Genomic DNA, 72,089 nt, shown 5'->3' with positions numbered 1-72,089 from the left:
ACAAACTGTAGAGTTTTTCTTACTCCCATATTGATATACGCAGCCATCACCGAGCCAGCAATGGTGGCAAAGCCCCCGGTACACACGGCATGCAACTCAGACTTGGTCATCGCCTGAATGAATGGTCGTATCATCAGCGGCGCTTCACTCTTAAAGGCAACCAATCACAATATGAAATGAACATCATTTCGGGAAAACGGGGTTAAATGCACGTACGTAAAGTGCTGTCTTAGATTAGTATGTGCAGTTCGCACAGGCTAATCAGTGACGACATATTTTTCGTTGTAAGTAGGTCGTCTCTCCTTATCGAAAATCATGATTAGGCGGAAAATGTCATCCCTGATTAGCCTGTGTGGACTTTACGGGTTTATCTTTGACGACACTTTGTAACGTAACGCCCCATCTAACAACCCATTTTGATACAAGATTTTTTTTAAGCAGACCCGTTTGTATACGATACCATTGAGAAAGTGGACCAATTTCAATACAAGAATTTTGATAAACTGAACCCATTTCAATACTAGAATTTGATTCCACACATAATCAAAATTTTCTACGAAACATATATTTTTATCCAAGATGTCACAATGAGAGAGTTTAATTCGGTGTCCACATGTATTCAGTTTGGTAAAAAATGTTGATCACTGTGAGAGGTACATACATACAGTGCTTGGCTGGGCTAAATGGCTTATCAGAAAATTTATTGATCTCATGATCATAATATAATGACCATATTGTACCCAGGGATATTATACCACTGTATCATGCTGGTAGAATTAATTAATTTGTTCAAGATCTCTATCAGTCTGGTTTCTACTCCCTGGAGAGACAGTAATGTTCCAAGTTACACCTGTATATTTACAGGTTATGTGATTGCGGAAACAGCTGGGCGAAATCAATTTACTTTTTGATACCCATTTATATACAAGAATGAAATTTATCATACCTATTTTGATACTGATACGTTCAAATCTATATGCATTTATATGCAAGCGAATTTCTGATTTCAATACCCATATGTATACTTAGATGCTCAAAACCATACCCATATCTATAATTTTAGTCGAAAAACACACCATATATTTTTGGCACACCCCTATATACCCGTATATAGGAAGTTACCCCCCCCCCCCCCCCGGGTATATGATTAAATGTCAGACATTACCAATAGAGGTTGTACATGCATAAAACCCTCTTTTAACCGAGAGAGGCTCGACTTGAAGAGAACATACTCTACAATTATATACGACTGTATGTCATTCCCGTTTGCGATAAGGTGACTTCTTATGTATCAATTAAACGACCTACTTAACGGTCTCGTCTTCAGCTAATATATCAAAACACATCTGAACAATTATTTTCCATATAAACATCGTATTCAGGGGCGGATCCAGGATTTCTGGTTGGGGGGGGGGGCTAGATGGCTAGATATTGAAAGATTTGCTGGGGGTCCAGGGAGTCGCTAGGGCCCCTGGTGGGTGCAGGACAGAGCCCTGCTAGGGGGTTCGAGGTGGCGAAACCCCACGGAAGCTCCACGATTTAAGTGATTTTGAATGCCGTGACAACCACTTCTCGAGCATGTCACGCCTTATGTACTCTCATCAAAGTACCTTCTTATAATGCCAAACAAAAAGTGCATAGTTTATACGTAATACAGATGGATGTAGCCGGGAGAAATGCGTTTTGGCGTTGACGCATTCATCTTTGTTGACATAAAATGCAGCGGAAAGAGAATCAATGTGCAAAAAAGGAATACATCAGAATCGCAAAGTTCGACTTGAAAAACCGGGCGACAGAGAGTACTAAGTTAAAACATTTAGCGATTGTCTGTGAGTGTGAATAGTGGGAAATGTTGTGCACGAAAATGAATAAAAATGAGTTTAAATAGGTGATTTAGATCTAGTTAAATGTGAAACATCAAGTGAATCGACTTTACTTTGGCGATTTTTTTTTTTTGGGGGGGGGGGGGCGTACGCCGCGTCCGCGCCCCCCCCCCCCCCTTGGATCCGCCTATGTTATCTATGTTATTAAGAGCACAGTAATGAAGGCACATTAATTAATTTAATAAGACTGAACCATTTATGCGGCAAAATCCCACAATAAATTTAGTAATTCAAAATTCGTTATTGCGTGACTTACTTGACCAATGAAAATGTTTGCCGCCGCGTTTAAACTCTCTGTTGGCGAGGTGCCGAGACAGAAAGCGAGGAAGCGGGCGATGTTCCTGATTACGAACTGCATCGCCCCCAAGTAGTAGAGCATCGAAATAATCGAGCTAAAGAACGTTATGACCGTCAACACCTAGAAAACACAAAAATATAGTGATTCTGTCATTGGTCAATATCGAAACAATTATGTTATTCCGTAGTCCAACTTGTTGACGCTCTCAAATATTAAGCACCTTTTTTATATTGGTAATATTTGGAGCATTTAGCCCATATCAAAAGTAACTCTAAATTCTTTGCGCGCCTTATAAATAAGACTATGTTATTCCGTTGCAAATCGTTTGCCCCGTCTGTTCCCATGGCATAACGTATCTGTAATTATTAGTTTTCATTTAGCATGTATAACTCACAAACAATTTAACATTATTCGTCAACCGGTGTCCTTGTATATATGTAATATTTTACTGGTATTCATTTGAATTGGAATGCATTGTATATTGTAGAATAATTATCCCATGTATGTTCGGAAAGTACGCCTGTGTACTAATTTGAATACTTAAACATCGTCAAATGATATGAAAAAAATAACGTTAAAGAAAAAGTACCTTAAAAGCGAAGTAGTGCATAGTGTATGTCTCAGCCCCAAACACAAACTTGGAGCCTGCGTCCGTGTGCTCGAGGAACTCACTGACCCGGTCCCCTAGCCACTGGAAGGCCTTATAGCCCCACGTGGTACGCAGGATGAGAAGGGCGAAGTAAAACTGCAGTGCAAGGCCCCAGAACACCGGCCGGAACTGAACCTGCAGGCAAGTGATGTAACTAAATGAGACGCGCTCTGAGATAACGGGGTTTAATAATGTGCGTAAAGTATCGTCTCAGATAAGTTTGTGCAGTCCTCACAAGCTAATCAGGGACGACACTTTCCGCCTGGACTGGATTTTCGTTTAGAAGAGACTACATTTAAACAAAAGACTAATCGGCATCGAAATCCAGCAACCATTTGCCATATTACACCATAAACCCGTGCAATAATATATTTTTTAATATTGGATTGGATAAATAGCTTATCTGCATACACTCTTCTTATATAATATGATTTTACAGTACATGTATAATGAATAATGACGCTTGAAGTAGATCATATAAGCAAACATGACAATAATCATATTTTCATATATTCGGTTGTATATGCAAATTCAGAGAAGCATCGTAAAACATAAGTAAAACTTGTTTCCAGCGTTACCTGTGCGGGCCTGTAGGAGAAGACGTAGAAGATAAGAATGAAGGCGGCGACTCCCGCTGCCGACCTCAGATTGTCTGGTCTCTTCATCGCCACCTCTACCACCACATACACTAGCACGAAAATGACCGTGCCGATCACAAAGAACCAGTAGATTCTAAATGACAAAAGATTAGTTCCATACCAATTTTACAAAGTCTGCTTATATAAATTCCCTCGTTCTATATTGAATTTAAATTCCGTGGTAACGATGAATCGATAGCTGCAAGTTTTCTCAAATTTGTTTTAAAGTGTTAAATACGTTTTCTGTTTAATTGGATCGGCTGTTCATGTGAATATGTTTGACATTTAATTGATAAACAACGCCCTTTACTGAAAAACTCAACGCCATTTCAACGTTGCACTCACGCATTGTTCAGTCTCTTGGTGGTCGCGGGGCTGCAGTTCTCCATGCAAGACACTTCTCCGAAGCACGCCTTACTGAGCCGGGTCCAAAACACCATGTAAATAACGAGCACCCCCACGAGCACGCTAAGCCATAGCAACCGTACCATGGCCTCATCTTTGGGGTCGAAGAATTTAATCATGGCGTAAAGAAAGTAGGCGGTGTAGAGACCGGATACTAGGATGCCAAATGCGGTCCATATTGCTGTAATTGAAAACATAAGTCATTATTTTTTGGAGAATTTATTGAAGAAAAGCAAGTATTTGCTACTCTGTTTTGTCACTGATTTCCAAACGAAACAGCGCTGCATGCAAGCGTTAACAAACACGTATGGCACACAATTTTAATTTTCTTCAAGGCAATAGTTCTGCTCTGAATCTATTCCGTAAGATCAGATTAATAGAAATCGCTAGTGAGTTGCAAATTATCTAAATGAATTTCGACTGTTTTAATTGTTCAAAACATTTGCAATTATTGCTTTATAGATGTGCACTGTGAATTAAAGCATTTTGTAATCAGAGACAAGCGTTGCGTTAAAATAAAGCTGTTTATAGACCGTTCCAGAATCGATAAATTGACCGCCGCCATATTGTCAGTCACGTGACTGTCCGCCATTACACTACTGCCAACTTCTGCGAGTCAGCGATTCCAAAAGCCAAAGACGTAGCGAATACCCGCTTCGCCGATGTCGGATAAATAAATTACTTAATGAATTTTTTTAGACGATTATCACATTTTTTGTTGTTAAATTGATTGTTTGAAGTTGAGATTGATTGTTACAAATAAAAAAATTAAATGCTCTTGTGTGTTTGTTTTTTTGTGTGTGTAAACAAGTGGTAATCATCGGCGTAAATTTGCCGGTTCAGTCGCTCATATTATTTTGATTAGACATGTTACTTATTACTTGTTACAAACCATTCACGCATGTATTGTTGTGTTGATTTTAATAGCCGCAACATCAAGCAGATTATACTTATTAAAGATTCTCGCGAAATTAATTAACGCTAATTGTTTTAAATGGGTAAATAAGTATGGTATTTTTTATACGCCTTCCATTATTTTTCTTGTTCTAACTGAAATCAGATATAAACAAATTGTTGTTTGGATTTAAATTAATTTTGTGAGCTGGAATTATGTCTCGTACAAAAACCCGAACTCTTGGGAGAGTGATATTGATCTTGACGATCTTTTAGGAGATTATATGGAAGATGAAGAGAAAGTAAATATATCTAGTTGAGTAGATTTTCATCTTTGGAATCATTTAACAGCTATAAAGCTAAAAATCTTAAAAAATGTATTTTATAGGTTTTTGCAGTAACGCAAAACATATGGATAACGACGCTTGTTTAGTCAATTAATCGAAACGAAACTCCGAAAAAAACACCTAAATAATATTTCAAAAATATATTTTTTATAGTGCAAAAAGAATTTATTAATACATTTATTGGCATCTTAAAAAAACGCGTCATTAGCATCAAAGTAAAGATTATCTGAATACTGAAAGGCCGACAATTTGACACAACAAAGAGCTTTATGCATAAGCCGTATTATTTTTTGCAGAAAAGCTTCAATAAATCACAATAGTAATACATCTAATTATAAAAATATAATTATAAATGGCATGAGTACGTTAGTGTGATAAACACGTGAGTGATAGAAAGTGTAAGGGGTGCATTGAAAATAAACGTACTACAAAGCCCTATTAAAAGCGAAGTGCATGACAGTATTTACATGTAATTTTAATTTGATGGGTTATGTACAGAGAATGACGCTATTGAGGAATATTAACATACAACTGAAAAACACAACTTTACATGATGCAAATTGAACGGTGTATTCATGTATATTGAAAACTTGTTACTAGTGAGTATGAGTGGCAAATATCTAACATTTTAACACACATATATCTATATACATATTTTTTTAAAAACATTATTTACCCCCGTTGGTGTCAAATGTAATTTCTTGTTTTTATGATGTCGTTCGTGCATTGCCGTAACATTAAATCTTTAACGAAATGACGTAGTTTTAATTAACCGATACCCGCTAAATACGTTAAATGTTATGTTTTTAGGTAAATTTTATAATTATCAAATACTTTTTTTCATAAATTTAACCAGGGAATAAACGGGCTAGTATCTTTACGGTGTACAATTTCTGATAATCTATATTGGACATAACTTTTAATTTGTACAATATGTAACATATCTAATGTACGCAACTGTTAAGTATGTCGGAGGTAAAATATTAAACCAAATGACTGCTTAATACTAAGAGGATCATTTCTGTCATATGTTTTGTTGTGTTTTTCTAAACGTTACATGTTTACTTATTATTGATGCAAGTTGGCAATTCAGTATTTGCGGTAACGTAACTTTAAAGAAAGGTACCCCAAAACAATTGTGTTGCATTCCGCAAAAGCGTCATGAAATGTGTAGATTTGGTAAAAATGTATTTTTCTTTAAATCCGGGCCAAACCTGCATCTGCCGTGTGTTACCATACAATGTTAAGTATCAAAGACAACATTCTATAGATGCCAATATAAACGTGAGTTGTTGCCTTTTCTCTTCCAAAAATCCCGTATTAACCTTCAAAACACTGCTTACTCAAGTCTTTTATTTGCTTATATCACTTCCATAGGCATTAAAAGGACAAACTTATATTTTGGTCGTAAATCTACATGCTGAATGAGTACGTTTAATTATTTATATTGAGTTATTGCCTCTTTTTCTTGCAAAAAAGACTTATAGATCATTGGCTACTAGTCTTTGATTTCAAAATCCATTCGACATTTGTTGAACAGTTTTATCATATTATTTTTCGAATGTATTCAGTATGTTTCACTTTGACTTACATGTGGTATTTGTTATTTTGTAGCGGTAATTGAATATTTAATGAGGGCACCATCAAAATGAATAAACGCCATCGAAAAACAAACAGTTGTGACAGAAACATCATTTATCATTCAACCTCGAGAAATTGCACACGCGTCTTTAAAGAGACCCTCAACCACGAATGACGAAAAAAGAAAAGTTCTAAAATACAATTATTTTTTACAACTATTAGTTTATATTGATTAAAATAATACGACTGGTATATTACTTGAAAAAAGTTGTTAAGTTTTCATATTTTCATATATTCGGTTATAACATTTTACTGGGTATGTGTACCAGGTAACTACCAGTTAACTATAAATAACGCAAGTAGATAGATCATCATCGTCACGCGGTAAACCCAGGAATGCAAATTGTGCATGCGTAGTAAATTGTATATATTATATATATATATATATATATATATATATAATGATCATTCTACTTGCGTTATTTATAGTGTGTATATCGTTATATCACCTATTTTCGCGATGTACTTTCGATTTCATATCGCGAAATTTTATTACCTAATATACTGAAAATATGAACTTTTTTCAATTAATGTAATATGCCAGTCGTGAAATTTTAATCAATATAAACTAATAATTGTAAAAAGTTCGGTATTTTAGAACTTTTCTTGTTTGCGTCATTCGTGGTTGAGGGTCCCTTTAAGCCATATTTTATATCATTTGTTTGCATTGTTCCTTTACATTTCGAATTTGATATTGAATAGTGTACTGTAATGTCATTAAACAAGGCAGTAATTGGTTTATTTCCAACATCAGTCAACCGTTTTAATACGTTATGCGTCAGAAATAGGAATACTTGTCTACAAAAGTTATCTATAAAAAATTAATGAAAATTATTTAGTGGTGATATTTCAATATTTATTGTCAGAGCTTTTAGGGCCATAATCGCCTTTTTGTCAATAATTGCACTCTTGTTTATTAAATATAATAAATCAAACGGCATGGTGAAAACGAAACATTATTGTTGGTTGCTCACATATATGTACTGTTAATGCACTAATTACTCTACCATATATCATATTACCTGTACATGAAAGATTTACTAATTTTCACAGAATAATATTTTAAGAAAATTTTCGGATAGTATGCAGAACATTTGGCAAACAAACGTATTTATTAGTTGTAAACATGATTGTTCTTTAACTTCTTTATACTATTTTTATGTCACATCATGCATGTAAAGGGCGCAAAACGGAAACAGCACACAAATGCAAACACTATCTAAGTTGAATGTATTGTGTCTTATTTTATACTTGTATTACTAATATTGTCACAAAACTACGACGAAAATCATCAGCATCCCTAATAATGCATAAATGCAATATGAACAGTATAAAAAGACCGATGTGGGCGTGCAATGCAAATAGAAGATTAGCATATATTTATCCATTGACATTGCATATTTGCGTGTACTTATACCTATGATTTAATAAAATTAGAAATGTGTACTCTACATTTTCTTGATAAGCGTCTGATGTGCACTTCCTTAATCGTTGTAATCTTTCAGAAAGGCAAGTTCAGAAAAATTAATAAGACCGTGTATTTACTTTACCTTTCGACATACAGTAGCCATCGGGTTTTTGTGCTTAATACCTGACCTGACATAAATAAGAATCTGTGCTGACTTGTTTGGAAATTCTTACTGCATAAGGCAATAAAGTTAACAATTGTTGACATTTGAACTAATAGTATGAACTTTTCAAAGAAGATGACCATCTGGTTCTTCAATGAAACCTAATGGATTACCGGTTGGTGTACAGTAGTGCCCAGTTGTTTCAACAGCCATCAATGCATGGGAGATTTAGAGTAGGGAAGACGCACACTGATCGTTCAAGTAAAATCTTATTTGCGACATTTTACCTCATGTTTGCGACATATTAAGGAATTGAAATTGTCTTACACGTAGCAATTTGGTTATTATGTGAAACATAGCCCCGTCTTTATTATATCCTTAATATATCTTTAATATATATTTAATCACGGGTGGCAATTTATTCCTTAATTCTTCAATGCATATGCAGGTTAGAACCTGGAGGAACATAAGTAGTATATGAGCAACAATGTGCTATAGTTTGACCTTTGATTTGCAAACTATTAACTTGTCCTAAATGGGAGCATCATAACCTTTAATTATGTCATTGACCTTCAAGTTAGCTACCCTTGTTTTTTTGCAAGACACATCGTCTGATAAAGGTTAACATGTGTAATAAGATATTTGTTTACTCATTTGATAGCTAAGTAAAATTTAGCTTAAACAAGTGATATTTAATTTAAATCACATATAGCTTAAAAAAGACCCATTTTAGCATTGAAATGCTTATATAGACATTTGACATTGAATTATAACCTACATATCTGGATTTTGGGTGCAACACATCGTTATACATAGCGTAACATGTGTGCCAAGTTATTTTGAAACCCTTTAATGCCTGAAGAAGCTTCGGATAGGCCGTTGGGTGCTATGTTAAACATTTAATCTTGAAATATGACCTTCACTTTAAAACAAAAGTCATTGTGCCAACAATCGGCAACCTGGGTCTATTTGTTGCAAATGATTAATTATGTTGTGACCAGCAAATATTCTTTTTATTGCTGAATCAGTACATTCTTACTTGATTAGCTGAAATAAGTGTGTGGACACGTTTGAACCACATTTCGTATGTAATCAAATACACATTCTTCTTATCGCTATTGTTTGATGAATGGGTTTTCAATATAGGAAATTAATTATTTACATAAACTAGTATTTTATAGTCCTCAAGTGTATTCTACTTTCCAAATATTTACATTGTTAAGGACACTATGTTTGTATAAAACCTTATTAAGATAATTAAAGCTTTGCTTCGATTTTTTGCCTTAATCGTTCATATCATTTACTCAATATTTTGTTTGATCGTAATCTTAATAATAAAATTAATTATGTTGGTATAAACAGCAAACATATTCTTATTTATAATTATATGTATAAAATAACGATTGCGACATTCTCCATGCTCCCTGTTTTTTTTATCTTAGCTGTTTGAAATGCGTATTACCTTTTCTAAGTATTAATATAGAATGTCGATTAAATAATTAAAACTAATACATATTAATCAGAAACGAAATCTAGGCTTTCTCGTACAAAACACATCAAAAACAACTAAAATCAATGACGGAAAACTGCAAAAGTAAATGTATTCTGGATATTTCATTTTACATTCAACAATTTGTGTGTAAGGTTAGAAGATATGCTTTTCAAATCAATGTCAGAGTCCCTTATGTGTCTGCAACCCAATGAAAAAAATTACCGCTCAAAGAAGCCAGTGATAATGGGTTCGATGAAAATCAATTCACTAACACTATTTGTTCTACCTGCAAAATGTTGACTTTATTGTCGTTGAATAAAAACATATAATATTACCGACAAGTGCATTCACAGAGCAATAAATATGAAAAATAATAATTTAGATTTGCATCAGTTGTAAACATTGCACACATATTTGCACATACATGGTAGACAGGCCATTGTAGGTACTCCATATTTAGAATAGCTTTTAATACACTGTATGTTCGAAGCAGCTTTTTATGCATGCACTGTCATATTTTTAATGTTTTTCAAACGTTTGATAGTTGATCCGTCAAAGGGAAGTTTAAACATGTTTACAAGATCGACCATTTTGATCATTAAGTGTAATTATCTTACCAGTTGAGTGCTGTTTAAACGCCAACCCCACACTGGACTGGATGTTGTTCACGAATCGCGCATATCTGCTGTATTCTTCCTCGTCCTCTTCATCACTGTCGTCTTCATACCGAGTCACGTCGTCTCCGGCCGTTACATGTTCCTTCATAACAGAAATTCAGTAACCTGAATTAGTAATTCAACATTGAACGATCAACGTTCAGATTTCGTAATCTGTTCTAGTCAATAGGTTTCCTTACATGTTTTAGCAAGCAGAGATTTAGTTTACGTTACATGTTCAATTCAATAGTTTATTTTTCGTAAACTAATCCTATTAACGCAAGCTTTCGTAACCCGTTTAATTAAAATAACACGTATTTTTAAAAATCGGTTAGGACGACGGACATGTTGTTTTCGTAACCTGTATTTCGCTAATTGTTTTGTACTTTGAAGGTAAATTAAGTTAAAAGAATGAGCACTAGCATGGATTCTTACACTTCCATACGTATTTGTGTAAATGGATTGTGTTATTAGTATAACTGCCCTTTTATTGTTAAGGACAAGGCTCCAAACGCCCTGTTTTCTCTTGTGCAAACAACAAGGTGAAATGCAATAATAATGATAAATGCTCGAAGTTTACTTCGGATAAATCCCTAAATAGGAGTGTGTTGATATAAGAAGGATATTTCGCGTTGTTATGAGCAGAAAGGTACCATTCTGACACAGTGGTATGTTTTCTACGTGCTCGTTCCAACGATTACATCAATAAATTAATTATGTGAGCTAATTTAAGAGAATGAAATGCAACACAATACTTTATATTAATATGACTGTTCAACGTTAACAATTTCTTTTAATATTTACGAAGTGTAGACAAAAGATACTATTTGTTATTTTGCTTTCATGACAAAACATTTTACAGTTAATGTAAAAAAACAACAACATTTTTTGCTTTATACATTGAAACAAGTTAAAACTCATTCAGTGACATTCTAACTAGCACATCGGATGTGCTTATATTAGTTTACTGATCGCGGATGCCTTAGTCACCCTGAAGGCTTTCTTGTCGCATCTCTGACAGGGCATTTGGATTTGTCGATGTAAATTACAAGTTGTTCAAGCGGTTTAACATCCAAGTTCTTGAGTTGTCCACTTTGACGTATGTAAATACCAATAGAAATACTGAGTTCACATTTTGAGTACATTGGCCGAAATGGTTGATAACCAACGATCAAAATTAGTCATTGGGTATGCACCCAGTTTAAATATTGCAAACACATCAATAGAAATGGAGGCTAATGGTGGGAGCATTGGGACAGTCGATAACATTTAGAGAACATTTTGTATCGGACCATTTCATCTCCGCGGTCGACAATCATTACTGTTAAGAGGCGTAATCTTACTATCAGCGTTAGTTGATTATTCATCCGCCTTCATTCTAGCACTCATTACAGCTTTAAAAACTGGCTTAATATGTACTTTAACGTTATGGGACAGTAAATGTTTGAAGATCTAAACGTATATTTGAACTATGAATTTTTGCTGAGTAAACATCGCAAATTTTAATGCGAGTAAATTGTTCATACTAAACTAAATAACATGGTTTGAATAGATGGTGTGCAATTAATATACCTTCGTGCGATTGATCAACTTGATACACAGTTTTCAAATTATTTTTTAAAATAATAAATTGCCAATTAAATATAGTGTGGTGACCTCACGTTTTACCGTTTAACCGGAATATTATTATTAGTTTGTTTTAATGTTTAAACTCAATACCTAATTCCGGTAACAGAACAGTAGTAGTAATGCATATAAGTTACTAAATTCTTGTGTTATTTATTATCCAATAATCAACTGAATGTGAGAATAAACTAAGTGTTTTAACGTTTCTTTGCATGTTGACTTTCATAATTGACAGAACGAAATAAATTGGTCCATAATCCTCCTATTAGCAATATAAGATATAACGATATTAAAAATGAAAAATAACTGATAAATATATATTAATGCATGCGCTCCTATATACCTGTATTTAGCATACATCGCATATGCGTTTTACGTTAGGAGTAGTCCTTAATGATTCATCAATACCGTTTTATCGGGATAAAAAATCGTGTCCCTTTTGAAGATGATAAAGACCTTATACATTGATAAAAGTTAGTGTATTAACAGCTGTATAAGCCAATAAATATATTTATATTATTATCTGCTCATATTCACGTCAAGAAAGCGGGTATACATGTAGATGTTCGCCTTTTACGTAAAAAGTGCCAAGTTGTACATGCCGTATGTTAACGTACCCTTGACAAAGGGGGCCATCTTTATACGCAGAGAAGCCCTCATATATTAAAGCGATTATATTTTAACACTTCGTCTATTGCTTTTTCATAGAATCACTTTAGTATCATGTAAGCTTAAGTGGTAATACGTAATTCAAATAAGTCGAGGGAACGTCAGAATGATATGGGTTTTAACCCATTTATGCCTAGTGGACTCTCCCCTCCTTCTAAATTGGATCAATTTATTTCCAAAAAAATAGGGATGTCTAGTATATTTATTTCTATATTAAGATTATTTCTTGCATAAATTTCTTTAAGCAAACAGCACAGACCCTGATGAGACGCCGCATCATGCGGCGTCTCATCTGGGCCTACGCTGTTTGCCAAGGCCTTTTTTCTAGACGCTAGGCATAAATGGGTTAATGTTACTAATGCGTTTCCAATTCAAAGTGTTGTAACAAAAATCGTAAAGCGTTTGATTTTCACAATGATTATAAGATATATAACATATAATACTTATTTTTCTTAATAAATGTTTATTGTGAAAAATAATATGATATGTATCGTTATTCTTCATATATATCGGTATTCCCCTACTGTATATTAAGTTGTGCGCTCAAGGCGTATAGTGACAGGTCTTGTCGGGAATGACTTAACAGCATTTGCTTGATAAATGTTTTGTAAAACGCAAAGACTTGTAGAAATTATTATTCAGTTTTGATAAAAACAATAAAATGTCATTGATAAGTAACGAAGAAAAAACATATTCGTATATCCCAAATATATGCACATTTAACTGAAGCTATTGAACAAACCTGTTCTGGCAACCCTTTCTTTTCGGTCAGAGTCGCATTGGAATCGTATCCAAATTTTCCGTCTACAGTGGTCTCAACATCTGCCTTGAATGCAATGTTCAATTTTCCATTTACATCTTCACTTTCCCCTAATTCATTACAACGTTTATTATATTTCAATTGAATTGTGTCCGTCATGGCTAGCTCCAATTTGACCGAACACCTCAGGTGCAGTGTAACCTTGATATCATTGCTGATTAATTTACGGTGCGGACATATCCCTCGATTTCCTCTGAGCCTAATAACGGATCTTGGCGATAAAAGTATTTCGTTTACAATTGTATAGGCATAAGCGTTTATTTTCATTATAGTCCAATGATATTGCTTTGATTCAAACTAAATTTGCAGTGCCTTTACTAGCCCAGCTGGAGTGTTTTTCAATTGAATGTCTAAAGAATAGTCATTCATAAAACCTTGTATAAAACAGAGAGGGACAATACACTAAATGGATTGAATGTTAACAAGAAATATCTCAATCGACATTCGAAGGTGAAAATTATATGGAAATGTCAACTTATTTCCATGAATGTACTGAAATAGGGCCGCGCTGTTTGGTTACGTGGTGACCTCTCGAACCCAATATAATTAAGTTTGTACAATGTTTGTTTTCGGACTTAAAGAAATCAATATTATATTAGTAATTATTAAAACGTTAACCCTAAATAAACCTATTATTTTACCACTCCATGTTTTAAAAGTGGTACTCGAATAATATAAATGTTAGTAATTTAAGAAACTAAAGGTGAACAATTATTTATTAATAAGCACGTTTAAACATATTGCAATTTTAGTTTAACAGGGTGCATGATCAACGGGGTTCATAGGGGTTTTCCCAAGGGCTGGACAGAGTGAAACACACAGTTAAGAATTTTAGTTTTGCAAATATCTTAAGTTATTGAAATATGTTTGCAAAAATCTTTAGTACATAAACGACAGTTTTTCTTGCAGTTTGTGTCGATATCTTAAGATTTAAGAATACATTATTGAATACGACTGAATTAGGTTCCGAACGCTTATGTTGCGTGCAGCAAAACCGTGTATATGATTGTTTTACACATCGAATTTGATCAAAGAACGCAGGCTTAAAATATAAAGTAATTCTGATGTTTTTACATTGTCATAAGCAGCTTAAAAACTGTTTTTATACACTAGTTAAAATTCCCTAAATAAATTGTTTTAAAATTATTTGAAAAAGCCCCACTTATCTTTGTGTTTACATCCATTAACATCGATTTATGAACACTCTAAAGTCACGTGATCTTATACCCTGTTCATAGTTTAAGCCTATTATTTCAAACAAACTAACATTGCAAAAGCTTGCATTTCATACATCATTTATAATATGTGCATGTTTGAATGGGTTGCAACGAAATTAATTATTAAAATGTTCACGTGCGTGCTTTATGTATTATAATAATTGCAAACATTTCATTCAAATTAGGCAATCAAAAATTTAATAAAAAATAAAGAAAATTAAACAAAATGCGTGAATCTTAAAATAACATATTATTGCATTCATGATATTCACATCTTGCGTCTAAGTATACTCGAACCAAATAACCATCGCCATTCCTTGCATTATTTGCATACACAAGAGTATATGCATATGCAAGCACGATTGTGAACTTCTGATCAAAGCCATTTTAAACATGATAACTATGATATGCTATTTACTCCATATTATGTTTTAAAATGTTTTTTAATCTACTGATGTGCAATTTAATGGCATCCTTTTCTTTTTATTAATTGTGTGTCGTGGCTGTAGAAGGGGATCCAGTGACACGATGTTTGTATATTTTGTGTGCTTAAATTTTATCTTTACATGTGTTTGTAAGTGATTTTGTCTCGGTTATGTCTGTGGTTCAGTGCCGGGTCGGATCGTACGATATTAACTGGTATGGCCTGAGTGCGAACAATATAAACTGGTGTACAAAATGGCGCCCAATGGCTGATTTCACAATGTTTTCGTGCGAACGGTTGAAAGCTTTGTACACCGAGGTTATATGGATATCAGTAGGTCATTCTGCGCGTTAAGATAGTATCGAATAAGTATGGTAAATGTACACACCTTTTAAAAGTTCGCACGTAAAGGCCCGGTCAGACCGACTTACGGAGAGAAAACGGACAATAAGCAGATTTTGGTTATCCGGTGATAAAATTTACCTGCTCTGCCGCTCAAGACGCTCGCAATCGGTGCGTGAAGCGTAGGAAACACACAATAACCGCACAAGTACCGGTGATGTAACGGAAAAAAAACATACGTTTAACGGATATGTACCGGATAATTAACGGTCGGCTTACGGATATTACCGTGCGAGTAACGGACTTCTACCGGATAAAACGGCAGTGTAGCGCATTAGTACCGGACAAAATGTTCTCCCAACGTGAGAGAAACGGAAAAGTACCGAACATCAACGTACAAAAAAACGGTCATTTTATATCATGCTTTATTTATATTTTAAATCATAATTTTATTTGCTTTGTTTTTTATGTATATGCTTGTTTGTTTCTTTATCATGAATGTTTATGTACACTAACGCCAAATAAATAAAATAAATAAATAAATCTTGGCCGGTCGAACACTTTTATATTTTCTTTCCGATGAAAAAGTAGGGTACATCCTCAGTGTCAAGTGGCAAAGCTTCAGGTTCTGGCAGGTCAAGGTCTCCGTTATCAGCTGCTGACTTCAGGTCTGACTCGTTCCACAACTGTGCATCGGATATAGCACCACGGCCTCCAATGTCAGCCAAGGCGAACTTGTAGTCAGAATCCGCCAGAGCTAGCAGGACAACGGGGAAGTACTTCTTGTTGTTAGTTAAAATACGTAGACCCGGATCTTGGTGGACATTGCAGGCAATATGTTTTCCATCAATAGCACCAAGCGTAGGGGGGGGGGGGGGAATTCCGGCTGTTCCCGAAGCCGTCAGCTATTCGCGTCCAATAGGCAGCTGTTGTTGGCAAAGGCATCTCCTCGTCAGCATACTCATCTATGACTGCTCTATAAACCTGGCGTGTAAAAGATAACAGTATGATAAGCTAGCGTGGAGTATAAGTGTATGACACAGTAGATAATCCATGACTTTTAGCGAGTTGATGATAAGGTAAAAATATACTACTTTGTGCATTTCAAGATATGCGCACAAGACAGTACTAATGACAACATATTGATATACAATTTAGGAGGTTAGTGTTGTAGTGCTCGCACTCATCTATTTGCCTTTTATCCTATACCAATAACTAAACACAATGCAATTCATATAACATGATGATAGAAGTAGACATTAAAATATATAAATATATTAAATGACTAACAGAAGCCTTTTAAAATTAATTTTAGCATTATAGTAAATTAAGCGGTACTTACTTCTGGCACGAGAAGAGAAATAGTGTTGTAGGGTACCCTTCAGCCGAATCGCATATCACGGTACTTTGAACCAGACACAAGATGCCGCAGCTTCATCCCTGGTTAAATTGGAAGTCTGTAGTTGTTGCGCTGTTTCGTTATCCTTGGGCCCATTCGTGCGAGAATCTCATCGAACATCTCGGGTGGCATTCTCATGATGTTGATAAATGCGCGTTGGTCCTCTATACGTAGTTCGACCATAAGTTGGTCATACAGACCGAACTGACGCCTCCGCTCGGAACCCAGCCAAGCCCTGATCCACCATCTGCGCTGCCTCCGTCTCCTTGCTCTCTTTTGAGCAAGACGATGCATGGCCAGATTAGCATCCAACAGGCCAATCTGGGCCTGCACGGGGATGGCTTGACACTGAATTGAGCGAGCACGACACTCTATTGCACATGTCCTTCTCACAAAGCGTACCAAAATGAAATAATACTTCGACCCACATATTAATTACGGTTAAATGTATGTCAACAGTTTTGTTCCGCCACACTTCTTGCACTTTTGAATACGTTACATGTCCTTTATTATCTGTTGAACATGCGTTAGGACCAGGACAACCGGACATTAACGGACATAAACCGGATACGTACAGGAGGTGTAACGCACGAGTTCCGAACAAACCGTAAACTAACGTATGAAGACCGCACATCAAACGGAGATCTCTGTCCGCTTTATCCGGTGGAAAACTTTGAACATGCTCAAAACTTCTCAACGGACGGAACGAATGTCACCGGACATCGCCGAACAAGTAGCGGATTCACCGGATATGAAACGGACATTAAACGGATAAGAACGGACACGAACGGATAAAATGATTTTATGTCAGTTTCTCGTCCGTTACCTCGGTGTTACCGGGCCTTAAACATCAAACAATTAGCCGTCGGCTGCCACTGTGAACACCAGTTACTATTTTTCTTATTTACGCCACACCAGTAACTTGCGTGCGATCAACCCCTGAGTGCGCTATTTCGCCGGTTTCAACCCCCTATGCTTTGCATTGACCGCTCAAAGACGGTTATCCCGGCTTTAACCCATTTATGCCTAGTGGACTCTCGCATCCCTAAAATTAGGGATGTCTAGTATATTTATTTCTATATTTAGAATATTTCGTACAGAAATTCTTTGAAGCAAACACCGAAGACCCTGATGAGACGCCGCATGATGTGGCGTCCCATCTGGGTCTACGCTGTTTGTCAAGGCCTTTTTCTAAGGCTAGGCATAAATGGGTTAATCATTTGTTTATGTTTTGTGTTATCATGTAATGTATAGACAACGGTCACTTGCCTAAAATAAACGACCAGTTGGTTTAAATAAAAAAATCTTTCCTGCTTATGTGTTATTATGTATATATATTTAAACGGTTGAATATGTTACTATTTCATTTAGGTGGAACAAAATATGTTTGTCTGTGATTCTGCGTTGTCAGTAAGTTAAATGTTAAATTGCGAATACGCATTCAAGCACATGTGAGATGTGTAAATTGTCAATAACCAAGAATTATTGAACATTGTTTTTCAATGAGTTTAGTTTTTGTTAATCCCTTTATAAACACTACTCATTTAGTGTGAAAATCTGTCGGAAAATGGAAAATATTCACGCCAATCCATGTGCATGCCTATGTTTATGTTCAGCACATGTTAAATATGTTATGGAACTTTACTTTAAAGAACAAACAAATACATAAATAACTGGCATTTAAGTTACTAATAACAAGTGTTATATACACTATAAACATGTTTAAAAATACACTTAATTTGTAAAACGACAAAGAGAAAGACAAAGACCCTGTAGTGCTTAGAGCTTTGGGGACTAAAATCATTTGATGTTGTCGAACGTGTTCTATATTATTGCAAGTGATTTATGTCAGCACCAATACATACATGTAATATGGCTGTACTTGGCGATTGCTGAAGATATCCTGTATATATTTTTACACGTAAACGTGTCATTAAATTTTGTTTGCGTTTGTTAAAAATGCACATTACGTTGAATGTAAAAATATGTTATGAAATGTTAAAAGTTAATGATGGTTTAGGTTATAAAAATTGGGCCTCAGTATTACGTGAACATTTATTTTCTGTAGGATTTTGGTATGTCTGGAATGAACAAGGTGTTGTTAACAAAAACTTATATTTGTCCTATTATTTTCAATGCTTGACATATATATTTATACAGCCTTGGTCACAATCTTGCAACATTATTTAATTGCTAACATATAAAGGTTTTAAAATGGATTTTAAATGGGAAAATTACCCCCAACATCCTTTTTATTCGAAAATTTATTCGTATGTCCGCTTCAGAATATCGTCACATCAACTCATGATTGGACATGGTTGATACATACATCTAGAACGAAACGAAAGGTAATGTGCCTTGTGCAAGAATTATATTGAAAACGATTATCATTTCTAACTTGTATGTTCTTTCTATGAAGATCTTCGTTAAGAGTTTATACCTTCAAGATTTTACAATCAGCCAACAATCAACAATTTTAATAACGCTATGGCCTCGCGTGATGAAAACATTATACGAAATTGTAACATCTATGTCTAGTATGCCTTCGAAAGACGTTAAGTGTTGTTAACTTTAACACCTGTTTTGCTGTACCACTATTTAATTATATGTGTTCATATTGATATCATACAAATATGCATTTTCTATATGTGTATGTATATGCAAGGGCCGGTGGGCGTATAGCAAATAAACTATCTTGTCTTTGCACATATAATATTATTATTATATTAAACGTATGCCATGATCAGCTGTGCAAAATGTTGAGATTCATAATGGTATGTTAAAGATTGATATTCAATAAAAAATGTATCCGATAAAATAATCACAATCATACAGTAGAACATCAGATTCCATAATCTTAAATAAACTAAAAGAAACATAGATTATTGTATTTGATACACTAAATAATTGATACACGTTAGCAAAAAATTAACATTGGTGAAAAGTCTTAATTTAATAAACCGCTATAAATAATAGTATAGTCTATATATACATACAAAATATATCGACATTGCACAAAACCAAAGCTGAAATAAGCTCGACATACGGCGATAGAACACGGATACCTGCCAAAGTCCATCGGTTGTCACAAAAACCTAAACATTTTCAAATGTTGTAATCTTAGTTTTACCAGTTTTCCAGTTAAACTAATTGTTAGAGTACCAGAATGACACGCAATTCAAGATGCAAACAATGGGTGATTGTGCTAAGCACGTGGGCAATAACCATTTCCTCTGAAGAATATTTACCAAACTACAAGGGGGCACATGTTTAATCTCACCATCATTTATGCGTAGCTTCTATAAAAAAGGCCTTGGCAAACAGCGTAGACCCAGATGAGAAGCCGTATGATGCGGCGTCTCATCAGGGTCTGCGCTGTTTGCTTAAAGGAATTTCTGTAAGAAATATTCTAATTATAGAAATAAATACACTAGACATCCCTAATATTTTTGGAAATAAATTGATCCAATTTAGAAGCATGGGAGAGTCCACTAGGCATAAATGGGTTAAACTCACTATCATTTATGCGTTTTAGGTACATTTGACACGACTCTTGTATCATAGCACAGCAACTCCAGCAGAATAACTCCGATCAAAGACTATACCAGCTCCAGTAAAATAGCACAACAACTCAAGAGGAACAATAGACTGAAAACCACACCATTACTCGTACAATGATTTGAGTCGCGTTCTGAGAAAAACGGGCATAATGCATGTGCGTAAAGTGTCGTCCGGGATTAGCCTGTGCAGTCCGCACATGCTTAGCAGGGACGACATTTTCCACTTTTATGACTTTTCGTTTAAATGAAGTCTCTTCTTTGCAAAAATCCAATTTAGGCGGATAGTGTCGTCCCTGGTTAGCCTGTGCGAACTGTACAGGCTAATCCGGGACAACACTTAACGCACATGCATTATGCCCAGTTTTCTCAGAACGCGACTCATTTGATTATGTGGACTTGTCCTTTCCGTTCGTTCATCCGTGTGTCTGTTGAATTTTCCTGTCACTCGTACTCAAAAACACAGTCCGCACAGGCTAATCAGGGACGACTTTTTCCACCTAGATTAGATTGGAAAATGCATCCATTACCAGACTCATATTTTTCTGCAATTATCAGTATATTTATGTATTTGTATCATCAATTTGTTTAACACCAGAAACTATAAAGTTTATGGATAACAAGATTTTGTTCTGTTCTGTCCTATAATTGACTCCAGCATAATAGCTGAATTTTTCTTGCAGAATCCTTAAACGTCGAAATGTTATAATATATACATTTATTAGGGTTCGAAATGATCCCTTGATAAGCACTATGCCGCGGTAAGAGGTCCATGGGCAGCCTTTATAATGTTCATACATTGGACACTTTATAATCCACGAACACGTAATTACAGACATAATACAATTTTATAAACCGCTATATTATGTGACAAAAAGCGTGTTATTTTAACCCATTTATTCCTAGCGTCTAGAAAAAAGGCATTGGCAAACAGCGTAGACCCAGATGAGACGCCGCATGATTAGGCGACTCATCAGGGTCTGCGCTGTTTGCTTAAAGGAATTTCTGTAAGAAATATTCTAAATATAGAAATATATATACTAAACATCCCTAATTTTGGTAATAAATTGATCCAATTTAGAAGGATGGGAGAGTCCACTAGGCTAAAATGGGTTAATTGTCTGGGTTTCTCTTCAAATACGTGTGGTGGAGCTGAGTTTGTAAACAAAACTTGAAGTGATTTGGAAGTTTTATAGCATGTCTTTATCAAATGTTAAAAATCTTGTCATCAATTTGGCAAAGTTGAGACCCAGACGTGTTGGTAACTTCAGGAAATAGTCTGCTGAACGTAATGGTTTGCTCGAGATAAAGTCTGTCGAACGTGAATGTTGCTTCGAGACCAAGTCTGTTTTACGTGATGGTAACTTCGGACCCAGTTTGTGATGGCCAACAATTGTCTGTACCATATATACTTGATGTGAGCGCATATCAGCTCATCATAACTAAGTTATCAAGGGTGCGGTGATATTTTGATGTTTACCTATTTAGGCAAAAAAACATAATCAGACGAACACTCAACGCCGTAAATGTCCAGCCGACCACAACCCGCCGTAAACGTGCATCTAATCACACCCCTCCGCAAACGTGCAGCCGACCACACACCGACGTAAACGTCTAGCCTATCACACTACGCCGTGAACGTCAAGCCAATCATATATCGCCGTAAACGTCCAGTTGATCAAACACCGACGTAAACGTCAAGTCGATCACACACCGACTTATACGTCCAGCCGATCACACACCGACGTATACGTCCAGCCGATCACACACCGACTTAAACGTCTAGTCGATCACACACCGACTTATACGTACAGCCGATCAAACACCGACTTAAACGTCCAGCCGATCACACACCGACTTAAACGTCCAGCCGATCACACACCGCCGTTAACGTCCAGCCGATCACACACCGACGTAAACGTCTAACCTATAACACGCAACCGTAAGCGTCCAGTCGATCATATACCGACATGACAGTCAAGGCGATCACAGACCGCCGGAATCGTCGAGTCGATTACACACCGCCGTAAACGTCCAGCCGATTGAACACTGCCGTTAATGTCCAGCCGATTAAACTCCGCCGTAAACGTCCAGCCGATAACAGACCGACATAAACGGCAAACCGATTACCCACTGCCGAAAGCCTGCAAATGGCTACAAGACAAAATAATTAAATGTAAATCACGACGTGTACCAATAGTATGGAAATAGAATATAATTTTTTTAGAAACCCTTCCCTGAACTGCTTGCAAAAAATAAGCATTCTTAATTTTTTTTAATACTTAAGTCAATAAGTTTTAGATTAGTTTTCAACTCGAGCGACTAAACAAGTATCAGGCTCTACGCTTTTGAACGATGTTTCAATGTCTCATTGCATATGGTTGTACATAAATGTATGCACTTAAACGGACGACTTACATGTGTTAAAATAAAAATAAAATTTGCAAATATAATGTGTAAGCAATTAAAAAAAATAGTTTGCATTTCTTTACAGTTCTGATGCCCAGTACCACAAAACTATAAACCTTAAGGAAAATGGCGATCAATCGTGTGCATCGCCTCATAGTAATAGTCTCGTATAGTTCATGTTAATATTAAATATCATTTGCATTTTAGTAAAACAAAATAAAGATATTGACGGACAATTTTAAAACTCAATACATGAATGTACAGTATATGTCAGCTTGATGTCCTGTCCATCTGTGTCCAGAAAAAGAACTAGTGTGTAACATATGTGTATAGTATGCTGTTTTGTAACGTTTTATTTGTTTATTTTATCTAAATATTGTCAATTTATTGTGAAATGTAATAAATATTTTATGTTTTGAAATGTAATAAATATTTTAAACTTATTGCATTTAGTTTTATCAAATATCCATAGGTCATTATCAATATTGTATATTTATGATATATAAAATGTAAAATTAATCTTACTATAAAATCACTTGAAATGTATTTTAAACATAAATGTACATGTATCATAAATAAATAATCTTCAAATACAACAATCTTGTTTAATATTACATTGCGCAGAGGGTAAATCAAAGGTGATTAAATTTTCTAAATATTATTGTCGTAGGGTAAACAAAATTAATTGCATAAAATCTAGACTATTTATTTATTTTAATCTGAGGGTTTCAAAACAAATTTAAATATATTTCACAAGTCAAAGGGAAGCAAACCAAACAGTTTAACCTCGTGCATGATTTACTTACATTAGAGTTATCTAACCCTGGTTCGTGATCCACGTGCACGAAAATTTCAAGAGTCACTATTGATTGACGTATTTCTTATGTTTTGGAGGAAATAATATATTTTCTCAGGTAAACAATTACTTTTATGTTATAACTAATAAATTACATATTATTGTGACATGTATGAACTATTTTGTTTTTTTCGCAGTCGTTATTAATAATGCGTTTATTGTATTTAATTGTTCATAGACGACTCGCCGTACCTACTCTAGTCTACGTGTATGTGTATTTTTCAATCGCTTTTAAAAGATATTTATTCTTGTTCGTTTGTATATTGATTTAATAATTGTTTCAGAGAAATCCCTATCCATAACATCGGAGAATGGTCAACTATTAATAAAATATAGAAACATTTTATCTGCATTCATAAAATAAAATCACACGAAATCGCAGAAAACGAACACCGCATTCTTCAAATACAACACTCTTGTTTAATATTACGGTACATTACGCAGATGGTAAATCAAAGGTGATTAAGTTTTCTAAATATTATTCACACCTATACGGTTAATGTAATACCGGGACAAAACCTTTACCCCTTCTTTACACAAAGATATCAGTGGCTCGAAGTTGCAGTGGGACGAAACCTTCAAAAACCGGTTTGCACGTGGAACCATGGCGCCAGAATGAGAGAGATAAATGATGGCTCAACGCACGATATCGGTGAATAGAGACCAAGTGACGGTTCGTTTATAAATTAAAGGTAAGTGAATACTAACATAGCGACCATATAATCCACTTTCCCTCGTTATAATGTATGATATGAATGAAATTTAGTATTTTTACAAGTAAACTGTTTGTAACACATTTTCGCGATAGTGGAATACATCATAGCCTCAGGGTACCAATTCTCGAACGGAACCAATTCTCGAACGATTTTTATAAATGATAAAATTTACTTGTGGTGGAATTGTTCAATTTGAAATCGGGGCCCGTATTCACCAACCAATTCTTAGACTTAAGAATAAAGAATAGACTTAGAACCAAGAAAAATGTGTTCAGTGTTTGCAGGGGTTTTTCTGCCTATTTTGGGAAAAGGAGTCTGACCAAATTGGGAATTTTGTATCGACAAAATTGGTCATTTTGGGAATTTTTGCTTCGACGAAACGGCTCATTTGGGAAAAAATTGTGAATTAATCATGCTTAAATAATTCAGTGGTTTAACAAATAAATTTGTTTTTATTTGTTATTTTGTCTTCTTTATATAAACAGATGCAATATTGGGCATGTTCAACGTTAATTCAAGTACTGCAGTTTTGTTTTTCAGTTACAGTTACACTCTGAGATAAGAACTGAACAGTCAAAACCTTATAGCAGATATTTTTGACCAAAACAAACACTGGTTAGTCACACAAATTATAAGACAATTCATTCTTAAAAAAAATTGGGAATGTTTATTATAATTTCGGTTTGGGATCGGGTCCGTTTGCTTTGGGAGTGCCTCCGTTTTCCGGAGGCGCAGACAGTGCTGAAAAATCCCTGGTTTGAATATATACAGGCCTCCACTGGTGATTATGTCATTTACAAAATGTTCTATATGAAGAATAATATATAAAGAGATATTTACCGCAGAGTTTGAGTCAAAATTAGAGAAATTCTTGAATATTCTAATATAAAGAATTTTCTTTATTCTTAGACTTAAAGGGGCCTTTTCACAGATTTTGGCATTTTTTTTAACTTATTCATTAAATGCTTTATATTGATAAATGTAAACATTGGATCATAAAAGCTCCAGTAAAAAATCAAGAAAAAAATTAAAAAAAGGAAAAGAACATTGCCCGGAGCAGGTTTCGAACCAGTGACCCCTGGATTCCTGCCAGAGTCCTGAAGTAAAAACGGTTTAGCCTACTGAGCTATTCCGCCGAGTACACATTTTTCACGTATTTTATACCTTATATAAGCAATCTTCGTAGTTTCACAAAATTTAACGACAAAAACAGAACTCTCCAAATTATTCAATCGTTTCGCGTTGCAACGCTTTATAATTTTTAGGTTTTAAAATCGTCAAAAGATGCATATAATGGCTATATTAGAGCATGGTTAATGTTCAGTATTACTGTTTCCTCACAAATATCATAACTAAAACGAAAACTTACGAATCTGAAACAACTTTTTTCAATTTTGTCAATTTACCAAAGCGTGAAAAGATCCCTTTAAGTCTAAGAATTGTTTGGTGAATACGGGCCCTGGTCCCATTCTAAGTAAGTCCAATATGAATACATTCTATTGGCAAACTTCCAACTTGACAGCCTCTTCGTTAACGTAACTGCAGACGAAGATTCATTGAACCAAGTAAAATTTTAATATTTGACCAGATAAATGAGTGGTTAATTTAGTTAGATCATTATAAGTCATCAAAATGTTTTGTTTAATAATATTCTAACAATATGAGCGATGTTTTCATTCCCCTTTAAGGCTTTTTACTACCTTTCACTTTGTTTACAACTGTCAAAATAACAATTACATCCTTGACCTTGCCCTGTTTTCTATTTTTATTTTGATGGATAAGGTTGCAAACAACTAAGTTGTTTTATGGTCAATTCGTACTAAAGCCAACTCGTAATTTAGTAACATTCTGCTTTCAACAACATTTATTAAGAATCATTTTATTCATAAATATAATACATCTATTTATATTTTTTTTTCGACAAATGACACGAAAAAAATCAAATAAATACTCAGTGCTCTACAAGCAGCAGTTAGAGAAGTCAAAAAGGAAAATGTTTGTCCAAAGTATCAATAAGTATCTTTCGATTAAATGAACAAAATATATTAGTAATGATTATCCACGTTAGTTGCTATGTAAATAAATTTATTTTACCAGTGTATGTGTGTGTTGCAAATGTCTGATGGCTTGCGTTAGTGAACGTTCGATAATTGGTTCCAAACGGGTTGCAAAATGTAAACAGAACCAACTTTATTTGACCAACGGTAAGGTTGAGTTATTAAGGCCTGTTTTCTTTACATTTTATAATTTCAGAAAGAGTAGTCTTTTACCTGTAATATTAGCTTAAATTAATTTTAAAAACATGAAACAGTTTGACAATTTAAATAAAATCGGCAAAAAATCGTTTGAGAATTGGTACCCTGAGGCTACATGTATTACATGTTTATGTGTATATACAATATATGTTAATGCAATAATTCAACTCTCAGTTATTGATCACCAGGGAGTTGCAACTCATAATAGCTTTTTCCATGTAAAGTTGCTGCCTGTAATCTGCGCGGCATTTTTAATCGGTAAAATAAGCCACAAAAACTATTTTCTGGCATAATTGACACAAAAATATCATAAATAGTGCAGTGCACAAATTAAAACAACTTAGGTAATATGCTCAGGGTTCGCCAAAACTAGAAAAATCTGTCAGTCATTCGGACTGACAGACTTGAATTTTTTGTCAGTCCGAATCAGTTTCTGTCAGTCCCACTGTCCGACTAAACTTTAACAGCAAAACACAACAAAAGAGAGTACCTTTTTGATGTTTATTAGTAATGATCACATTAAAATACAATGAAAACATGTCCAAAGTCGATATAATTAAACAATTATTATATTAATAATAAACCACATATAAACCAAAGGCATGTCAAACTGTTTTTAGCCTCCACAGCTCTACAAGTCCGTGTTCTTGAAAAGTTAGGGTGACATCCAATCAAGTTTGACTTAATTGCACACACCCACTCATACTTTGTTTGATGACATCAATTTCTGTTTATTAGCCGATTTCACAAGTTTTAAAACAACACCTATTGTTAAAATATTTTCTCTTAGCTGAGGTGGTTGATTTCCAGGTTCAATTAAATGAATATCTTTCACACCTATTTCTTGATAGAAAGGCCCATGATAATTACCACCATTCTTGTTGTCTGAAATAACACAAAACATATTGCTACAAACTATCAACAACAAATCAAAACAAAAATATCCCTATGTCCGAAATATAAAATATCCGAAATATAGTACATGGGGCGAACATTTAATTTTAATTTCAGAAATTGTTGGTGTGTAAATTAAAATATATCCTTCCCAGAACAATATAATAATGAAACTATTTAACAGAAATGCTCACAAATGCCTGCTGAAACAAGTTTTCATGCGGTTTTTGTTGTGGAGAAATTAAATGGAACAAATAAAATGGCGGACGCACTCGGTTGCTTTTTTTTAAACAAAGACCGTTGATTTTGAACTCGCATGTGATAGTCAATTCTAATCCAACTTTGAACATCAAAACATCAAAATGAAGGTAAGAAAAAAAGGATTTAATCCAATAGCATATTATACACTTTTAGTGATCTTTTTGAAACCATTTTTCATCCGATTGTGTCGGTCAGTCGGACCGATTATCTTAAATCACGTGTCGGTCCTCAGAAAAATTTGCCGGTCAGGACCGGCGGACCGACGGTTTTGGCGAACCCTGTATGCTGTGCTTGCTGAATAATGATTTGAATCCAAGTTTCAAACACGTCAACTGTAAATGAAAATGTTATTGCATTTGACAATACATAGTTCTCAAAATTTGAAATTATGTGAAAATCATTCATGAACTCTCTGAAATCCTCCGTAAGTTATATCATGTGTCTAAATCAACCAATCCTGATATGAATATTATCTTTAGAATCTCCTTTAGATACTTGTAGATAGAAACATCTACAGTCAAAACTGTAGTGCTTTAAGGTCACTTCCAACAGCCTTGCTGTTTAGCTAGCTTTTCAGCGACGTGGTTTAAGTGTCTGACTTCCACTCTTAGTGCTGCAACAATACGCCAAAAACCGTATTGCAATATATTGTCAGTTCAAAAACCTGTATTGCAATATATTGCTAACTTGTAACAGAATTATAACTCGCCAGCTAATCACCAAAACCAACTTAACTACATGAACATAACCTTTGTATTGTATGTTTAGGCTCTAGTTGTACCCTGTTGGCAATTTTAGCCGTTTTTACAAAATGCTTTATAAACGCAATTAACTCTTTTTATGCCCCTGGTAGGGTGGCATATAGCAGTTGAACTGTCCGTCAGTCAGTATGTCAGTATGTGTGTATGTGTGTAGTTCAGTCTGTCCGTCCGAAAAAAAACCTTTAACGTTGGCCATAACTTTTGCATTATTGAAGATAGAAACTTGATATTTGGCATGCGTGTGTACCTCATGGAGCTGAACATTTTGAGTGGTGAAAGGTGAAGGTCAATGTCATCCTTCAAGGTCAAATGTCTAATATATGGCGTCTGTCCGTCCGTCCAAAAACTTTAACATTGGCCATAACTTTTTCACTATTGAAGATAGCAACTTGATATTTGGCATGCATGTATATCTCGTGGAGCTGAACATTTTGAGTGGTGAAAGGTGAAGGTCAAGGTCATCCTTCAAGGTCAAATGTCAAATATATGGTGTCTGTCCATCCAAAAACTTTAACATTGGCCATAACTTCTTCAATATTGAAGATAGCAACTATATATTTGGCATGCATGTGTATCTCATGAAGCTGCACATTTTGAGTGGTGGAAGTTCAAGGTGAAGGTCATCTTTCAAGGTCAAAGGTAAAAAAAATTAAAACATTTCAAAGTGGCGTTCTCATCAAGCTGCACATTTTGAGTGGTGGAAGTTCAAGGTCAAGGTCATCCTTCAAGGTCAAAGGTAAAAAAAACAAAAAAAAAAATATTGTTTTTCAAAGCGGCGCAATAGGGGGCATTGTGTTTCTGACGCACACATCTCTTGTTTGGCTTTACAAAGCATTTTTGTGACCGGTCTTTGTCCGTCCATCCGTCCGTTAACATTTGCTCATAAACACTCTAGAGGCCACATTTCTTGTCCCATCTTCATGAAACTTGGTCAGAAGCTTTGTCCCAATGAAATCTCGGCCGAGTTCGAAACTGGGTTGTGCCGGGTCAAAAACTAAGTCACTAGGTCAAAAAAAGAAAAACTTTGTAAACACTGTAGAAGTCACATTTCATGTCCAATCTTCATGTAACTTTGTCTAAATGATATCTTGGTTGAGTTCAAAAGTGGTTCCGATCCGTTGAAAAACATGGCCGCTAGTGGGCGGGGCAGTTTTCCTTATTTGGCTATAGAGAAACCTTGTAAACACTCTAGAAGTCACAATTTTTGCCCAATCATCATGGAAGTTGGTCAAAACATTGGTTCAATTGATGTCTCGGACGAGTTCGAAAATGGTTGAGATCGGTGAAAAAACATGGCCGCCAGTGGCGGGGCATTTTTCTCTATATGCATATAGTGGCAGTTTTCCCTATTTGGCTATAGAGAAACCTTGTAAACACTCTAGAAGTCACAATTTTTGCCCAATCACCATGAAAGTTGGTCAAAACATTGGTTTTATTGATATCTCGGACGAGTTTGAAAATGGTCGGGATCGGTGAAAAACATGGCCGCCAGTGGGAGGGGCATTTTTCTTTATATGTATATAGTGCAAACATGTGAACACAGTAGGTCACATTTTTGGCCCAATTTTCATGAAATTTGCTCAGAACATTTGTTTTCTTGATACGAGAGTTGAGTTCAAAAATGGTTCCGGTCAGTTGAATAACATGGCTACTGGGAGGGTGGCAGTTTTCTCATTATGCCCCCCCCCCTTTCGAAGAAGAGGGGGTATATTGTTTTTCTCATGTCGGTCCGTCTGTCCACCAGATGGTTTCCGGTTGATAACTCAAGAACGCTTATGCCTAGGTTCATGAAACTTCATAGGTATATTGATCATGACTCGCTGATGACCCCTATTGATTATCCGGTCACTAGGTCAAAGGTCAAGGTCACAGTGCCAAAAAACGTATTCACACAATGGCTGTCAAGGTCACGGTGACTCAACTTAGAAAGATGGTTTCCGGATGATAACTCAAGAATGCTTATGCCTCGGATCATGAAACTTCATAGGTATATTGATCATGACTCGCAGATGACCCCTATTGATCATTAGGTCACTTGGTCAAAGGTCAAGTTCACAGTGCCAAATATCATATTCACACAATGGCTGTCAAGGTCACGGTGACTCAACTTAGAAAAATGGTTTCTGGATGATAACTCAAGAATGCTTACGCCTAGGATCATGAAACTTCATAGGTATATTGATCATGACTCGCAGATGAAATAATGATGAAACTTGACCAGGATGTTTGACTGGACAATATCTAGGTCAAGTTTGACATTAGGTAAAGATTGAGTGAACCGACTCCTCTCAGGTGAGCGAACTAGGGACATCTTGGCCCTCTTGTTTTATGAAAGATTAGTATTGTCATTTTGTCAAACTCAGTGTTCGTTTCATCTGCCATTTTGAGAACTATTATAAAAGCCGACAAGAAGAATAATAACCCAAAAGAGAATTGTGGATTTTAAAAAGCCGGTCGTGTAACTTATCAGAATGCTGTTACCTACAAAAAAATTTGATCATTATTACTTCTGTTTATAATAACATCAATTTACATTTTTATTTTGTATTTTTTTTTTTTTTCGTATTTCCATAAGCTTCATCTAAAATTTAACAGTATTACATGCAAAAGCAGATCTTGCAGACTCCCATGTAACAACGCTACTCCGTATAATAGACTTTTTATTTTACGTAACAATTTATTTTTACCAAACAGTTAACATCGATTTGTTTTGTTATGCCCCCCTTCGAAGAAGAGGGGGTACATTGCTTTGCTCATGTCGGTCTGTCGGTCGGTCTGTCGGTCGGTCAGTCCTTCAGGTGGTTGTCAGACGATAACTCAAGAACGCTTAGGCCTAGGATCATGAAACTTCATAGGTACATTGATCATGACTCACAGATGACGCCTATTGATTTTGAGGTCACTAGGTCAAAGGTCAAGGTCACTGTGACCCGAAATAGTAAAATGGTTTCTGGATGATAATTCAAGAACGCTTATGCCTAGGATCATGAAACTTCATAGGTAGATTGATCAAGACTAGCAGATGACCCCTTTTGATTTTCAGGTCACTAGGTCAAAGGTGAAGGTCACGGTGACCCGAAATAGTAAAATGGTTTCCGGATGATAATTCAAGAACCCTTATGCCTAGGATCATGAAACTTGATAGGTAGATTGATCATGACTAGCAGATGACCCCTATTGATTTTCAGGTCACTAGGTCCAAGGTCACGGTGACCCGAAATAGTAAAATGGTTTCCGGATGATAACTCAAGAACGCTTATGCCTAGGATCATGAAACTTCATGGGTAGATTGATCATGACTCGCAGATGACCCCTATTGATTTTGAGGTCACTAGGTCAAAGGTCAAGGTCACGGTGACCGAAATAGTAAAATGGTTTGTCGGTACGTCCGCCCACCAGATGGTTGTCAGACGATAACTCAAGAACACTTGGGCCTAGGATCATGAAACTTCATAGGTACATTGATCATGACTAGCAGATGACCCCTATTGATTTTGAGGTCACTAGGTCAAAGGTCAAGGTCACGGTGACCCGAAATAGTAAAATAGTTTCCGGATGATAACTCAAGAGCGCAAACGCCTAGGATCATGAAACTTCATGGGTAGATTGATCATGACTCGCAGATGACCCCTATCGAATTTGAGGTCACTAGGTCAAAGGTCAAGGTCACGGTGACCGAAATTGGAAAATGGTTTCCGGATGATAACTCAAGAATGCATACGCCTAGGATCATGAAACTTCATGGGTAGATTGATCATGACTTGCAGATGACCCCTATTGATTTTGAGGTCACTAGGTCAAAGGTCAAGGTCACGGTGACCCGAAATAGTAAAATGGTTTTCGGATGATAACTCAAGAACGCACATGCCTAGGATCATGAAACTTCACAGGTAGATTGATCATGACTCGCAGATGACCCCTATTGATTTTGAGGTCACAAGGTCAATGGTCAAGGTCACGGTGACCCGAAATAGTAAAATGATTTTCGGATGATAACTCAAGAACGCTTTTGCCTAGGATCATGACACTTCATAGGTACATTGATCGTGACTCACAGATGACCCCTATTGATTTTCAGGTCACTAGGTCAAAGGTCAAGGTCACAGTGACAAAAAACGTATCACACAATGGCTGCCACTACAACGGACAGCCCATATGGGGTCATGCATGTTTTACAAACAGCCCTTGTTAAACTTGATTTCATTATTTCGGGTTGCTTTTCTGGACAAAATGTGGATGAATTTTTGTAGAATTTTTGTACCGGTATGATGAAAATCGTATCGCAATACAATATGCGGATTGCGTATTGCGATATATACTGATATACCGGTATATTGTTGCAGCACTAACCACTCTTGAGGTTTTGGGTTCGATCCCCCATTGGAGCTCTGTATTTTAACAATAATGGCGACGAGGCAAACACGAACTATGATTCAAAACGTGGGTGTGAGCTGTCTAATGGCTTCAAGGAGCCATTGTGAAGCGGCCAACATTATAGCAAAGAGCAGTGATTTCATTATTATTTAGAACAACAGATTTTTTTAGTAAAGCAACAGATTAAGCCAGGGGTGTAGTGGGCCGCCATGGCTCCGGTGGGTTCAGGGCAACGCTCTGGTAAGGGGTTTAGGGGGGGGGGGGCGAAGCCCCCCCGAGTAAAAAAATGAATACGCATCTTTGCCTAATATATATCAGTGCTCTGGCTGAAACTAATATTTACATTGTTGTAATTAATATGACAGGTCCAATTACAGACAATTTAGATTTTTCTCCATGTAGTAAATTTATGAAATGAAAATTCTTCTCTGCTCATTACCATAGCAAAACGAAGTAATAATGACTAAGAAGTTTTCAATTCTTACTTAATTTAAAACTTGATCTATATGAAAAAAACAACAACAACAAATAAATACCAAAAAAAAAAACCAACAAAAAAACAACTTCAAACAAGGGTGATTGTGGAAAACTATAAAAAGTTCGATTCTGATAATGCGGAAAACTTACACTCTTTTCAGCGATAATACTATAACAACAAATGGCACTAAGAAAAGTAGCAACAATCGTGAACGAAGGCGATCTAAAACAGCGCAAAAAGATAACGAGAACCAAAACAAATATAACAGATAGTTATTGAACAATAACTAACAATATAAACAGGAAGAAAAATCAACTGTGTCATTTTCTTTCTAACCAGATTTAGCTTTAAATCAGAAATCTAAAAGGTTCATTATTCTTTTCTTTCCACGATCAGACTCCATGCTATCAGTTTCATCGGTTACTGTTACAACGCTTCTGATAGGCTCTTTCGTTTTAGACCGACGAATCGTCAATGATTTTTTAATACAAACGGCAGTGTGAAATATTTCTGTAACAACGCTTCTGATTAGCTCTTTCGTTTTAGACCAACGAATCGTCAACAGTGTTCCATAAAAACGGTGCAGTGTGTCACCACTAAATTTATTTCACTATCCGATAAAAAACAACAGATTTTTCGAGATTTTCAACCGATGATATGGATCGCCAATCGGTTAATAATGAAAACACTGAAAGTGTCAATGTGACATGCTGTTACAGCGGGCATGTCTGGTCTTGAATCATTAAGAGGGGGAGGCGTGCATTAATTTAAGGTCAAATCCAACAGCCTTGCTGTTGAGCTGCTGCTTTTCAGCGATGTGGTTAAAATGTCTGACTATCACTCTGGAGGTCCTGGGTTCGATCCCCCAATTTGGAGCTCCGTTTTTTTTACAATAAAACTGACCAAATGGTCACTTGAGAATAACGGTCAATTGCAGACAACGGTCGGTCTGGATTCGCCCCAAGGAAAATCACTACATTACACTTGAGAATAACGCTTAATTGTCCATAATGGCCAACTGCCAGTATGTTACACTCCGAAAGCCATGTTTGAACTGAAAACAACAATCATGCGTCAGTCTTTTGAGTTGCGAAAATTTAGAACACATGAAACAGGTGCAGGTAACAATGAGAATGTGTATTAGTACATGTAGCAATTATCGGGTGCCTTCATAATGACAAGCATGTGCGCGTGAAATACTCAATAGATCTTTATGGCTGATGAAGTGTTAAAATCAACACTAAGCTGGCCGGTGTTATTATAAGAAGACGATTAAAGGATTAGTGATTGATCATTCAGGAAAAATATTCATTGAATTGCAACTTTTATATCAAACAAAATATTTTAACAAAATTTTGGCGTCTTTTTCTTTGAATTTGAATGATACTGTTTTGCCGTACTTTCGGTTTATGACAGCCTATTGGCTTTTTTTATAATTGTTTGGACGTTACGTCAGAGACACATGACAATATTTATTTTAAAATACATCCCAATGAATGTAATATTAACTGTAGGATTAACTGAATGAACAAGATGAATGAGTAAACAACAATCCATTGTTGATAAAGTCATAGATTAAGTTTAAAAATAGTTATGAGATTAAATAAATTTCCTAGAAATACTGCTGAAAATGGTGGTTTTCTGGATCCTGCGATAACTTTAAAAGATCGTCATATTTTTTCATGAAACTTGAAACATGGATAGATGGCAATGTGGACATTATGCACGTCATTTCATTTTGTTCCTACGTCATAAATTCTGGTTGCTATGGCAACAAATAAAAAAAAAATATTTTTCTGACAATGGTGGAGCCGGTAGGGGACATATATTGGCCTTGGCAATAGTCTTGTTAAATTGTGACATTGTCTTACCCTGACAATCTTTGTATGGTATCTTACTTTCTATGATATGTCCTTTATGATATTCAGCCATTAAAATTTTATCAAACTGCAATGAGCTATCCTGCGCTGTCTCATCACTGCCTGACTGATCAAGTGATTAGTTTGCAATGATCTTATCATTAGTGACCTGATCAAATTGATCCAAATCTAATTGAGCAACATCCTGTCCTACTAGTTCAACAGGGACATTTGTCGGTCTTAAATTTCGGTTATAATACTGCCTTAGTCTTTTTGCATTGAACTACATTTTTGATAGCAACAGAAAATTTCCGAGTCTTACATCAATTAAGTTTCTTCCTCGCTAAATGTGAAACATTTGCCAATGTTATGATGTTTATCCCCTTTTTGCCATTCCCCAAAAGTGTGTGGGACAGGCACGCATCCCTATTGCCTAACATTGTGTTATCTTGCTTTATGACCTACTCTATTGCATTTAAGGTAGCGCACCTCTAATGATTTCCCGCGATTTCTTCGAAGGTTGAAGAGCCTACTATTAGGTGCCGTAGCCTAGTGGTTAAGGCGATAGACTAGAAATCTTTTGGGATATTCCCGCGCAGGTTCGAATCCTGCCGACGACGTTTACTTTTTTGCGACGAGTTTTATTTATTTTCTAAAGTAATTTGACTTAATTTGGCATATAAGCTAAATTTATTGTTAAATATGTTGCAATTTTTATGCACATTCTTCAATTATTAAAATTAAAACAACGTTATGGCGAAATGGGGTGATTTACTGTTGAAAATACGAACCATGCATGTTGCATTTTTATTTTTATTTCAAAAAGTAAACGGTAAATCTGTCTATTTCTTGGTATTTTTGCTGTATATAGTGTTTCTATAAAAACTAAGTTTAAAATATGACTTAAATGATACTATTTTGAATTTTATGACACTACTTTAACCGACCCAATTTTTACTTGGCTGAAATCACTTACATTTCATGGCGCTCTTCCATAGATAAAAATTTGTAAAAAATAAATGTCTGTAAAAGAATACTTATTTCATCTTGTTTAAACTTTAAACACCTTTACAGCATCTGTACACACCAACTGCATGCCAATATTTGGAAATTTGAATGAATTATGGAAATTTTATATACCCCAGGGGTGAAAATAAACTGGACAAAAGCCGAGCGTGGGGGTGGTTTTGAAAAAATCGGTATATTTTTTTAAAAAGCATGGAAAGCCTACCTACAAATTTGCATGTAGTTCAGTGAAATGATGCTGATTAAGAAAATAATTAATTAGATTATATTTGGATATGTGCCCATTAGAGGTGCGCTACCTTAAAACATCTGGCACTGCTATGTATGGAACGCCTTCACTGTCTTATAATACCAAAACTTGTGATATTATGTCAATCTGACTGTGCATGAATGCCTGTAACCATAATATATATGCATAATCACAATATATAAATACATAATTTGAATATATACAGATAAAACATTAATATATAAAGATATAATTGTCATATATATAGATAAAATGTAAAAATATACAGATACGAATGTATTATACACAGATAATCTTTTATTGCATAAAGGCATTATTTCTTTATATGAAGGTAAAAGATCTTTATATGCACATAAATCATTATGTAATACTGATAACGAATATTTTTTCATGATATATAGGCATTGCTTGTTTATATTAAGGCAAATTACCTTTATATAATAATAAATCGTAACCCTGTATCGTCTTTATATGCAGATACAATTTGAAAAATACGTTAAAAATCTTAAATTAATTGATTTAGCAATGTTTTGTTTTTATGCCCTCACCATGAAATGGCTACAGAGCCGGGTATATAGTGTTTTCCCTGTCCGTGTGTTTTTGTGTGTGAATGTGCAAAAAATTGCAATGGTTTCGTGTCGTGTCAATAACTTGCACGAACACCAAAAAAAAAATAAAGTTGCACAAATTATGTCTCCCTCATATGGGGGAGGGGGGACATATTGTTTTTGTGCTGTCCAGAGATCTGTCCGGACATCCGGATGGATGTTTCTGGAACCTTGTCACCACTTCTTCTCATAAATCTCTGAAGGCATTTCAATGAAACTGGGAGTGATCAGTACTAAGCCTAGTTGTGCACTTTGTCAGGAATTCTTATTTGAGTCAAGGTCACATTGTCAAAAAATATAATTTCCTTGTCAGCACTTCTTCTCAAAATCCACTAAAGGGAATTCAATGTAACTTGGTCAGATTGAAAGTAACATAAATTCCAGTGCGTGCAAAAATATTTGGCTTGTAAATTTTACTCTACAGTAGCAGGGGTTTTTCAGCACTGTCTGCGCCTCCGGAAAACGGAGGCATTCCAAAAGCAAACGGACCCAATCCCAAACCGAAATTATAAAAAAATTCCCAATTTTGAAAAAAAAGTGTCTTATGACTTATGATTATTAGATTATGAGAAAAAAGGGTTTCATGACTTATGATTACTAGATTATTATTAACCTGCTGTGCTCCTCATTACCACACAAACCAAACCTACTCATCTGATGCTTACACTTTGTACCTCTATTGAAAGTCTAGACCTGAATGACAAAACATTGGAGCTGTATGATGCTTTCAAAAACAGAAAGCAGAGCAAAATTATGCTGTAACTTGTGTGACTAACCAGTGTTTGTTTTGGTAAAAAATGTCTGCTTTAAGTTTTTTAATGCACAGTTCTTATCCCAGAGTGTAACTGAAACTGAAAGACAAAATTGCAAAACTTGAATAAACATTAAACATGCCCAATATTGCATGTGTTTATATAAAAAAAGAGGAAATAACAAATTAAAACAAGTTAATTTGTTAAACCACCGACTTATTTAAGCATGATAAATTTACAATGTTTTCCCTAAATGAGCCGTTTCATCGAAGCAAAAATTCCCAAAATGGACAATTTTGTCGATAAAAAATTTCCAATTTGGTCAGACTCCTTTTCCCAAAATAGGCAGAAAAACCCCTGAGTAGTATTATAATGATCAAAGCACTTAATATAATGATGAGTGACCATAACATAAATAACGAATAGCATCGTATATTTATGTCTGAACTTCATGGAAATATTAAAATACATATATCTTCATATCAATTCATAATATCTATGTATCGAGATAAATGCATATATATAATTCCATTTTATCTGTATCTCTCAATGTTTTATGTACATATAAGGATCTTTTGTATTTATTACATAACAATTTATGTTCATATAAAGATCGTTTGCCTTCATATAATGAAGTAATGCCTTTATTTAATGGAAGATTATCTGTGTATAATACATTCGTATTTGTATATCTTTACATTTTATCTATATATAAAACAATTATATCTTAATATATTAATGCTTGATCTGTATATATTAAAATTATGTATATATCTAATATATTGTGATTATGCATATATATAATGGTTACAGGCATTCATGTACAGTCAGATTGATGTAATATCACAAGTTTTGGTATTAAAAGCCAGTCTAGGCGTTCCATACCTATGCCTACAATCAATAGATAGGTGATTGTACATACCACAATGCTCACATCGCCCCGCCTGCAGGTCTGTCTTCTTCCTCCATGTGGTTGCCGCCGCCCAGGTTTGTCATAAGCCTGTTTGAACATGGGTTTTGTCTGTCTTCCGAACATGTTAACATAAATGCAGCAGATGCCCAGTTACAGTTTTGAGATATATTTGAACTTTTAATATTTAAATCATCTCAACATATATCTCACCATTTTGAAGATATTTACAAAGTTCAGACACCGGCATTAACAATCATTTAATAATTTAGGAGGTCCCTGATCAATATGATGTACACAAGAGATTGAAAAGGGCCCACTGACAATTTCCATAGAGATTATAACCCTATATTTACTTACCGGTATTCAAAATGTTTATTTGGAGAAGACGAACATATAAAAACATTATTTTAAAAACGGCATTTAATAGGGTATTACGAATATAGCCCAATACTAATATTGTTACCAAATACTAATAATTGTGTTTGGTAACATTTGTTGTTTAGCTTAACATGCATGTACATTAATGCAGAATGTTTTTAACCTGGTTTTCCGAAGGAAAAAACTGGTTATTAGATTGGCGAATGCGGGCTTGTCCGGGCCATAACTTTGTCGTTCATTGTGAGATTTTAAAATCATTTGGCACATTTGTTAACCATCATTAGACGGTGTGTCGCGCGAAAAAATTACGACAATATCTCCAAGGTCAAGGTCACACTTTGAGTTCAAAGGTAAAAAATAGCCATAAATGAGCTTTTCTGGGCTATAACTATGTCATTCATTATGAGATTTTAAAATCATTTGGCACATTGTTCACCATCATGGGACGGTGTGTCGCACGAAAGAATCACGTCAATATCTCCAATGTCAAGGTCGCCACCACTAAAAATAGATTTATTTTAAAACAAACTTACAAAGGGGGTTAATTGTGTTTGTTCATTTCAAAAGTTCAGTTTGAGTTGTCTCCCTTTATCAGATTTTTTTTCACAATGAAAACCTGGTTTTGTGACAATTTTGTCCCTTGTTTTTCTATGTATCAGTACTGAATGAAATGTTTGAAACCTGTCACACAATTTACAAACACCAAGCTATGTTCAGCAGTTCAACAAAAGAACAAACATGTTTCATGCATTCAAGAAAAGTTAAATACAAAACAGCAACAAGTTAAAGGAAATCTGGTCTTAAAAGATTTCCTGAACTTTTATAGTGGGAGATTTACAAAAACTGGCCCTTTAAAGGCACTCCACTCAAAGCTGATGTGGAATGGTCAACATGAAACACACTGTTACAAAACAAATAAAATGTCAAACTTTATTATCAGTACTACGTCAATACATTTCATATATAATAAAAGCACATTAGGTTGAATGGTGGCCTCGACGCAGTTTTTTTTTCCGCATCCCAGTCCTATGCTGGTTGCTGAACTGCAGGCTTGATGCTGGTTGTTTTTGCTTGTTGTTCAATTTTAGCATAATTCCCAGTCCTCTGTGACTGGAACCTTAAAGGGGCTACTGCCGCTAGCGCTGTAGTTTGACATGTCGATCACTTGTTGTCAGATTGCAAATGAATTTATAATGCACTCAATCAAAATCAAATAATAATAAAATAATATTTTATAACTCTGTTACACATCCTCACTCTCCCAAACAATTAACTCTGTATAAAATGAACAAAGCAAAGCTATATTAAAAACACAATTATTCAAAAGTTAATTCACATAAACGAATAAACTCATTGTTTATAATATACAAATATGCTCACTGTTGTCATTTCATACTCCAAAGTTCATTGGCAAAGTTGTTGTGTCCGTTGTCGTGTCGTCCGCCGTCTACGTCGTGTTAAAACCTTGACATTTTGTCAAGGTTTTGAACATTGGCTCTAAAATCAAAGTGCTTCGACCTACAACTTTGAAACTTAATATGAAGCTGCACCTTGATGAGTTCTACATGCCACACCCATTTTTGAGTCACTAGGTCAAAGGTCAAGGTCACTTTTACCTCTAAAAAAATAAATAATTCTGACAAGCTTTCATTTATTCAAAACTGCACCCGCAGCAGAGCGTGGCACCGGTTATGCGGTGCTCTTGTTTTTATAAATCTTGTGTATGTATACGTATTATTTACATTTATAAAGCTATGTGTTATATTTTAATAATTGTATTGTTGTTACCATTATTGTTAGCATGTTACTTATACAATATTGAAATAAATCTAGCTATCTAATATAATAATGAAACTTAACTTAGACATTTAGCCCATTATTTAACCTGGGTCTGGTTCGACATTAACAAGGAACTCCTCTGTTTTCTTTAAGTCTTCTTCTGACAGTTTGGACTCTTGCTCTTCAAATCTTAACATAAATGCATCCTTTAATATCTCATAATTGTTCATTGTGTCTTCTTTTAAAAACATGAACCATGACTCGCCTTCCTTTGGTATTGCTAAGCACAACTGTAAGTATTTTTGTTCTTCATTTCATTTGTTTATGTCTGCTATTTTAATTAATTTTGCCAAAAAGAAAGCAGGATTTTGTTTGAGATCAAATTTTAGTAATGGAATGTCCATTTTTGGCATTTTGAAACTAGTATAAATTTTTTAATGTTACCAATTAAGTCCACTTGTTTAATGATCACATCCTCATTTTGTATTAGGTACATAGAAAATATTTGAGGTGGTACGCAAACTGTGATATAGATTTATCAATAATATGCATATTCTAAGTGGAAAAATGGCCATAATTTTCACAAAATGCTTAATACAGTTGTCTGCTCTTGTTTATAGATTGGGGTCATGTTGGTAAAGAAGTATGCAAAATATAAAAGCAAAATGTCAAGGGACATAGAAAATATTTGAGGTGATTATATGCAAACTTTAACATTCCAACACTCAGGCTAACGCTGACGCCGGAGTGAGTTGGATAGCTCCAATACACTGTATATATATTTGATATATAATAGTCAAACTAAAAAGACTATCTGTAGTTTTATTAACCAGGTTTTCCGAAGGAAAAAACTGGTTATTAGATTGGCGAATGTCGGCAAGCGGCCGGGTGGTGGGCGGGCTGGTGGGCGGGCGGAACAAGCTTGTCCGGGCCATAACTTTGTCGTTCATTGTGAGATTTTAAAATCATTTGGCACATTTGTTCACCATCATTGGACGGTGTGTCTCACAAAAGAATTACTTCAATATCTCCAAGGTCAAGGTTGCCACAACTAAAAATAGATTTATTTTGAAACAAAGGGGTTAATTATAAACAATCAGTTCAGTGTGAGTTGTCTCCCTTTATCAGACTTTTTTTTCCAATTGAAAACCTGGTTTTGTGAGGGAGGTCTGCAATTTTTTTAGATGGCACTTTGGAGGTGCAGTTTGAGAAAACAATTGCTTGAGTTTTTGAAGGATTAATTTGAAAGCCATATATGTTGAACTCCAAGTCTCTATAGCAATTAGGGCTTTTTGAATTTTGGTAATTGCTAGTTTAGGTGATTTTGAGGTGGTCCATATAGCACTGTCATCTACAAAAAGGGAAAGATTAATTAGATCTTGTTTATTTTGGGCATTATGGTCATTGATTGTACAATCTAGTGTGTTCATTGTGGCGGAAAATAATATGGGTGAGAGTGCACTTCCTTGAGGGCAGCCGTTTATAGTATCGACTGTTTCGAAGGTTGCATCATGCATTCTTACTTTTATTTTGCGCTTTGTGAGGAAAGCTGCCAGCCATTTGAGCATAGTACCCTCTATTCCTAACTTATGTAGCATTTGAATCGCGTGTTTGTTCCATAATTTATCGAACGCAGTTGGAGGTCTAAGAATACGGCTGCTACCGATTGGCTGAGGGTTTGAGCTCTTCTGATGTCGGCTTCGAGGCGCACTATATGATCTTCGCATGAGTGATGAGATCTACACCCGGATTGATATTCGGAAATTTTGTTATGTTTTTCGAGGTAAGCGCAGAGTCGCGGTTTAATCATATTTATTCCCCCGTTTAAAAAAAACGGGACGTATTATAGTTTCACCTTGGCGGCGGGCGGGCGGGCGGGCGGAGTCCGCTCTCTAATTCAAATAGTTTTCATCCGATCTTCACCAAACTTGGTCAGAAGTTTTATCTAGACAATATCTAGGTCAAGTGCGAATATGGGTTATGCCGGGTCAAAAACTAGGTCACAGGGTCACTTAGTGCATTTCAAGCATTTAGCATGGTGTCCGCTCTCTAATTGAAGTAGTTTTTATCAGATCTTCACCAAACTTGGTCAGAAGTTGTATCTGGACAATATCTAGGTCAAGTTCAAATATGGGTCATGTCGGGTCAAAGCTAGATCACAAGGTCACTTAGTGCATTTCAAGCATTTAGCATGGTGTCCGCTCTGTAATAGAAGTAGTTTTCATCTGATCTTCACCAAATTTGGTCAGAAGATGTGTATAGATGATATGTAGGTCAAGTTCAAATATGGGTCATGGTAAAGTTATAAAGTTGTCGAAAACCTTCAAATGGGCGTATCTTGTGACAGTTTGGCACTCTTGTTTGCATTAATTTTGTGAATATAGAGGTTAAAGAGATCAGTCGATATGAGGCTGGGATGTCTTTAGGTTTATTGGGTTTGAGGATAGGTATAATTGTGGCCTCATGCCATTGGTCAGGCAGGGTGCCTTCAGCCCATGATTTATTGTATAAGACAAGTAGTTCCTGTTTCGCGGAGAGAGGAAGTTGTACAAGTATTTTATAGTGGATATTATTGTCGCCTGGTGCACCATTTGTATATGTGAGTAGGGCTGTTTCTAATTCAAATAAGCTAAAAGGGGCATTATATTTGTGATTTTTGTCTTGCTTATGAGATTCTAGCCAGGCGGGGAATTCAGTTTTTATGCTCCCCCCAAAAATTTTGAGGGGAGCATATAGTCACCGCTTTCGTCTGTCCGTCTGTCCGTCCGTTCTCACGAATGATACATTGTGCAACTTTTTTTATGCCCATATATACATTGTGTGTCTTAATTTCATTATGCGACTAGTCGCACAATACATTTGCCCAAAGTTCGTCAAAATGTGTCTTGTGCAACTTTAAACCTATCTGGAGAAGTCGCACAACGTTTTTGTCCAAAGTGTGTCCAAAGGATGTCCATGTAAAACTGTCTATGCGATGGACGAGACCGTAACTTTTATTTTTGCAAGTGTCTGTGAAAGTTTGAGCGTCTATATTTGAGGCAATCAGAAGCCTGTTTATAAAAAAAACGAGCCAATGAACACCAGGCTTTCTAATCGACGCATGCGCGTGCACCCGCTTGTTGGACATGTGCAGTGGGACTGTCAAACGTTGTTTATCATAATGGATAGCGGATTTATATTTTATAGAACCATATGTGAGGTAAGTTTCGTATGTTTTTTTTCTATTACTATAATCTATTTAGATGTTTTTTCTGTTTGTGAATAACTTATGGCACCCAGTTTAAGCCATGAAAAGAGGAATAAATAAGGTCATTTTGAAATCTGTTAAATTGGCCACACAGTTATCGGGAAATGCAATATTTAAATTTTGTCCAATTGTTTTTACATCCAAAATGCCATAAGCACAACTAATTTTAAAAGAGTAAACGCACATTGCTTTCAATAGTTGTTAATAATTTCGCTGTTTTATCACGCGCACCTGCTCGTCGTTAGCAACGTGAAAAGACGCCGCCATTTTGTTTGTAAACAACTTTGCTGCAGCAAATTTTTTTATTTGGAAAAAAAGTAAAGCGGCGTTGTGGAGCGGCAGTCATCATAAGATTTTAATTAGATAAGACAAACTGTAAATGCCGAACTGGTCAAACCCGAGTGTCAAAGTGGCATTTAATTACGATGCCGAAGTAACCAGGTGACGAAGAAACTAGCTACCTGTCAATTGTAACCATTACCAGTGTGTCTTAAAATGCGGCTTTTCCAGGGAAACCATGTGTTGGCTGACTACATGTTTAAGTTTTACATCTTACGAGCAAATAAATGTGTATTGCTCAAGCAAAAACGTTGATCATTACACTGTTTTCAATGAAACATAAAGGATTTTTTTTTCTTTTAAGATGCATTGGCGATTATAAAGTTTGCTAAAAATTTGAAGTTGGATATCTATTATTTGAACAACATTAATTGAACATAAAGCTAAAAAAAAAATTCCCCTTTTTCTTCAAAACAATGTTAAATTCCCCCTACATGAGGGCCCCGGCCCCAGTCCCTTGAAATCGTAATTAGGGCCATGTAATGATATCTAGGTTCAGATTAAATCTGGGTAAAGTTTGTCACCAGATGAACTATTAAAAAATTATGAGTTTATAAAACAAGAGGAACAGAAATGTTTAGTTTTCTTTGACAGTGTTCATTTTGTTTCTATGTGAGTAGCTGGTGCATTGCTGCTATATAATTTGCAGTTGAAAGTTTTTACTTAAATAAATATACACGTAAATATAAATTTTACATTCAACACAAACACACGAGGTACTTGCATGTACATTTTGTTTGTAATTAATTCTGAGGTAAATGCAGGGCTTTTTTCAGCCAATTTTACAGCCTTGATGGTCGGCCAATGAAAATACTAGAAGAGAAAATATTATAGTTATTGTGTTTATAAAATGTTTAACTTTTATTGGAATATTCAATGCTGGTCTTTCAAACTACTGATATTGAGCTGATTTTTAGCTCGGCTGTTTTTGGAGAAATACCGAGGTATTGTCATTACCAGCTCTTCGTCCGCCGTCTGCCGTCCGCGTCGTGCTAAAACCTTGACATTTGTCTCTAAAGTCAAAGTGCTTCCACCTACAACTTTGAAACTTCATATGTAGACCTACATATGAAGTTTCAAAGTTGTAGGTGGAAGCACTTTGCAGCTACAGTGCTTCCACCTACAACTTTGAAACTTCATATGTAGACCTACATATGAAGTTTCAAAGTTGTAGGTGGAAGCACTTTGCAGCTTGAGGAGTTTCACACGCAACACCCATTTTAGGGTCACTTGGTCAGAGGTCAAGGTCACTGTGACCTCTAAAAAGCAATTCTGACAATCTTTTAATCAAAACTGCACCCGCAGCCGAGCGTTGGCACCCGTTATGCGGTGCTCTTGTTTAAATTCCAGTGGTATGGGTAGTTTTACATTCTCTTCAAAAACGCCCTGAAATACTTTTATTGTGGGATTGTTTATTCGTTATGTATTTGGTTTGTTTGTTTTGTGCGTTTGGGTAGAGCCACCAACCTTCTGTAGTTATCTGGATTCCCGGGGGGGGGGGGGGTATCTTCCCAAATTTAAGGGCAGGAGTGTCCCGCTGAGACTTCCGAAATGTGACCCAACTCTGATAAAGTAGACCCATTTTGATACAATATTTTTGAAAAAGCAGACCCATTTGTATACGACACCGTTGAGAAAGTGGACCCATTTCAATACAAGAATTTTGATAAACTGGACCCAGTACTAGAATTTGAAAAAGTGGTCACATTTCATACTAGAATTTTAATCTCTATCATATCAATACAGTATTCTTATTGAATTATGCAAATATATATGTTGTTTTGATATATTATAAAGAGCGTTCTTAAGTATGACCGGAAATTAAATGTTTTCTTAATTTGCTGTGATAACGATTTCATGATTCCACACATTTTCTACAAAAAATATATTATTATCCATGATGTCACCATGGCAGAGTATAATTCCGTGTACACATGTAGCATAAAGTCGGTTATTTTGACAGTCGTCAAATTCCGACACAATTTTCATAAATCATTTGCAGTAACTGCACTTTTCCCGACACTTTTAGATTATGTAACGATTTGGTCACTTAATTCTGACGTATGCTAATATATGACGTCACAGTATCATCTTGTTCGATCAAGCAACAGATAAAAACAGTCAAGTTTCTGCATCTTTCTCACTACTGATTGATACCCATTTATGTACAAGAATGACATTGATCATTCCCATTTTGATACTGATACTTTCAAATCTATATGCATTTATATACAAGCAAATTTCTGATTTCAATACCCATGTCTATACTTTATATATATGTATATATATATATATATACTATACATGCTCAAACCATACCTATATCTATAATTTAAGTCGAAAAACACACCCAAAAAAATCGGCACACCCCTATATACCGTATATAGGAAGTTAACCCCCGGGTCTGGAGTGCACCTTATTGCGTTCAGCATTATTCATTATTCAAAGATTGAAGGGAGGTATATAGGAATTGGCTTTAGATTGTCCATGTTAAGTTTCCAAAATATAAAATGGCGTCTGATCTTATTTTACACTTATACTTGATTTCAACAATAACTCACTTGATGATTAGTACAGTCACACACGTTATGGACATGACAGTTACTTAGATTATTAAAATTAAAGTCACACAATTTATGGACATGACAGTCACTTAGGTAATGGACGTTAAAGTCACACACCTGCGTTATGGACATGACAGTTACCTAGTTTAATAAAATTAAAGTCACACAATTAATGGACATAATAGTCACTTATGTTATGGACGTTAAAGTCACACACGTTATGGACATGTATGGACATGACAGTTACCTAGTTTAATAAAATTAAAGTCACACAATTAATGGACATGATAGTCACTTATGTTATGGACGTTAAAGTCACACACGTTATGGACATGACAGTTTAATAAAATTAAAGTCACACAATTTATATACATGACCGTCACACATTACAGTTACTTTGATTATTAACATTAAAGTCACAAAATTATGGACATGACAGTCACTTAGGTTATGGACGTTAAAGTCACACAAGTTATAGACACAACAGTTACTTAGTTTAATAAAATTAAAGTCTCACAATTTATAGACATGACAGTCACTTAGGTTATGGACAATTAAGTCACACAACTTACGGACATTACAGTGACACAACTTACCGTCATTACAGTTACTTAAATTATTAACATTAAAGTCACACAATTTGTGGACATGACAGTCCCTTAGGTTATTGACAATTAAGTCACACAACTTACGGACATTACAGTGACAAAACTTACGGTCATTACAGTTACTTAGATTATTAACATTAAAGTCACACAATTTATGGACATGACAGTCCCTTAGGTATGGACAATTAAGTCACACAACTTACGGACATTACAGTGACACAACTTACGATAATTACAGTTCCTTAGATTATTAACATTAAAGTCACACAATTTATGGACATGATAGTCACTTAGGTTATTTATGTTAAAGTCACACGAATTATGGACATGCCAGTTACATAGTTTAATAAAATTAAAGTCCCACAATTTATGGACATGACAGCCACTTAGGTTATGGACAATTAAGTCACACAACTTACGGACATTACAGTCACACAAGTTAGGGGAATGTCAGTTACTAAGTTTATTAATATTAAAGTCAGACAATTTATGGACATGACAGTCCCTTAGGTTATGGACAATTAAGTCACACAACTTACGGTCATTACAGTGACACAACTTACGGTCATTACAGTTTCTTAGATTATTAACATTAAAGTCATACAATTTATGGACATGACAGCCACTTAGGTTATGGACAATTAAGTCACACAACTTGCGGACATTACAGTCACACAAGTAAGGGACATGTCAGTTACTAAGTTTATTAATATTAAAGTCACACAATTTATGAACATGACAGTCCCTTAGGTTATGGACAATTAAGTCACACAACTTACGGACATTACAGTGACACAACTTACGGTCATTACAGTTACTTAGATTATTAACATTAAAGTCACACAATTTATGGACATGACAGTCACTTAGGTTATGGACAATTAAGTCACACAACTTACAGACATTACAGTGACACAACTTATGGTCATTACAGTTACTTAGATTATTAACATTAAAGTCACACAATTTGTGGACATGACAGTCACTTAGGTGATGTACGTTAAAAACACACACATTATGGACATGCCAGTTACATAGTTTAATAAAGTTAAAGTCACACAATTTATGGACATGACAGCCACTTAGGTAATGGACAATTAAGTCAATCAATTTACGGACATTACAGTCACACAAGTTAGGGACATGTCAGTTACTTAGGTTATTAAAATTAAAGACACAATTTATGGACATGACAGTCACTTATGTTATGGACATTAAAGTCACACACGTTATGGACATGACAGTTTTATAGTTTAATAAAATTAAAGTCACGCAATTTATGGGCATGACAGTCACTTATGTTATGGACAAATGAGTCACACAACTTATGGACATGACAGTCACACAAGTTATGGACATGACAGTTTCATAGTTTAATAAAATTAAAAGTCACGCAATTTATTGACATGACAGTCACTTATGTTATGGACAAATAAGTCACAAAACTTATGGACATGACAGTCACACAAGTTATGGACATGACAGTTTCATAGTTTAATAAAATTAAAGTCACGCAATTTATGGACATTACAGTCACTTATGTTATGGACAAATAAGTCACACAACTTATGGACATGACAGTCACACAAGTTATGGACATGACAGTTTCATAGTTTAATAAAATTAAAGTCACGCAATTTATGGACATGACAGTCACTTATGTTATGGACAAATAAGTCACGCAAGTTATGGACATGACAGTCACACAAGTTATGGACATGACAGTTTCATAGTTTAATAAAGTAAAAGTCACGCAATTTATGGACATGACAGTCACTTATGTTATGGACAAATAAGTCACACAACTTATGGACATGACAGTCACACAAGTTATGGACATTCCAGTTAATTAAATTATTAATATTAAAGTTACGCAATTTATGGACATGACAGTCACTTATGTTATGGACAATTAAGTCGCACAACTTACAGATATAACAGTCACACAAGTTATGGACATGACAGTTACTTAGATTATTGACATTAAAGTCTCACAATTTATGGACTTGGCAGTCACTTAGGTTATGAACAGTTAAGTCACACAACTTTCAGACATTAAAGTCACACAAGTTATGGACATGACAGTTGCTAGATTGTTATTAAAGACACATTAGCAATAGGGATAAAAGATACACTAGTGATGTAGTTCATATACACAAATCATGCCTATTAATGACACAAAAAGTCATATAATCAAATATAAAAAATATTTCATTTCAGTGGCTTTACAGAAACAACCAAAGAACTTGGAGACCTTCTTAAATGATGTAGAGTTTGCACTGAAGGAGGGGTTCTTAAAGGTATGAAAACATAAACTTTTGTTGATACATTAATATTGTTGTTACTTGCCTTTTAAAAATGTTCAGTATTACAAACTGACTAAAATAAATGTAAAATCCATAACATTTACTGCAAAGTAACACGTTTTTCAACTATTCATTTTACTTTAATTTCAATTAAAAATGTGTGTACTTACATTTTAACAAGTTTGGCTTTACCTATACACATAATGTTTGTGTATGTGACTATTTTCACCTTTTCTGTGTTTTTGATTTTATAATTCATTAGTCTGCACATCATTGACCGAAACTCTGGCATTTTATTATTTTTTGTTAATGATTTTATCCCTTCAAATCAGGATGTAGGTCAAGATACATCACCCACAGCCAGTAAATAGGTGTGCTCATCAACAGGTCAAGATACATCGCCCACAGCTGGTCAAGAGGTGTGCTCATCGGCAGGTCAAGATCACCCCCAGCTAGTCAAGATGTTTGGCCATCAGCACATAAAGATACATGATCCCCTACAGCCATTCAAGAGTTTTGCTCATCAGAACGTCAAGATACATCACACACAGCCAGTCAGGAGGTGAACCTTAGGAAATACACTGCAACATTAAGCCAGGTAAAGATTATATCTCGTACTTTGTGGGTTTGGAACTCATTTAAATTTAACAGTGGATTATTATGCCCGGCCCCGGATCGAATGATCAGGGGTATATTGTTTTTTGCCTGTCTGTCTGTCATTCTGTTGAAAACTTTAACCTTGGTTAAACTTTTGCAATAATGAATAACTTTTGTTATATTGAAGATAACAACTTGATCAAATATATGGCTTCAAAGCGTCGTTGAAACTTTAACCTTGCTCTTACTTTTTCGAATGGCTTTCTAAGATCTCACTACTACTTTTCAGCTCACCTGATTACAAAATGCTCATTGTGAGCATAGAGAAAACTCCTTTTCTGATAGAGCAAGAACTAGGGCTTAGATATTTGATGTGAATCTTGTCTATTAGAAAATTGGTTGCTTTTTGGTCATGTTTTGGAAATTCATGCTGAACAAGCTCATCTGAGAAGACCAAAATAGCAGAATCCTCGGTGTTCTATTGATTTAGTTATCGCCACTGTAGTTTGTGTTGTCAGAAATAAGGACTATACATTTTGTAATAAGTTTTGAATTAGTGTTGCTTGCTTCTATTTGAATAATATTCTTTGTAACTTTTTCAGAAGCATGGACGAAGATGACCACACTATATCAGATGAGGATGAAGAGGAATATAAGGGAAAGAGAAAAAGGAAGCCCCCCAAAAAGGCTGCAAAACGTCAGAAATTCACAGAGGTAGAAACAGAGGAAATAAAAACTAACTTTAGTGAATATCTAAAAAGTGGAATTTGTCCGCGGAAACAGCAGGTTGAAGATGCCAAACAGAAAAGTCGTAAGAAAAATGGGCAAATTTGGAAAAGGTCAAACGACAAGATAATTAAGAAAATTAGTGCAATGAATCATAATAAAAAATAAAAAAACATGTTGTTTACTATCGGTACTCGGATGGAACATTATAAGAATACGTTCGAGGGACATTGAAAAGATCATGCAACAGGACTTGGCAAATATGGGTGATGTTTGTATGCAAGTGGTAATTTTTGTGTGTGCATTTTATTTGTTGAATTGAAACTTTACTATGTATATGTCTAAAGGTGGAAAAGAATCTGGTATATTATCAAATGTTTAAAATGCTTATACAAAAGCTTAGATACAATATTTTCCTTTTTGCTTCATCGATGCTTTTGGAATGTACCTTATTTATTTTCTTATATACCTGATTTCAGTTTACAAATACTATAAGTAAAGTTTAAGGTATATAATAAAAACACATGTTATGAACATAAGGTCACAAATGAATTTTAGAAGCAAGCTCTATTTGTCACTACTTAGGAAGAAACATTTTTCCAAATAGATTCTTGTTTCTCCTGTGGTTTTTCTTAGATTCACAACTTTTGTTATTTAAAAAAAGAGATTGTGTGTCCTTTCCGAAATTCGCTAATAATATGTAACTTAAGCTGCCATATGTATGGTCCAAACTTGAAGAAAATGTTTTGGCAAGACCGATATGGAATCTGGGTCATGTGGGTCCAAAAGCTAGAATGTGTGCAAAAATTTACAAAAATAATTGTAAATATGCACATTTTTTTATCCATTTTTTTTTCAAGATAATATCAAGTTTGACAAATCTTAAGGAAACTTTGTAAGAGTTGTCTAGACATTTTTAGTTTGAAATTGTTAGTACAAAAAACATATGCACACACCCTAAGCATGTTTTTTTTGTTTTACAATTACTGGTTTGTAATATTTAAAAAGGACGAGGCAGTTGAATAAAACACTGACAATTAGTTTTTTCTGATGGGAATGTTTACCAGTATGATTGGAATAATTTTTGTCATGCCGCTGGCATTGAGATCAATATAGTTGCCACAATGGCACTTGAGTGTCTGTATGTACGTTGGTTTAGGTTTTCGGTCAGGATTGCTTGTCCAGGCTGTATCGCCCTTATGCATTGACACTTTTTTAAAAATAACTTGGCATAATTGTTAAACACCATGAGCCGGTGTGCAACACGAAAGATCCAGGTCTCTAGCTCAAAGGTCAAGGTCACACTTCAAATATCGTCAAATATAGATCCGTTGTATGGGTTCTGCGAGTTTGACAGTCCCACTACACAAAAAAGCCACATGTCCAACACGCGGGTGTACGCGCATGCGTCGATTAAAAAGCCTGGTGTTCATTGGCTCGTCGTTTTCATAAACAGGCTTTCTGATTGCCTCAGATATAGTCGCTCAAGTGGATATAAGAGTTCAAAGGTCAAAAATGAGCATTATACACCTTGTGTGGTCTGTATCTCCCTTATGCATTGACACTTTTTTTAAACAAATATTTCTTGTTGGTTTTTGTCAGTTTTTTATATATTATTAATTGTGTCTGTGTCCAAACAGGATACTAACTTTGCTTTATTGACACTGGACTCGACAGGCATCTAGTTCTGAAGTTCATGTCACGTGTGTGTATAGGTTAATGGAGATATATTTTATACATATTAACTGTCTATATATGTGTAGATAGGATTTATACTGAGTTTGTAGAAGAATACGACATTCAATTTCAATATTTGTTTGACTTTCCCTAGGTGTTGTTTAGCTCAACTTTTCAAAGAAAATGAGAGCTATTGTACCCACCGCGGCATTTGCTGTGGTTAATTTGTTTATAAATCACATATAACTTTGGAAAAATGTTATTTGTATTTGTCAAGATTAGTTTTTCATTACAAAAGCTTAAATTACAAAACTTCAATGTACTGAAAAGTACGTGTGATCTGAGATTATACTCTGTAATAACTTGAACATATTGAAAATTAACATGTGATCTGAGCAAATATGTGACAAGTATTCAGAAAAGTTGACCAGCGCTGTCCTCGGACAGCCCTCGTTTTTAATTGTTTTATTTTGTTCCATTTAGTTCTGCTGCAGTAAAATCCATTTGAGAACATAGTTTAATCTGATATTTACTAATCTTTACACTCTTCCTACAGAGACGGATATTTTAGTTTAAGAATAAGGTCATATTTTTCAGTAACATTTTATTTATATCTTTCTTTGATGACCCACAATAATTGATGTTAGGTTCATATTAGTAACATCCCACAACCATTTTGTTAATCTTATGCTATTAAAGTTTGTCCAGTATGCCTGCATTTTGTCATTTATTGGTTTGCAACATTGTTTTGAATTGACCAATGATGCACATTACTTTTGACCATTTTATCTTGCAGGCAAAATATCCACCATATGTCTTTACATACACCTCTGAAAAATAAAAAATGTGTAGTTTTAAGTCATGTTGTGTAAATGTACCTGAATGTATGTTGAATTGGTGGGTAACCATGGTCTTGGTGTGTGATGTTTTACCGGGTATGTGGTTTTGTATGGCTGAAGTGAGAAAGAGAAGAAATTACATTATAAAATGTTTCCATTTTTAATGTGTGAATCCAGTTAGTTGTGGTTAAGCGCAATTTGATGCACAATGCGGATTATTTCATTTATAATATTTTTGAACATGATAAAGGAAATTTATGTCAATATTCCTTTTGCTTAAGTTTTGGGGAAAGTGATTACAATGGTTGAAATTTTCTACATTCAAAGAATAGGTATTGTATTGTTTCTTTAGAGCACTAGCATAGATTGCAAATACTTGATTGTATTAGTTTACATTTATAAAAGTAGGCATTCGTGACAGTTATTTGATACGATATGTTTTTATTAAACATTTCTAACATGTGTCATTTGTTGGTACATGTATTTGTGTTAAATACATAGTTTTCCAGTGGAGTTGTAACTCTTTATTTGACATAATATGATCCCACAGTTTATTTGGGTGAAAAGACACGCAGTGATATAGACACAGAAGTCTGAAAAACACACAATGTATCATTCGTTAGAAACAAAAATGAAAAGACCCACAATAAGATTTTGATAGTCCCACAAATTATTAGACACACAATGTATCATTCGTGAGCCCGTCCGTGTGTTCGTCCGTGCACAATTTTTGTCCGGGCTATTTCTCAGCAAATAATGACCGGAATTCAATGAAACTTTATGGGAAGCTTCACTACCAAGAGGAGATGTGCATTTTATCAGCGGGTTCTGGTTGGATGATTTTTTACAGAGTTATGGCCCTTTGAAATTTTCCATTAACTGTACATATAGTGCAATTCTTGTCCTGGCTATTTCTCAGCAACTAATGTGTGGAATTCAATGAAACTTTATGGGAAGCTTCACTACCAAGAGGAGATGTGCATATTATCAGCGGGTTCTGGTCGGATGATTTTTCACAGAGTTATGGCCCTTTGAAATTTTCCATTAACTGTACATGTAGTGCAATTCTTGTCCGGGCTATTTCTCAGCAACTAATGACCGGAATTCAATGAAACTTTATGGGAAGCTTCACTACCAAGAGGAGATGTGCATATTATCAGCGGGTTCTGGTCGGATGATTTTTCACAGAGTTATGGCCCTTTGAAAATTACTATGAAAAATTCTTGTCCCCCTAACTAATGTGCCCTCAAGACGTTTCCTTTTATCTGAATATATAGTGCAATATTGTGACAAAAAAACCTTTGGGGAGCATCACCCGTCTCCGACGGTTTCTTGTTGTTTGAAGTTTCCGCGCAATGAAGGCTTGAGAGTAGCCTTCGTCGCTGCTGACTGTTTGGTAGTGATAACTAAGGCCGTAGCTTTATGCGCGTTGGTTACTATAACTTTGTCATTTATACGGAATATAGGGGTTATAGGGGGCAGTCTGCCCTGCATTTGATGCACCTGATCCCAAAGTTCCTTACTAGTAGTTTTGTACGAGAGATTGTTGCAAAATTCATTCCAATATCTAATTTCGCCTTTTTAATTACTTGTCTAACCATCGCGCGGGCTTTAAGTTTTTCGTATTTAGGACCTGTTCTGATTTTGATACATTTTTTCCTGCATTTTTCGCGATATTTAATGACTGCTTCGCATTCTTGGTTCCACCAGGGTACGGAGCGTTTGATTTTTTTAGGTTTTTTGTTTACTACCGTGATAGAGTTGCCTAGCGCTGTTTTAAGTTTAGTTAAATAGGACTGGAAGTGGGTGTTAAGAGTCAGTAATATCTTGGTTATGGAGAAATTCGTTATCGCATTGAGCTTTAAAGTTGTTCCATTGTTCAGGTGAAGCCTTATGGATTTTCCACTTGTGCTGTATTGACGGAAGGGAGTGTTCAATTCTTAGTTTTATATTTACTACGATAGTGAGATGGTCACTACCAAACGAGTTGTCAATTACATTGAAATCGCTTATTGCTTGCAAGTTTGCTGATGTAAGGGCGTGATCAATCGCGCTGTTGAGGTGATCGGCGCGGTCTGACACTCTCGTGACTTGGCAATCGTTTTAGAAGTTGAGGTTGGTTTTATTGATTAATTTTAAGAGATTTTCCGCATTATCGTCACATCGTGGGTCGCCCTCAGGGTTCCAGCAGGGGTGCTTAAGGTTAAAATCACCAACGATAATATTGTTATTTCTATGATCTATTGAGTGGAAAATTTTTGAATAATTTTTGGAAGTGTTATCTGCAGACTGAGCGTATACACATTGAACACGAAAGGACAGGTGTTTAGTAAGGAAAAGTGTGATAGCACATGACTCAATGGGGCAATCTTGGTTAATCTTGATTTCAGTAAATGGGATGCCCAATTTTACATATATAGCTACCCCCGTGCCCATTGCTTTTTCTCTTTCTATTGATCTCGTGGGGTCTTGATACCCTTTTAGTTGAACTTATATATTTTAACTTTTAAAGTTGGTTTTTTGGCGGCATATAACATGTACTTCATTATTGTTTACATAATTTTGAAGCTCATACAATTTGTTATTGGTCTTATGGCAGCCTAACCCTTGGGCGTTCCACGACATAACGGTAAGGTTCGAAATATTATTATTTGCTGTCGTAGCCATTGTGGGGTGTGTGGTGGTAGATTGTACGAGCTAGAAAAGTAGTTGGATTAATAAATACCGTACGTGTAATGGAAGTATACCGGGAACGGCGGCGCGAGCGCTTGCCTTTTGTGATGGCTATGGCGCCTGAGGGGAGTCGGGCAGTTGCGGTTCATACGAAGTCTGTTCCTATGTAAGCGTAGAGGCGGGCTCTCATAGTGTTCTTGATGCCTGTAGTAATGATGTTGGTGTTGTGTAAGTCGTGGTGTTTGTTGTTGTTGTTGTTGTTTGGGAGTTACAGGGTTGTTTTTATGTCCCCCACTATAGTAGTGGGGGACATATTGTTTTTGCCCTGTCTGTTGGTCTGTTGGTTGGTTGGTCTGTTGGTTGGTTGGTTGGTTTGCGCCAACTTTAACATTTGCAATAACTTTTGCAATATTGAAGATAGCAACTTGATATTTGGCATGCATATGTATCTCATGGAGCTGCACATTTTGAGTGGTGAAAGGTCAAGGTCATCCTATAAGGTCAAAGGTCAAATATATGGGTCAAAATAGCTCATTCAATGTACACTTTTGCAGTATTTCAATATTCAAGATAGCAACTTGATATTTGGCATGCATGTGTATCTCATGGAGCTGCACATTTTGAGTGGTGAAAGGTCAAGGTAAAGGTCATCCTTAAAGGTCAGATGTCAAATATATGTGGCCAAAATCGCTCATTTTATGAGTACTTTTGCAAAATTGAAGATAGCAACTTGATATTTGGCATGCATGTGTATCTCATAGAGCTGCACATTTTGAGTGGTGAAAGGTCAAGGTCAAGGTCATCCTTCAAGGTCAGAGGTCAAATATATGTGGCCCAAATCACTAATTTTATGAATACTTTTGCAATATTGAAGATAGCAACTTGATATTTGGCATGCATGTGTATCTCATGGAGCTGCACATTTTTAGTGGTGAAAGGTCAAGGTCATCCTTCAAGGTCAAATATATGGGTCAAAATTGCTCATGTAATGTCACTTCTGCAATATTGAAGCTAGCTGCATGTGTATCTCATGAAGCTGCACATTTTGAGTGGTGAAGGGTCAAGGTAAAGGTCATTCTTCAAGGTCAAACACCATATAGGGGGACATTGTGTTTCACAAACGCATCTTGTATTTATTTATAACTTAAATGATTGATTCGTCAAAGGTTTTTTTTTATTATATAAATATCATATCATTCCTGTACTAATTTGTGAATAGTACGTTTCTTTACTTAACTGTGGACTTTTGTCAATAGATACTTGATGAACTGTGGCTATGATCTCTTTGATTAAACCACAGGCCTTGGTAGTCAGCGATGTCTGCCTTGGTAATTTCCGACTGCCCCCCCATCCGGCCGTCTGAAAACTCTTAACATTGGCCTTAGCTTTTGCAATTGAGAAGATAGCAACTTGATGTTTGCCATAAATGTGCATCTCATGAAGCTGCAAATTTTGAGTGCTGAAGATCAAGGTCATTCTTCAAGGTGTAGTGATAAGCTTTAAAGGGAGATAATTTTCTATACCTGCAAAATGATAAATAGCAATTGTATTTAAAAGCAGCGCAGTAGGGGGGGGGGGGGGGGGGCATTGTGTTTCTGACGAACACATCTCTTGGTTTAACCATGTATGTATTAAATAAACAATTATTTTTTAGATATTCCCCCAAATATCTGTTCCTCACCTGTTTTTGTTGTTATAGGCAAACAAGTGAGTTCACCACAGTCCTCTTCCACCCCTGCCACTGTCTCGATCATGACTTCAGCAGGGCCTGTCCAGGGCGGCCAGTCGCAGAGTGTCCAATTGAAGCAGCAGCAGTTGCAGCAGCAGCAAGCCATCGTCGCCCATCAGCAAGCCCAGCTGCAGTCCTCTCAGACGCAGCTGGAGCCAGAAGCTCAAGGTCAGCAGCCTACGCAGATCGAGCAGATCAAAATGCATGCTTTATCAGATCTCATTGTCATGTATGAGGGTTCCATGGGTTGTGGACATAGACATTGGGCTAGGATGCCCGGCATAGTATATGTCTTGGCTTCCCTATCTGTAAGTGTATGGCCCTTGTTTGAGCTTCCTCCTGGCACCAACTCATGTCATCATCCTCTGTTGACTATCAGGTTGATCGGTCAATGGCATGGCTTCTTGCAGCTGCATGCGTTGGCTTTGAACATCCATGTCTCTGATTGCTGATCGGTCATTGTTGTGGTGATTCCCGTGTGTTGTAAGGCTGTCCTCGGCGTAGTCACATTTTTCCTGTAGATTCCTGGTTGGAAGTTGTTGTCGTTGGTGTTGTTTTTGTAGATTCAGTGACTTTCTGGTTGGAGGCAGGCACTGGGCTTACCCTCATTAGGATTGCAGCAGCTGGTTTTCAGGCCTTTGTGTTAACTGATGATTTTTTCCTTATAATATTTGTTTGAACACATATATCCTAAACTAATGATCGGAAATACAAATACTTTTAACGCAACATTTCTTTGATCGCAATATTGTAGAATAACTTTAGAAGGATGGGAGAGTCCACTAGGCATAAATGGGTTAACTCTGAACTTACTCCTCGAAGGCTTCCGTACTAATCCTTAGCTGAGCAGCCTTCCTGGAAGAAAGCAGAAGGCAGACATCGCTGACTACCAAGGCCTGTGGTTTAATCAAAGAGATCGTAGCCACAGTTCATCAAGTATATATTGACAAAAGTCCACAGTTAAGTAAAGAAACGTACTATTCACAAACTAGTACAGGAATGATATGATATTTATATAATAAAAAAAACCTTTGACGAATCAATCATTTAAGTTATAAATAAATACAAGATGCGTTTGTGAAACACAATGTCCCCCTATATGGCGTTTGACCTTGAAGAATGACCTTTACCTTGACCCTTCACCACTCAAAATGTGCAGCTCCATGAGATACACATGCAGCTAGCTTCAATATAGCAGAAGTGACATAACATGAGCAGTTTTGACCCATATATTTGACCTTGAAGGATGACCTCGACCTTGACCTTTCACCATTCAAAATGTGCAGCTCCATGAGATACACATGCTTGCCAAATATCAAGTTGCTATCTTCAATATTTCAAAAGTATTCATAAGATAAGCGATTTGGGCCACATATATTTGACCTCTGACCTTGAAGAATGACCTTGACCTTTCACCACTCAAAATGTGCAGCTCCATGAGATACACATGCATGCTAAATATCAAGTTGCTATATTCAATATAGCAAAAGTTATATAAATAAGTTCGACTTCATCATTATAACAATTTTCAATGATTTTGTTTGGATTTATTTGGTGCTAAATTTTCATTATTTTGCCCCATTCCTCAGCTAAAAATTAGATGTAAAAATTGAGTCGTGTTCTGAGAAAACTGGGCATAATGCTTGTGCGTAAATTGTCATCCCAGATTAGCCAATGCAGTCTGCACAGGCTTATCAGGGACGACAATTTCCGCTTTTATGGAATTTTTCGTTTAAATGATGTCTCTTTTTAGCGAAAATCCAGATTAGGCGGAAAGTGTCGCCCCTGATTAGCCAGTGCGGACTGCACAGGCTGATCTGGGATGCAACTTTACGCACATGCATTTAGCCCAGTGTTCTGAGAACACGACCTAATTGTCCTCTGTAATGACTAATGAGCTGTATTTGGAAAATATTTCTGAATCTGAAGTATTCCTTTAAGAACATTTGAAGTTAAGATTTACCAAAGTAGCTTTGTGAACACTGGCCCTGAAGTATTACAACTTACATAATAAACAACATAAGCACTATTTTGTACAACATCAAATCGGTGCGATAAGAAAAGCGCCCAAAGAAGTGTCTTTAAAACAGACTATAAAGAAATATCAGAAATTTAAATAGTGAATATTACAACAAACCCACCTTCTTGCATCTGAAAAGAGTGATACTCCCTGGGGTCCTCCAAGGACTCGTCCCCCATGAATTCGTTTTGGTCTGAAATTTTTCATCTTTAATGAAAGTCATATAATATCAGAATTGATATATAGCTTATAACTTCCCTTGATTATGTTTTTGACCTTGAAGGATGACCTTGACCTTGAACCTATACCACTCAAAATGTGCAGCTTCGTGAGATACACATGCATGCCAAATATTAAGTTGCTATCTTCAATATTGCAAAAGTTATGGCCAACGTTAAAGTTCCATTGCCATGTGATAACTTTATACTTTCACAATCAAATCATATTCAAACACTGAAGTCAAGCCTCACAACAGCAATTCAGCGCTTCAGTACACTTTCTCATGTTAAATTTATTACATATAAAAGATATAGATGAACATAATAACGACCAAAGCTGAATAGTATACATGTGCAAATCCTGTATTTAAAATATATGTATATATACATTTATATATATGCTTGTATGTATATATGTAATATCTTATTGAGAAAATAAAATTATGCACACAAAGAAGTCCAGCGTACCGACAGTGGGCTCCGTCTCTATATCGGACACCTTTCGGCTGGAGTCCTGGGCCTAGTAACATGAAACATTTTTGCTCTAATCACAAGATAAAATTTGAGTATTAACTCAGTATACATGCCTCCTAAAACTCAGGTTTTAGTCCGACTCAAAAAACTAATGTGAAAACTAAATTGAGCATGATGATCAACAAAATTTAAGTAAGAATATTTACTTTTTTGTGATACTAGACCCTGTGGTTGTTATGGCTTTTAAATGAAACAAGCTATCATTGACTTCATCTTAGCGAGTTGACCCGTGACCCTTCATTTACTTTATTTATGATAGAAATTGTAAACTGATGGATATATTGGCTAAAGTGGTGTAAGTTTATACTTTTATTTTACGAGGAAGTTTTGAACACACAAAAAAATATAACAAACCATGTTTCCACCCGAAGATCTCATGGCCTCCTCATCTGAAAATGATGTGTTCGAAGATGTCTCTGAAAATAGATCAGGACACGTGTAAACCTAACATGATCAGCAAAACAAATATTTGGCGTGTTATGAGAAAACTGGGCAAAATACTTATGCTTAAAGTGTCATCCCAAATTAGCCTGTGCAGTCCGCACAGGCTAATCCGGTACGACACTTTCCGCCTAAACTGGATTTTCGCTAAGAAGCGACATCATTTAAACCAAAAATTCCATAAAAGCGTAAATTGTCGTCCCTGATTAGCCTGTGCGAACTGCACAGGCTAATCTGGGATGACAATTTACGCACAAGCATTTTGCCCAGTTTACTCAGAACACGACACATATTATTATGTTCATTTAAGACAACTTTGCCTTAGTAAGCAATATGGAATAAATAATTATGGCAGTGGTGTTTTATATAACATTTTTGCCTAATAGCTACGAATCCTTTTGACTGGCCACTCGCATAATTAGCATGCATGCTAACATCTTAATAACAAATGAAGACGCTCTAAGTTGCTTTGTCGTTTGAAATCGAATGACATAATAAATAGGGCATGCGATGACATTTCATACCGAATTTCATTACAATTATCCATGAAATTCATAAGTTAACTGACAGACAGACTGACGGACAGTTCAACTGTTAAATGCCACCCTACCGGGCGCATAAAAACTACAAAAGGCAATAATTCTTATATAAGAAAATGTAGGGTAATGGTTCTTAACCTTGGTACTTAAGCTAGCTCCGTATTGATATCAAAACACACGTGAAGTTTCATGGTGATATCTAATACAGTTTCTGATGAATAGCCATAACACAGTTTGTAACAGACGGACGGCTGGACAACGCCAATTATATGTCCCTCCGCCTTTAGCGGGTGATAATAATGGGAAAGACGCACACACAAGCATTGTTGTACACAAACCTATTATAATATGAAGTATCATAGCAATCGTTCGATACGGGGATTTTTCACAATAACACGATTCTCAAGTTCGTATCCGATAACATTATTGAACGAGTGTTGTAAACAAACTATATCTGAGTTACTCGAATACAAAGTGAATATTTTTAGAACCGTTTGTTAATTGAGCAAATGAATGTTAAGAAAATGAAAAAAGTAACATTGTCTGAACAATATAATTTTGGCATTTTATGTCAGAGAGTTATTCAAGCTTATGAAAATCCGCCTTAAACCATTTATGCCTAGTGAACTCTCCCATTCGTCTAAATTGGATCAATTTATTTCCAAAATTAGGGATGTCTAGTATATTTATTTAGAATATTTCTTACAGAAATTCCTTTTAACAAACTGCGCAGACCCTGATGAGACGCCGCATCATGCGGCGTCTCATCTTGGTCTACGCTGTTTGCCAAGGCCTTTTTTCTAGACGCTAGGCATAAATGGGTTAAACTAAATTTAAATGATGTGACTTGTATGGTTTCAATCCGGACGAATTTCCGTCAACATTTACAATACCCACACTTACTGCACTAACCATATGTGTCGCGTTCTGAGTAAACTGAGCAAAATACATATGCGTAAATTGTCATCCCAGATTAGCATGTGCAGCCGGCACAGGCTAATTCGGGAAGACACTTTCCGCCCAAACTAGATTTTCGCTAATAAGAGACATCATTGAAATGAAAAATTCTATAAAAGCGGAAATTGTCGGCCCTGATAAGCATGTGCGGACTGCACGGACTGCACGGACTGCACAGGCTAATCTGGGATGACAATTTATGCACAAGCATTATGCCCAGTTTTCTCAGAACACGACACATATATTTAACCATTTTCTGATTTAACTGCACGTTTTTATATCGCAGTTATTACCTCTTCTTGCTGTGAGGATCATCTTATTGATTTTCTTTTCCATACTACTTAACTGGTTTGACATTGTTTTCAGATTTCTTGGGTTTTCTCCCTCTAGGACCCTGAGACATAAAACAGCGAAACTAAATTTGACGACGACAGTGACGAAGATAACGACCACGGCGATAATGACGGTGATGATGTAAACATTGATGATAGTGATGATGATGATGGTGATGGTGATGATGTTGATAATGGTGTTGATGGTGATGATAGAGGTGATGATGATGATAGTGATGATGGTGATGATAATGATGATGATGGTGATAATGGTGATGATGGTGATGGTAATGATGTTGATAATAGTGTTGATGTTGATGATGATGATGATGATGAAATCAGGGTCGTAAATAGTGTTGTTTTGTAAAGCTTGTATAAACAAAACAAATCGGTATCACCTTGAAACAAACGCAAAATACTGAGCATAGGAAGAAACAAAGACATTTACACGACAACAGCATTAATAAGTGTACAAACTTAAATTGTAACGTTCTTTTTCATCTAAATAAGGTATACAATAAATGGAATAATAAAATGTATAGCACGAGTCGATTGTGCGATCAACTGTTATAAATATCTTCATCAACTCGTGCGTTACAACCGGACGGATCACCACAGCCATGTTCTTTTCCTAATTCAAGTTCCTAATCAAAAGTGTAAAACCTAGCGTCTACAAAAAAGGCCTAGGCAAACAGCGAAGACCCAGATGAGACGCCGCAAAATGCGGCGTCTCATCAGTGTCTGCGCTGTTTGCTATAAGACATTTCTGTGAGAATTATTCTAAAAATAGAAATAAATATACCAGACATCCCTAATTTTGGAAATAAATTGATCCAATTTAGAAGGATGGGAGAGTCCACTAGGCATAAATGGGTTAACTCTGAACTTACTCCTCGAAGACTCCCGTATTTATTCTCAGCCTACTAGCCCTGACCAATCTTTCATGTGCCCTGACCCAAGTATAAAAAAACCTTTATATTTATCATTCAACTTGAATTTTCTTGTGCATAGAGATGCGCAATTTTGATTCAATAATTCTTATTAGCATGCCTTAATTATTCTTATGAATCCAATATTCATCTACTTAAGACATCTATTTGTAATCTTCACGCGGGAGAAAGTTCCTTTTTTTTCCTTGTACTTTCTCTTACTTTCCTCCTACCCTTTTCTTTTCTTATCTGAGGAACCCCCATTCCCACCTGTAAAGCCAAACCTTTTTTATACATAGATTACCGCGGTTACTGTCTGACAACAAATGGTAAGTGAATCTTTGGTTTTGCAAAATAACGTGTTACGGTAGTAGTAACAATTGTACAGGGTTAACTCTCTACTAAAAGCCGGGATCGACCATTAATATTAGTTTTGCTAATTGAATTGCGTAAAAATTATTGTCAAAACACTTCTAATCGACCAAATAAATTACAATTATTTAAAATTGATATATAACTAATAATTTTATAGTAACTTTGTGTTAATGTCGAGTTGCCTCCATCCATCCCGGACGATCCTGGGCGATCCCGGCTTTTAGATTTTAAAGTATTTTTATCGAGAAAACACGTCACAACGAGGAAACCAATCAAAAACCTAATCTAGCGAAATTCCGTTTAAAAATCGGTACTGATGTGTTTTACCAGGAAAACTACCGGGGATTTTCTGAATTATCGGCCTCTTTTTGATTGCAATCAGGGGGTTTCAAATCTATTTTGAGATACGATCCGTTTGTTGTCTCCGACTTCACTCTGGGATTTAATTGTCATTTGATCGTACTGTATTAAGATCTTTTATCTTTGAAAAGCTTATTTAAAATGCAGTTTATTGAAATAGAACACATAATCCCTCCCATAATACACACGACCGGTCGGGCATGTTCCTGGGACATTGGCTAGCCCGGACATAGGTACAGGCAGTGAATGTCATTCGGACGTGCCTTAGTGTTAAGCCCTGCACCATCAAGCATATGGCAATGAGGCAGGAATATGTGTCGTGCTCTGAGAAAACTTGGCATAATGCATGTGCGTAAAATGTCATCCAAGATTAGCATGTGCAGTCCGCTCAGGCTAATCAGGGACGACAATTTCCGCTTTAATTTATAGAATTTTTAGCGAAAATCCTTTTTAGGGGCAAAGTGTCATACTGGATTAGCCTGTGCGGACTTTACGCACATGCATTTTGCCCAGTTTTCTCAGAACACTGTACCATCTTTATACTGATAAACATTTTCAGAAAGTTTGGTCACAATTCGCTTGAAACTGGTGGTAAAGTAAATAGCGTAAATCAAAGATTTACTGCAATGACCGACACAAACAATGTCACACTGACAGGCAGTGCGATAACTTACATGCCTCCATTTGGGGGCATACAAATGAAAACAATTTCTAACTTACTTAAAGACACGAGAATGAAATAAAGAAAAAGATGTTATTCAGAATAATTTAATTTTAATATCACAAAATCACTGTATGATGAGCATGACTGCACAAGATTTCATATTCCCTTATTACAAAATCCACCTTCACAGTCTTCATAGTTTCGGAAGCTTTAAAGAGCTAGTGATAGCAACATCTTCACACTTGGATCGATCAAGCTTCCCCGTTCTCACTGCAGCGTTTATACCATCCTGACTTTCTATTGACGGCAAGCGGACAGCAGCAGCATGCTTGGACATCAAGGAAGACCTTATCTCTGGACTCAGTCTTTCCTTGGAAGAATGGCTGCTCTTAGTGTGAGAAGTCTTTATACTCGGTCTTTCCTTGGAAGAGTTTCTGCCCTTTGTGTGGTCAGTTTCTTGACTCAGTCTTTGCTTGGAAGAATTATTTCCCTTAGTGTGATAAGTCTTGGTGGCCATGTTCCAGGTCCGTCCATCATGCAGATGCAACACTCCAAGACTTTCTCTGCGTGCCAAGGCAATGCCTTCCTTGAGCCCCGTTCTTGATGAAAGTTCAGACAGCTGGGTGGAGCATTTCTTGATCCTCTGTTCCAAGTCCAGCTCAGTCTGTTCCATCTGATAGTCACAAAGGTCCAGAGCCCTCTGTCGTTGCTTTGACAGAATCTTCAGGTATTTCTCCAGATTCTTCTGCTCTTGCCTTATCCGCATAGATGTCAAGAATGAAATGTCGTACCCTAGATACTTATCTTCAGATTTAAAATCCATCCCCAATTATAACAGTTAAATTTCTTCAGTTCTGATTTGTTTAATTTATTGGACTCGTATCTCTAAAATATTCAATTGCAAAGAAGTTATTGAGTCATGCTTTAAAGTCCTGATTTTTTTTATTACTCCAGCGTGTGCTTAAAGCAAAAATTGTGATGTTGAAGGTAAAAATAAAATGATTGTCAAAACGGCGTTTCTAACATACAATAAACTGTCAAGACTAACACTTAATGTAAATTTATGTTCATACATGCTAATATAACCCTCTTAAACAATATGATCCTATTTGCACAAGAGTAATAAAGAGTTGATAACAATGGGCATGTCTGCATAAGAATTGAAACCACTCATTTCAAGATGTTTGGTAATATTGAGAGGTGGTTGTTCAAATAGAGATGATTTGTTCACCCTGAAGATAAAAAAAATACTTTAAAGATTTAAGGATATATGGATTTAGAAAGCTTTTTTTATAAAATCAAATTCAGAAGTATGTTACAGAAACGAAGCGTACGTCTAACTAAACTGTTTGACAAAAAAACATGATATTTTAACTTTAGGATTTGCTAATCAGAGTTCATCAAAGTTCTATATTTTTCACTAGTATGGCTTCAAAGTAAGTTTATATGAGGAATGGGAATGAATATCCAAATATTCAAATATTCGAAAATTGGCTGAATATTTGAATCAAAAATATATATGTGTTTGAACTAATCAGACTTCCAAAAAAAAGTCAGTGGCATTTTTTCAGAACTAACAACTTTTGTTTATCAGTAATTGTTTTGATAGCAGCTGTCATCAATTAATGAGATGATAAAGGGCATACTGGAGGAAATCAGGAGAGAGGTTGTGTCTTTATTGGTTTTATCTGGAAGTTTGCGAAGTTGTTGATACCTTCTTTTTTTATCTATTGACATGTTATTCACATTTTACTGCCTTGCAGTTACAACAACAGAGGCAACCCAACTTGTGACAAAACCCCTCCTGGACAAATCCCTCCCGTCATTTTCATAGGGGGCGGACAAAAACCCTCCCATGAAAAAAAACTGAGGTGGACAAAAACCCTCCCATGAAAAAATCGGGGGCGGAAAAAAGCCCTCCCGTGAAAGCAATTAAACCACAGACAAATGTAATTGTTTCACACAGTGTTGCATTCATTATTCTGAAAAATTTACCCATTGTGTGTATTGTGTTTTCAGGGGTGTGAAATTGAAAGAAGAAAATGTGTATCGATTAACTGTATACATACCTCTTTTCTAATGTGCATATATATTCGATATTCCAATATTATAACAACATCAATTAAAACTCATGGCTCAGATTTCACGGGAGGGTTTTTGTCCTGTCCCCTTTTTTCATGGGAGGGTTTTCGTCCGGTCCCGTTTTTTCATGGGAGGGTTTTTGTCCTGCCCCTATAAAACTGACGGGAGGGTTTTTGTCTGGGAGGGTTTTTGTCTGGCATTAACTTAAAATTGCCAATCATTTTAATTGCTATATTCATGAATTAAATCCATGATTAATATATAATTAGAAAATAGTTATTCAAATATCAACCAATAATATTGTTTGGAATAAGTATCAATTTATTTAGACTCAAGAGCATTTATTTCAAACTCATTTTCTGTTCTAGATACATCTTAAATTTATAGTCAAAGCAATTATTTCACGATGCCAGCCTCTTGTTCAGAATAAGTTTACACGCTCAAGTAATAAGATGAAACCCATGATAATTATGGTAATATATTTACCATAAATATCTTTTATCTTTTAAAAATTAATATATCATCTTCAATTATCGTTTTCAAAAATGATTACTCTATCCCTTTTATAAAAGCTGCATTAAAATTTATAGTGGCATTTGTGTCAAATAGGAACAGTTCTTTACTCTAAATGTTAATAAGTACCAACATTTAAATCTAAGGTTCAACAAGAGATGTGTTTGTCAGAAACACAATGCCCCCTACTGCACCCCTTTGAATTATTATTTTCATTATTATTATATCACTTTAAAAATATTACTTCCCTTGTGAAAATGATCTGTACCTGCCAAATGAAAAATAGAAATGATCTCCCTTTAAAGCTTGTTACTTCCCTTGGATTTGTTTTTTTGACCTTTGACCTTGAAGGATGAACTTGACCTTCACCACTCAAAATGTGCAGCTCCATGAGATAAACATGCATGCCAAATATCAAGTTGCTATCTTCAATATTGTAAAAGTTATAGCCAATATTAAAGTTTTCGGACGGACTGACGGACAGACGGACAAATCAACTTCTATATGCCACCCTACCGGGGGCATAATAATAGAAAATAGCTAAAGAATCAATAGAGCTGATAAAGGCCATATGGAGCGCACTTGAGATCCCAAGCAACTGAACTGTTCTGAGCAGTTATGTGCAAACAAATTGAAAATTAACCTATATTGAAAACTGCCCCAACATCATGCAACTTAATTTTTATAGCACAACACAGTGTTGAATACATTTTTTGGCGTAACCAAGACTTTTAGTAGCAAAATCTAGTCTAGACTACTAAATGAGAAAATGAGATGATTTAACATAAATTAAGTGATACTTTTTAAATTAAATTAGATTCATGGAATGTCTTCAAATTATTTTGGATAAGAGCATGACAGATGTACAAAATGACAAAACTTTCTGAAATTTTTTATCAGTATAAAATAGAGGCAAAGTATAATTACTTGCCAAAACTCGGCATTGTTTAGTTATGGCCCTTGAGTACTTTCCCTTGAACAATATAATGATATTTATATGTCCAGTGGTATTTAGTTGGGAAAGCCATGTGTGTACATTTCTTGTTTTTCTTAATGTAACCATGTGTGTACATTTCTTGTTTTTCTTAATGTAACCATGTGTGTACATTTCTTGTTTTTCTTAATGTAACCATGTGTATACATTTCTTGTTTTTCTTAATGTAACCATGTGAGCCTTGCTCTGGGGAAACAGTTTAATGTGAACTGAGTGTTGTACCATATTAGTATCATACAGGCTAATCAGTGAAAACACCTTGCGCTTTTATGTTGTTTTTACATGTATTTGGACGCGATTGTAAACAATCGATATTGGCCAATAAGAGTGCACGCTTTGCATGAGCGACAGTACTCGTAGGCCTGCATTACGTGCAGTAAAATTATTCAGTCGATAATTGAGTCGGAACAGTGGTGTAATGGTAGATCGCTGGCGTAGTGAACGAGAGGACGCTGGTTCAAATTCCGCCCTGACCACTGGAATTTTTCTGAGCAAGAAATTTATTCCACATTTGCTCTTCTCGTGGAAATTGTATTTTGCATGTAATGCGCAATTAAATCATATATTTGACGTAAAGAATTTTAATAACTTAAAGTTGAATTCATTACATACCACTAGATTGTTTTGTCGAATTCTCAAATTGGCATAAATAAATTTGTAATCCGAAACGCGCTTCTGAATTTTATTGTCAACGCCACATTAACAAATTGTAGCTTTAAATAAACAGTGCTTCGTGTATTTTTGCGGTTTCTTTGTCTCGGTAAAAAGCGCGCGAAAACTATGAAGACGTGTACAATGTCACGTGAAATGTGTTGGTGTATTTATTGAACAGCAAGTCAGGCGACATACTTGTGTTCAGTTGGAAAACCCCGTCTCGATTGGACATTATTTCATCACATCTTTTAATTGTCACATATGACAAAAATTAATTTGCTACTTAAGAAAAAAGGCGAATGTTTATGTTTATGAAATTCTTGAGTTTACTATTTAAAATGGAATGTACAGGATAATCTGGCATTGACCAGCGACGAGAAAAGAAGTAAGTATGCAGTAATTGATAAGAGTTGCGCTGATACAGATGCATTGGGGAATCGATCCAGTTGGGATTATGCGAGTCTATGCGTGAGAAAAAGTGCTCAGCAATAAAATAAATGTCGTTATCCATGACTTTATAGGTTTTTTCTTAAAGAGTCATAACGGACCAAAATAACGTCATAAGTAACGTACAGAGGGGGCTCATCTTTCTGCGTTATGTAATTTGTCATGTCGGCAAAATTGTTGCTCAATAATTTAAAGAAAAGAATTAAAATATTAGATACACATAACACAACATGTACATGATTCTAGGCTAGTTATTATCTAGCAAGAAAACCAACATTCTAAAGATGGTTGCCATTGCAGGAACCAATTGCGAAAGAAAAAGAGACATATTGTTGTTATTTTGTCTAAGTTATCTCTATAACATAACTTTTAGGATAAACAGTGCACCCACAATTCGACCCGTGCTTTAAGACACACTCTTTATAAATTTGAATGGGTTTTGTTCATTTCAAACGTGCGATACAAAAAGCTGTAACATAATTTTGAAAACTGAGTCGCGTCTAAGATTATGCAATAGCGTACAAATTCAGTGCCTTCAGCGCTTTGATTTTGTTTAGAGGACGTCTCTTATTAGCAAAAATCCAGTTAAGGTGGAAAGTGTTGCAAAATTGCACAGGCTTATCATAGATGAAATACAGTAATTGTTACATAGAAGGCTTATCAGCTGCACATTATTCTTTTGAAAGTTGGGAAGATGCAAAGATGGAGAAATATAAGTTGAAATAGCAATCATTTTAAGTGAAAATGTCATTGTAAATGTAATAAGATAAATACTTTGAAAGATCTTGACCCCTTTCAAATATTAACCCACTTTCATACAAAAACAGACTTAAACCAACATTATGATCAGAAGTTGGTTATTGTGAGTTTTCTGAGAGTTAAGCTGAGTTTAAAAGTGATATTATTTTTATGGGAGTTTGTAAAATACAAAAGTTGACCTTTAAAGATAGAGCTATTCTTATATCTTGGAGAACTAAGTAGGGAGAAACAATATATATTTTAGAGAAACAATATATATTTTAGCCTAATTAAGATTCGTTCACCTTTGCCTTTTAGCGAATTAAGCATTTGGATTAGAGGACAAATCTTTAAAGCAAAAGTAACATCTTTTGATTATTTTGTGAATTATCTTACTGTATAAAAACCTTTGTTAGAAGAAATATTTTGAGAATGTTGAGCATTATGTGATTGGTTTTTTAGCTCACCTGATTGACGAATAACCAGTACATTTAGGCCTTAGTAACTGTTACCATGTCCATTTTGTTTCACCTTGCAAACAAGCATCTGTCAGTTCCTCATGTCAATTGTTGTTGTTTTTGTCAGTGTTGGTTCAATAAAATTACTTTTTTCTTGTTTATAAATGCAGTCAAGAATCATTCTCTCAGGAATATACTTTGTTGGATATATCAAGAAAATGACTTCTAAGTCACAATGGTTTGAAATTGTTTGTTGTTTATCAGATCGTGATATTAAAGGGCTTTAAATTGTTATCAATCTTTGTTCTGGTAATTTGAGTCCCCTACCGGTTTCACCGGAGGGATCTTATGGTTTGTGCTTCTTCTGTCTGCTGTCTGTCTGTCCATCCTTCACATTTTTCTGGATCCTGCGATAAATTTAAAAGTTCTTAA

The 72,089-nt window shown here is 35.6% G+C and overlaps 1 protein-coding gene and 2 long non-coding RNA genes across 3 annotated transcripts in view; 2 read left to right on the top strand and 1 right to left on the bottom strand.

The window, feature by feature from the left end:
* Positions 1 to 13,703, bottom strand: part of LOC127856084 (solute carrier family 28 member 3-like) — a 22,657-nt gene extending 8,954 nt beyond the window's left edge. The window contains exons 1-7 of the mRNA XM_052392075.1: positions 13,512 to 13,703; positions 10,436 to 10,577; positions 3,814 to 4,054; positions 3,409 to 3,562; positions 2,771 to 2,965; positions 2,140 to 2,301; positions 24 to 149 (exon numbers count right to left, since the gene is read on the bottom strand). Of these exons, the coding sequence (XP_052248035.1) occupies positions 24 to 149; positions 2,140 to 2,301; positions 2,771 to 2,965; positions 3,409 to 3,562; positions 3,814 to 4,054; positions 10,436 to 10,577; positions 13,512 to 13,688 (1,197 nt within the window). The 5' untranslated portion in view covers positions 13,689 to 13,703. The remainder of the gene's footprint in view (positions 1 to 23; positions 150 to 2,139; positions 2,302 to 2,770; positions 2,966 to 3,408; positions 3,563 to 3,813; positions 4,055 to 10,435; positions 10,578 to 13,511) is intronic.
* Positions 13,704 to 23,767: 10,064 nt separating this feature from the next.
* On the top strand, positions 23,768 to 58,582 carry LOC127856100 (uncharacterized). The gene is made up of 3 exons (XR_008037851.1): positions 23,768 to 23,851; positions 24,336 to 24,485; positions 58,373 to 58,582. It is a non-coding gene; the product is annotated as an uncharacterized LOC127856100 (long non-coding RNA).
* Positions 44,029 to 50,712, top strand: LOC127856099 (uncharacterized). Its single transcript, XR_008037850.1, has 3 exons — positions 44,029 to 44,296; positions 50,076 to 50,155; positions 50,494 to 50,712. It is a non-coding gene; the product is annotated as an uncharacterized LOC127856099 (long non-coding RNA).
* Positions 58,583 to 72,089: the final 13,507 nt, after the last annotated feature.

Source organism: Dreissena polymorpha, chromosome 13, assembly GCF_020536995.1.
Source record: "Dreissena polymorpha isolate Duluth1 chromosome 13, UMN_Dpol_1.0, whole genome shotgun sequence".
Classification (NCBI taxonomy): Eukaryota; Metazoa; Mollusca; class Bivalvia; order Myida; family Dreissenidae; genus Dreissena; species Dreissena polymorpha.
This window is presented reverse-complemented; position numbering and strand designations above follow the sequence as displayed.